The sequence below is a fragment of the Apium graveolens genome, chromosome 6, assembly GCF_009905375.1.
Source record: "Apium graveolens cultivar Ventura chromosome 6, ASM990537v1, whole genome shotgun sequence".
Lineage (NCBI taxonomy): Eukaryota > Viridiplantae > Streptophyta > Magnoliopsida > Apiales > Apiaceae > Apium > Apium graveolens.
In genome coordinates this window covers 242751594-242823682 of record NC_133652.1, presented here as the reverse complement: position 1 = coordinate 242823682, position 72089 = coordinate 242751594, and the positions used below count along the sequence as shown (strand labels likewise).

Below are 72089 nucleotides of genomic sequence, written 5' to 3'. Positions count from 1 at the left end.
AACGGATGTCTCTAATGCTTCAACGGATAATATCCATCAACGGATAAGTGCTTCAACGGATAAAGCTTCAACTGCTAGAGCATCAACGGATAAAGCCATCAACGGATGAAAGCTTCAACGGATGCTCAGTCTCATAGCAGTTGATAGTGACAGTTAACAAAGCTGACAGAGGCACATGGATTGACAGAGATGTGGTAGCCTATTTCAGGAACAGCAGAAAAAGTAGCCGTTTTTAGTCTGGTTCAAAATGGAAAGTCAACAGATAATTCCATATTACACGGGATAAAAATGGAATAGAAACAAGTGGAAAACTATTTTTTTATTATACTTTATCTTTGTCTTCACTTGTAAACTTGGTGATATATAAACCAAGTAGTAGCTAGTAATTAGATGTGAATTTTCCCTGAGCTGTTTAGAAATATCAAGAGAGAAAATCATCTAGTTTGTACTAGGAAGCAGCTGTGATTTAATTTTGAATCACAGATTTTCTGAAATAACACATCTCTGGTGGAACAACAAATCCACCAGAAAAGTTTTTAAGTTCTTTGTGTTCATTACATTTGTGTTTGAATATATATCTGTCTGCATCAGCTCCAAGAAATTCACACACATTTGATCACTCAAACACTTAGCCTTACAAACTACTCAAAACTTGAAAAAGTTTGGAGATTTACATTCAACCCCCCTTCTGTAAATCTCATTGTTAGTCCACTGGGAATAACAAAAACCTTCCCCGCTCGCTTCATTCTGGTGGTTTCTAAGTCCTTAGGCTTAGTCACCTCCACTATTTTTCAGCAACTGCATGAAGAAAGAAATAACAGTTGAGGAAACAAGTTAATAACAAGAAACTTCAGGGTTAAAGCTTAAATTTAAAAACTTAATCTTTATAGGGACGGTGGAAAGGCCACGTTCAACTAGGACTGTCTCCCTGATAAGATTCCAGGAAGGAGATGCCCAATTATCATGAGTAAGGAGATCGAAGGCTATTGCCTCCTCTTCAGACAACACAATATCGTTGGGGCTCCCATCGACCACCTGCCCAAAGGATTTGTGGAAGAGCGTCCCCCAATCCCTGCCTTCCCAAAGAAAGTAATCAAATTGCTTCTTCCAACCAAGGTTGTTGTCGGGAGTGGACTTCCCGTTGACAATATGAGGGATGGTAGGGCGTTGATTCAAGGTAACCCACCCCGGATTCTTATCAGAGTTATTTTTGAGTTGAAAAATCCTTCTGAAAACTGCGACGGTAGGGGGCACATAGTGCTTGGCGCATTGCGACAAGAAACAAAGGATTAGCCTCCAAGCATTGGGAGGAAGTTGGAAGGGGTTGATCCCAACATCTGCAAGAATAATGGGGATAAAAGGGTGAAAAGAAAACCTAACTTCAGGCCTGATTGTGTCCCTAAAGACACACAAAATGTCCTTCTTCTAATGGCATGCCCTGTCTTTGGCACTTGCGAAGATCAACTTATAGGGCTTCTGAATCTTGAACATAGTGTTCAGCTTCTCCAGCTCTTAGGCGTTATAAAACGTGTTGATATGATTATACACGTCCAAATGAGCGTTAGAGGGGTACTCATCTCCCCGCGTGTTGATCATATCGATCAAAGAAGAATATCTAGATCGAATGGGGAACTCATTTGACTTCCTAGCCACATTCATCTTAGTTAATCAAGCTAATTTTTATTTGCCATCTGAAATGCCGAAGAAAATGCGTTTAAGCGAAAAAAATGCAGAAAAATGTAAATTTATGCACATGATGTATGAGTTTGTGCAGAAGAAATGCAGAAAATCATGGATTATGCAGAAAAACCCATAAATCACATCAAGATACTCGTTTAATAACCCAGAACTTAAAAGGAGAATTGGAACTAGAGGAAAAAATGTTTAATATACCTGGAAAACTTGAAGATTTGAAGGTCTTTAAACCGGAAACTAAGCTAGATTGTCGGAAAAACCCAGAATTGCCGGAAAGACTTGGAAATTTTGAAGAAGAGGGAAAGTAAGATGCATGAAATGAGAAGTGAAGAGAAGTGATTCAACTCACTCTTTTATATAGGTAAGGGGAAGCATATGAAAGGGAAAAAGCCCATAAAGCTAAAGCCCAAAATTAAATGCCCAGTTTCCAGAAGCTTCTGGAGTATCTTGGAGGTTTCTGAAATAATCAAGGCCCATTAAGATTGAGGCCCAATCCAATTTGGATTAGGAAAATGAAGGCCCAATCCAATTTGGATTACGAAAATGAAGGCCTAGTCCAATTTGGATTAGAAAACTGGAGTCCCAATCCAGTTAAAGGCCTGATCCAGTTAAAGGCCCGATCCAGTTAAAAGTCCAAATCCAACGAGATTTGAAAGACCCATGGAGATGACCGGGATCGAGGTCATTTTTAAGGTCGTGAATATTGTTCAAAATACTTCGAACATGAGCATAAAAAAGACCCATGAAGACGACCAGAATCGAGGTCATATTCAAGGTCGTGAATCATGTTCGAAATTCCTCGAACAAGGGCCTAAAAAGAGACCTTTAGAAATGACTAGGATCGAGGTCGAGTTTCAGGTCGTGAATTCTATTCGAAATACTTCAAACACAAGCCTTAAAAGTACTAATGGGAATGACCAAGATCCTGGTCGAGTTTCAGGTTGTGAAACCTGTTCGAATCAGTGCGACTACGAGCATCAAATTTAGTTACTGTCTCGACTAAGATTGAGATCGAGATCTTGGTCGAGAACTCTAGTCGTGAGGCTTTGAAAGGGGTGTGAAAAATAGCTAGTCTATCGACCAGGATCCTAGTCGAATTCCAGGTCGTGGATCCTGGTCGAAGTTGTTCGACTAGAGCATAAGAGCTGGAAAAGATTTCGACTAGGATCCAGGTCAATATTTTGACTAGGATCCTGGTGGAAAAAAGCATGAAATTCCAGAAAATTAAGGAAAATTCCTAGAATTATGGAATATTCCAGAAAATTAAGGAAAATTCTTGGAAGTTAAGGGAAATTCCGGAAAATTAAGGGAAATTCCTCGAAATTTAGGAAAATACCAGAAAATCAAGGACAATTCCAGAAAATAAAGGAAAATTCCTGGAAAGTAAGGAATATTCCAGAAAATAAATATGGAAATTCCATAAAATATCCTGAAGTCTTGTAAAAAGCAGATCATTAAATATGTAGATTGCTCCACAATTTGCGTTGAAAATGATATCCTCTAAGGGAATAAATGAACTTAACTTTTGCCGAATCTTGTATGATTTCCCAGAAGTTGGGGGCAAATGATAGGGAGTAAAATAAACCCAGATTGAGTAATTAATTTCGCATTAATTATGCCCGGTTTGAGCTGTCAATAAAGCCCATTTTAAAGGGCCCAAAATCTTGAATATTAATTAATTTCGTAATTAATTAATATGGAAAAATTAATTGATAAGTGAAAGTCAAATAAGGATACGATTCCTTGTAGATTGACCTCCAAGAAACCCCATGGGACAAGAAATTGATTTCCTGCATTATAGGACTCTAAAGTCCACTCTAAATCTAAGAGTTGTCAATCAAGTATCCTAACCCTACTCCAATTCAAAGGAATTTGATGCCTATATAAGGGGTCTCACCCCACAAATCTGAACTACATTTTTTGACTTGATCCTTAGCATACAACAAGGTATGTAGGCATCTTGTGAAGGTAGATTGAGTCATGAAACACGAGAGTAGTCAAATAGAGTCTTGAAGCTCACGAGACCTAGCATTACACACATTTTAGTTTTTTTATCCATAACAGCTGAGTTAATACTTTGACCTGTATTTTTTATCTCTATCATTATCCTTTGTAGATGCTTCTTACTTCCAATCAATAAACCAAGCTACAAAAGTCATGTCATTTTTATATCTTGGTTTTATTTTCATTAAGTTCATCCCAACTCGTATATATACTAGGTAGTATTCAGGCTTCCTTTATTTGGTTTGGTTTACACAATATGTCATTGCCATACTTGTAATGGGACGCGTCCAAATGTACTGCTTTTTTATCCTTCTACCATTGATGCTTTATTATTGTTATTGTTATTGTTGTTGTTGTTGTTGTTGTTGTTGTTGTTGTTTCATTTCCCATTTTGATTTTTTAAAGGCGCATCCGCATGCACTATTCATCATTGTAGTTAACTAGTTGTGTTGGTGTTACAAACACAGACTTAAATGCACCAATTTCCACAATTTTTAAAACATACGTTAATACCCGAATTTTTTCTAGACGTGTCTAACATGTTCTTTCTCAATGAAGTCAGCTATTTTGGTCCATAAAATTTAATATTTTACATGTATATATGATTTTTAGAGGGGCTAGTTTCCTTGTAAGAGTATTACTTTGGCCCTTCGGAGCTTTGAATGTCAAAATATGACTCTAGTTTTTATTTAAGAAAATTCACTACACGTCCTGGCCTCACAAGATTCATATATATTTTAGGAACATGTGAATGTACATCATCCTATTTCATAAATATTGCAGAGGGGCTTGCATAAACAGGGAGCCGCGTCCTTGTTAAGAAGGGGTCTCTCGACGCTGTTCTCGGAACCACGCCTCTCTTATATATTTACAAGTGAGATTGTTATTGACTGTTGTTGATGTTGAGTTTTTCTATTTTATTTCAATATTTCGCAGCAGTCTCAAACATATCAATCATTCTCAATAAATTTCCCATTTCCATACTGCACATGTATCCTCTTATTATTTTGTTTTGATTCATTTATCCTATCAACCAACCACCACCTTGCTGATACATAAAGCAAGTACCTTAATTTTTTTAGGACACGTTTTCGAGGTGGTTATCACTTTTTGAGATAAACTTCTTCAAACTTTCCCTTGCACTATTTTTTTGTAGATTAGCCATCAATTATTTAATCAAAACGGCGAATCTTGCATTATGTTTTTTCCTTCTTTACACCTTAGAAACTATTTTACTTTCGAGGCTGGTTCCACGACTGTTATGGATAAAAAACTAAGGTTATTATTTGCTGTATTTATTGCTAAGGTTCGGGAGCTCAAGGCCTTTAATGGCTGCTCTCGTGTTTCGTAGCTTAACTCTGCCTTTACGAGATGCCTACGTATCTCTGTGAATTAGAGAATCAAGGCAAAAAACGTAGTTCTGATCTTTGGGGTGAGGCCCCTTATATAGATGTTGGGAGTCCTTGAATTGGACTTGGTATAGGAGACTTGGTGGGCAAGTCTCATAATTAGAATGGACTTAGGAGTCCTAAATAGTAGGAAACTGATTCCTTATCCTTTTAGGTCCCCTTGAGGATAATCTATAAGGATTTATATCCTTACCGGGACCCTTCTCAATAGCTGATTTTTGCCTTATTAATTAATTATGAAATTAATTAATAATCAGGGCTTTTGGGCCTTCTTTAATCCATCAGGCCTGATCTGGTCCATCAGGCTTAACCTTTCCGGTCTGAGTATCATATATCTTTTTATTGGGCCTAGCAGCCCACACCTTGCAGTATTTAATCATAATTTATTTATTCCTATCATTTGCCCCCCAACTTTTGGGAAACATTGATTAGGTTTCGCAGAAGTTAAGTCTGTTTATTCCCTTACAGGGTTTTGTTTTCGCGTAAAGTGTGGAGCGACCTACACATTTACAATGAATTTTCCTTTTATTCAGGAATTATCTTAATTCCAGGAATTTTTCCCTTATTTCCGGGATTTTCCCTAATTTTCTGGGATTTTTCCTTTAATTTCTGGATTTTTCCCTAATTTTATGGGATTTTTCCTTTAATTTCTGGATTTTTCCCTAATTTTCTGGGATTTTTCCTTTAATTTATGGATTTTCCCTAATTTTCTGGGATTTTTCCTTTAATTTCTGGATTTTTCCCTAATTTTATGGGATTTTTCCTTTGATTTCTGGATTTTTCCCTAATTTTCTGGGATTTTTCCTTTAATTTCTGGATTTTCCCTAATTTTCTGATTAAATAATAGAACTTTTGCTGCTCTATACATCCTAGGCATTGTTGATCCACGCCTAGGAGACAGTTTCCTAACAACGTCTAGGAAACTTGCGTCCTGGGCGTTGTTGGAGGCTGATGCTTCCTGGGCGTTGTTGATCCACGCCTAGGAGACTGTTTCCTAACAACGTCTAGGAAACTTGCGTCCTGGGCGTTGTTGGAGGCTGATGCATTCATAGATCCTAGACGTTGTGCACCCACGCCTAGGAGACAGGTTTAGTACCACGCCTAGGAGACATACATTCTGACAACGGCTAGGGATAATGCACCCTGGGCGTTGTTGAAGACTGATGCTTCCTGGGCGTTGTTGGACCAAGCCTAGGAGCCATACTTCTAACAACGGCTAGGGACAATGCACCCTGGGCGTTGTTGAAGACAGATGCTTCCTGGGCGTTGTTGGACCACGCCTAGGAGCCATACTTCTAACAACGGCTAGAGACAATGCACCCTGGGCGTTGTTGAAGACAGATGCTTCCTGGGCGTTGTTGGACCACGCCTAGGAGCCACACTTCTAAAACCGGCTAGGGACAATGCACCCTGGGCGTTGTTGAAGACTGATGCTTCCTGGGCGTTGTTGGACCACGCCTAGGAGCCACACTTCTAACAACGGCTAGGGACAATGCATCCTAGGCGTTGTTGAGGCTTTTCGAGCCTTGATTCATTCAATGAACTTTGATTTTTGATTGCAAATCTTTTCAAAATTCAAATTTTATGGGCTTCCCGCCTTTTTTTAGGCCCAGGCACGTTTGTGCATCCTTAAGTTCTTCTATATAAGAGGTGGAGTGTGAGTTCATTTCTCACACTTTACTTTCACAAAAATCTCTTAACTTCTATTCTGCAATTAGTCTCTCAAGAATCGCCACCTCAAAGCGATTTCCGGATTTCTACTCCGCCGCTTTCTGGGCTTATTTTGAAGATTCCGTTTGAATCTTCATCTTCTTCACTTACCTTCAAGAGCTTCCTGGGTTTTTGTCTTCATCCATGGCGGATTCTGATTCATCTAACTCCCATGTCCCCCAAGCTGTTGCCCGTCCCTCTAGGGCCAGCCAAGGTAAAAAATCTCTTGTACATTCCTCAGTTATTTCTCTTAGGGATCTTTTAACCGAATTCGGGCAAGCCTTTCCTAACATGTTACACTTAGATGCATATAATTATCCTTCTAGATTTGGTCCAGATCAAGTAGGTACCATAGCCCGCCTTTTTGGCATTTCTCACCCTTATAGGGCCGAGGCTCCAGGCCCAAATGATAGGGCCTGCTACCCAAAGCCTGGGGCCATTCAGGTCTATAAGGAAACCTTCTATGCTGGTTTTCGCCTACCTCCTCATCCCTTTGTTTTTCGCCTTTTGGCTGAGGCCCGAGTCTGTCCGACCCAACTCACACCCAACTCTTGGCGTTTTATTCATTGTTATATGGCCCAATCTCGTAAACACGGTTTTGAGCCAAATGTTTATGTCTTTCATTATTTATTTAAATTTGTAAATGCTTCTGAGGACCAGGGATGGGTCAAAATAGTTCATAGATCCTTGGCCCGTTCCTGCTTTATTTCTGTCACCAACCCCGACTCGTATCCAACATGGAAGAGTAAGTGGTTTTATGTATTTCTGGATTCCGAGGAGGGTTGGGACCATTTTTTCAGGCCCGACTTCTCAAAAAGTATAGACGGGTCTTTAAGAGACCTAAAATTTGGGATAGATGAGGATGCGGCCATCAAGACCATTACTGCTGATAACTTGCACCATTGCGCTCTCATCCTTTCAGAGGGTAATTTGCAAGGTTTAGGTCTAAGTGACCTTGGTCCCGAGGGTATTTATTTCCCCTTTTTGTTCCATTTTCTCCATTCTCTATTTGTCCTTCTTCTTATGTGCCTGTATTTGCCTGCAGCTAGGGCAGCTTTGGACACGATCTTCAAGAAGCGGGAGGCCCGTTCTGCCAAGGGCTCTGCTGTTGAGACCCACCGCGACAAGCGGGTTAGGATTGGTGACGGCACTTCAGTCACAGTTCAGGAGGCCGTCCCTACCTTTTTATCCCAGAGGCCTCTTAGCCTTGATGAAGATACCTCTCCTTTCACCGTCACTTGGGGCCTTCAGAGGAGGGACACGGTGGTAGGGAGTTCCGAGGCTGCCGCCGTTTGGTCTGAGAGTGTGATCACGCCTCGTGACAGGGCTGAGATTGTAGAGTCTTCTGATGACCTACAGATTGAGCGTCTGGGTGCTCAGGCCGTGGCTTCTGTAAGCCTCTTCCTTTTTTAACTGTTTTTTTTTACTTACTGTACTTTGATATGTTTGTGTAGATGAATACCTATCTCCAGGCTGCCCTTCACAATTTGAAGGATGTGAGGACCAGCCTAACTATTGCTGAGAGAGAAAGGGATAGGTACCTCAAGGCTTCCGAGGCCAACTTCACTCGTTTCCGTGAGGTAGAGAAGGAGCTGGAGGATGAAAAGGAGAAAGTTCATAAGCTGGATCTGGATGCTCAAAGGGCTCGAGCTGAGGTGATAGCTGAATATAAGGCATCTCAGGACTTTCAGGATGTCCTAAATGCTGAGTACGATGCTAACTTCCCGGAGAGCTTTTCTAGCTGTTGGGAGCAAATAGTAGAGGAGATTGGGAAGAAGATTCCGGAGGTGACTCTCACTGCCTATCCAGTCCCTGATATCCCTGGGAAAGAGCCTCTTCTTGATGATATCCCTCTTTCTCCTACTCTTACTACTTCTGCTGAGGCCGCAGCTGTTTCTCCTCGAGGTGCTGATCCTGTGCCAGTTCCTTCTTCTGCTGCCGATGAAGGAAACATCGATGATGACTTCTTCAAGGATCTTTGAGTATTTTGTTTTTCTTGTTTGGCCCATTGTGGCTTTCTATGTATTGACTTAATCGTATTCAAAACTTATTACCCTTCGGGGCTTATTATACTATTTTAAGTTATTTGTTTGCTTTTCTACTATCCTTTTCAAGTACTTGTACTGTTAGTTTGCTAGCTTTAAAAACTATCTCCTATTTTACCCGTACTTGTACTAAAATAGATAAGCAAACTTGATCATATAATAATACGAATCAAATAGTTCTATAATAAGATGAACTAAACAATTGTAAAATAGGTTTACGGCAACTCTTGAGGTTCATCCCTTACACCACTCCTAAAAATAAAGCTAAAACATGTAAATCCTAAGCAATCAAAGCTTCAAGGTGCTTTTCAACCTACTTGTCAAGTGAGAATCATGTTTAATGGCTTTACACATAGTAAACCTTCAGGTTTTGCGCATGCCAAGTTCTCAGGACTTCAAAGCCATCCATAGTCTCCAGCTTGTAGGTTCCTCTACCCTGAACGCTCTTGACTTTGTACGGCCCTTCCCAATTTGGGGCAAGTTTCCCTTTCTGCCCTACACCAGAAGCTTCCACCTTCCTCAAGACTAGGTCACCCTGTTTGAAGAACCTTTCTTTAACCCTTAGGTTGTAGTAGAACGAAGCCTTTTTCTGATACTCTACTATCTTTGCATGTGCATTATCTCGCACTTCATCAATTAAGTCCAGCGCCAACCTTTACCCTTCCTCATTTTCCCCAGCATTGAAAGCTTGAATTCTTGGAGAAGAATGTGATATCTCCACGGGACAACTGCTTCTGCCCCATATGCCAACATGAAGGGAGTTGCTCCAGTCGTGACTCTACAGGTAGTCCTACAGGCCCATAGTATTGGAAGTATCTCACCCACCAAATTATTTCTTGACTTCTCGATCCTCTTCCGTAGTCCATCCAGGATTATCCGATTTGGTACCTCCGCTTGCCCATTGGCTTGCGGGTGAGCCACAGAGGTGAACCGTAACTCAATTTCATTTTCTTCACAATACTTCTTGAATTCCTCATTGTTGAATTGTGTTCCATTGTCAGTGACGAGGATAGGGGGAATTCCATATCGGCACATAATGTTTTCCCACAGGAATTGTGCAACCTGTTTAGTTGTGATTTTGGCCAAGGGCTTGGCTTCAATCCACTTAGTGAAATAATCAATGGCTACAATCAGAAACTTCCTTTGTGCCGTGGCCATAGGGAAAGGCCCTAGAATATCCATCCCCCACATAGCAAAGGGAATTGGAGAGTTGATAGAGGTCAGCATCTCGGGGGGTTGTCTAACAACTGGTGCATGCTTCTGACAGCGATCACATTTCTTCACATATTCTTTGGCATCAGCCATCATTTCTGGCCAATAGAAGCCTAAACGGGTTATCTTATGAGCCAAGGCCATGCCCCCCAGGTGTTGCCCACAAATACCTTCATGCACTTCCTCAAGAGCCAAGCGTGCCTCATCGGGCCTGAGACACCTTAAGTAAGAAACCACGAAAGATCTTTTATACAGAATCCCATCTATCAAAGAGTACCTTAGTGCTCGAATAGTTAACTTCCGTGCTTCAGTTGCATCACTTGGCAACCAACCGGTCTGAATGTGAGCCTTGATGGGATCAATCCATGACGTCCCCAGGCCTATGGGAGCCACAAGCTTAACATCTATGCTTCGTGTCTTCAATACACGGAAGTATACACTTCCTGAACTTTCTTCTATCTCAGATGAAGCAAACTTTGATAGCGCATCTGCCTTAGCATTTTCTTCCCTTGGAATGTGTTCAACATGGCATTCATTAAATTGGGTCATCACAGCCCTTACTAGGCGTACATACTTAGCCATCGTATCATCCCTTGCCTCAAATTCTCCCTTTACCTGGGATATGATCAGCTTTGAGTCTCCGCGGACCTTTAAGTTTTTGACTCTAAGTGTCCCAGCTAGACCAAGGCCAGCTATCAGGGCTTCATATTCTGCCTCATTATTTGTGGTTGGGAAGTCTAGCTTCATAGCATACTCAATTAAGAACCCATCAGGGCTTTGCAAAACCAACCCTGCTCCACTGGAGTTTGTTTTTATTGCTCCATCAAAATAGAGAACCCAATACTCTTTATCATCCTTCCCTTTGCTTTCATTATCATCTCCCTGGTCTTGAGGTATGGCATCTTCCTGCCCCCCGACTTCTTGGTTGAGTATGGTACATTCCACCACGAAGTCAGCTAGTGCCTGGGCTTTTATGGCCGTACGTGGCTTATACTTGAGATCGAACTCTCCCAACTCTATTGCCCACTTAATCAATCTCCCACTTGCCTTGGGACTGTGAATGATATTTCTCAGTGGTTGATTCGTTAGCACCTCAATCCGATGAGCTTGAAAGTAAGGACGCAGTCTTCTTGAAGCCATTACCAAGGCTAGAGCGAATTTCTCAATAGTTGAATAATTCAACTCAGCACCATGCAAAATTTTGCTGACATAGTATACGGGTTTTTGGACTTTTAGTTCCTCCTTAACCAACACCGCGCTCAAGGCGCTCTCTGAAACAGCCAAGTACAAGAATAAAACTGCATTCAGAACTGGCTTGGCCAACAACGGGGCCTGGCCCATATACTTCTTTAACTCTTCAAATGCCTTCTGATTTTCCTCACTCCATACAAAGTTTTTGATGCTCTTTAGTGACTTAAAAAATGACAAGCACTTGTCTCCTGACTTGGAGATGAATCGTCCTAGCGCAGCAACCCTTCCTGTGAGCTTCTGAACATCCTTGATGGTTTTTGGTGGTTCCATGTCTAGGATCGCCTTTATTTTATCGGGGTTAGCCTCAATTCCCCTTTTTGAGACCATTAATCCCAAGAATTTTCCAGATCCTACTCCGAAAGCACACTTCGTAGGATTCAACATCATCTTGTGGTATCTCAGGACCTCAAAAGCTTCCCTCAAATGGGTTATGTGATCAGTCTTTACTAGACTCTTGACTAACATGTCATCAACGTAGACTTCCATAGTCTTACCAATAAGATCCTTAAAAATTTTTTTTACCAATCTTTGATAGGTGGCTCCTGCATTCTTGAGACCAAACGCCATAACAAGATAACAATAAACACCAAAGTCAGTGATGAATGATACCTTTGGAATGTCATCCTTATGCATTTTGATCTGGTTGTATCCGCTAAATCCATCCATGAAACTCAGCATCTCATGTCCAGCAGTGGCATCAATCAAAGTATCAATTCTTGGCAGCGGAAAACAGTCTTTAGGGCATGCATCATTCAGATCAGTAAAGTCTATACACATCCTCCACTTTCCATTAGCCTTCTTCACCATTACAGGGTTTGCTAACCACTTTGGAAATTGAATCTCCTCAATGAAACCAGCCTCTAAAAGCTTTTCTACTTCCTGTTTTATAGCCTCTTGTCTCTCCGGGGCAAAATTTCTTTTCTTTTATTTCACTGTCTTCCGACTTGGATCCACGTTTAGCTTGTGAGTAATCAGCTCCGGGTCTATGCCTGGCATATCAGCTGCTGACCATGCAAAGACATCACTATTGTTTTGCAAAAAATCCACCAACTTCCCTCTAAGGGGATCCTTTAATGTGGCTCCAATGAAAGTCATCCTCTCAGACTTCTCGGGGTCTAAAGGAATAGAAACCAAGTCTTCTGCTGGCTTTCCTCTCTTCTCATCATTTTCTCGGACATCCATATCTTCAATAGGAAGAACCTGCCCCCCGACTCCATCCGCCCTTAAAGAGGCCACATAATAGCTTCTAGCCATTTTTTGATCTGCTCTCTCTTCTCCAATCCCATTTCGGGTGGGAAACTTCATGACTGAATGGTAGGAAGAGGGGACTGCCTTGAAAGCATGTATCCCTGTTCTACCCATGATAGCATTATAAGTTGAACTAGCCTTTACCACTATGAAATCCAGCATCTGCGTTGCTTGCCTTGGTTTCGTACCTATGGTGGTTGGCAACTTGATTATTCCTTCTACAGGACACTCTACTCCAGCAAATCCATATATCGGCATGTCGGTAGGTGTTAACTGGGAATCGTTATACCCCATCCTTAGAAAGGCGTCATGGAGCAAGATATCCACAGAAGCACCATTATCAACAAGAACCCTCTTGATTGGGCTGTTTCCTATTATCGGTGTTATGACCAGCGGGTCGTCATGAGGAAACTTGACTCCCTCTAGGTCAGAATCATCAAAAGCCAATGTTACTTCTGTCCTGGCCCTTTTCGGGGCTTCTCCTACAATATGCATAACCTCTCTAGTATATGCCTTTCTGGAATTTTTGGACAATCCAGCAGCAGTTGGACCTCCAAAGATCGTGTTTATCACATGCCCCCGAGGTCTCGGCCCTCCATAAATGGTGTTTATAACTGGTCCTCTAGGCTGGGGGTTTCGCCCCTAATCGTCTTGGTCCCTCCTACGATCTTCAAAGTTCTTCCTTCCACTATTATTCCTGTCCCCTCCTTCTCCAGTGTATTTGTTTAATCTTCCTTTTCGAATGAGAAACTCAATTTCATCCTTCAATTGCCTACACGCATCGGTGTCATGGCCAACATCTTTGTGAAACCTGCAGTACTTGCTCTTATCTAGCTTGGCGGGATCAGCCTTCAAGGGCTTAGGCCAACGAATATCTCTGTCTTTCTCAATTTCCATCAAAATCTGACTTCTAGGAGCATTCAACTTAGCGTATTCAGTGAACTTTTGCCCAGGTCCTCCCTTCTTGGGGGTTGAATCAGGGTTTTGTTCGGTTCTAGGATATTTGTCCTTTGCGATATACTCCAGATCAGTTTTTCGCTTCTTGCCTCCGGTGGGCTCATTACTTACTACGGTCTTCCTCATGCTTTCTTCAACTTTAATATACTTCCCTGCCCTCTCTTGGAGCTGCAACATGCTTTCAGGGGGACGTTTGGCCAAGGACATCTTAAAAAACTTGTCCCTAGTTCCTTGTTGCAGTGCTATCATGGCTACCTTATCATCAAGGTCCGGGACTTTTAAAGCCTCCTTTGTGAAACGATTCAGGTAATCTCTCAAGGATTCCTTAGCTCCCTGCACAAGACTCATAAGAGATGCCGAACTTTTCTCATGGACTCTTCCACTGATAAATTGCTTAATAAAAGCCTGACTTAATTCTCTGAATGATCCAATAGAATTTGGGGGCAGACGACTGTACCATCTTTGAGCCATACCCGACAGGGTTTGAGGGAAGGCCCGACACTTTATAGCATCATTCACGGGTTATAACAACAGTGCATTAGAGAATGTCCTAACATGATTCGCGGGGTCTCCCGTGCCATCATAGGCTTTGATAGTGGGCATCTTGAATTTCCTTGAGATATGGGCATTCATTATCTCTTCTGTGAAGGGCGGAGTTGGATCATCAGGATCTCCAAGGGGAAGTAGGTTGCTTGGATCAGTTCTTGGGACAACAGCCCTTCTTTGAACCGGACCATCCAGGTCTATGACAGGAGGAGGATTTCTCCCCCTAGGAGGTATCTGGGGTCTGGTGGCCTGGTGAGCCTCCAAATCACGCCTCAGCCTTTGGATCTCGGCCTCATGAGCCCTGATCCTTTCCTGCACTTCTTGGGGATTCGCCTCTGGGGTGCTTTGAGGGCGTTGCCTTCCATCGGTCATTGGCTCTTTGCCAGGACGCCTCCTTCTCGGGGCCACTTCATCATCCGAAGATTCGGAGTCTCTCTCAGTGTAAGGACCAGAAAATTCCCGATCCTCAGGGATAGGATCCAAACCTCGTATATAGGGGGGCGACTGCCCTCGTGCTTCGCTTCGTCCAGCATATCCGCTTCCTCCAACCTTGAATAGTCGGGGGAGCTGTCCCTTGTGGTTGAGGTTGAGTTGCCCCTGTCTGGGATTCCCCTTGAGCAGGTGCATAAGTTGAGTGGGGAGGAATCTCCACGGTGGACGAAATCACCTGAGTTGTCCCTGATGGTGTTCCTTCCTCCAGAGCTCTAATTGTTCTCCGTGTTTTCGCCATGGTTGTTGTTGTGCTTCCCACAGACGGCGCCAAATGTTATGGATAAAAAATTAAGGTTATTATTTGCTGTATTTATTACTAAGGTTCGGGAGCTCAAGGCCTTTAATGGCTGCTCTCGTGTTTCGTAGCTTAACTCTGCCTTTACGAGATGCCTACGTATCTCTGTGAATTAGAGAATCAAGCCAAAAAACGTAGTTCTGATCTTTGGGGTGAGGCCCCTTATATAGATGTTGGGAGTCCTTGAATTGAACTTGGTATAGGAGACTTGGTGGGCAAGTCTCATAATTAGAATGGACTTAAGAGTCCTAAATAGTAGGAAACTGATTCCTTATCCTTTTAGGTCCCCTTGAGGATAATCTATAAGGATTTATATCCTTACCGGGACCCTTCTCAATAGCTGATTTTTGCCTTATTAATTAATTATGAAATTAATTAATAATCAGGGCTTTTGGGCCTTTTTTATTCCATCAGGCCTGATCTGGTCCATCAGGCTTAACCTTTCCGGTCTGAGTATCATATATCTTTTTATTGGGCCTAGCAGCCCACACCTTGCAGTATTTAATCATAATTTATTTATTCCTATCAACGACTTTTTTGTTTTGATCCAATACATTCACAACTCCTTTTTATATTTCTGCTTCTTCTCTACTTATAAAATCTTTGCAACCTTTATCAATCCCATGTACACATGTCGCTTATGTATTTTCTTTTAATCAAGGAAACTGCGCATTAAGGTGAGTGCTCATCTTTAATCCTTTAATTAGAATATACGCACTTTGATGATATTTTTATTTTCAAAAGTTTCTTTGCATGAGCTCTATGTACATTTAACTTTTAATGCTCATGTAACAAATAATATTGCAACTTACTACTTTCTTTCTTCATTCAAATAGGGGGTCCATACTTTAACTCTCTCAATTATTAATGACACTAAGAAGCATGCTCATTCGCACATGTACGACACACTTCACTTGCATGTATTAAATAGTGTAAATAATTCATTGTTAGCTCCTTCCATGAATTTGTTTCCAAAAATTTCACTTCTCCATATTAAATACCAAATAGTCCATATTAAATGCTAGAGATTCCTTCTTCATCTAATTACACACTCGCTTTCATGCATGCATCTTTAATTTTATAATTTCCAAATTACATGGCTTTTAATAACCATGTCTTTAATCAAGCATTAATTATTATTTACTCTTTTGTCAACTTGATGTCAATAGTTTACACAATTTCTCTGCCTTAGCAATAAAACTTCGATTAAAGCCCACAAGCCAATACTCCTGTTACCTTTAAGTTTCAATCTCCTAGTAGACCCGCCTTCAATGCATCATAATTTATTTTATTGCAAGTACTAACACCATCTATTTTAATTATCAATGCACCATCATATTCTCTATCATTCACTCACCCGAGTAGGATGTATTCATAAAAAAATTCTTTTAACCATAATGAACCAAAACTTAAACCTACTTCGTGAACCCAAAAACATATACAATTTATATTTTATAAACCAATCCAACCTGGAGGCTTCTTCTTCTTATTTCTCCACATCATATTCATGTTCTCTCTTTGACTTCATATATTGTTATAATGACAAGGCGTGTCCTAATGTTATCTTCCTTTCTGGTCCAAAGCATAGATTACCCACCTTAATTCAGTTTCGTATATATAAATCATGAAAGTCAATTTTTTCTCTCAAATAATTTTATTAGGACGCGCCTTTTATCTTTAACTTGCGTTGTTCCTCTTCTGTCCTTCACAAAAATTTCCTTTTTATCCAGTCAATATGTTCCACCTCTTTACTTTACTTTTATTTTTAAAATATTTTTACATAGCTTCAAATATACTATTGTATAGTGTTTGCCTTCTTCAAATCATGTGCAATTATATCAAGATGCACCATCCTAAAGCTTTATATAAAGTTTGTCCACACTGAACTTAATTATCATGCATATGGACTGTTGCAGGAATACAGGGACATCTATTTTACACCATTATTAGGTAAAAAGGGTTCTTTATCATATTCATGGGATCACCATGAAATACATCTTCTTGTTACTCGCTAGAGAGCCAGGTGTATCCTTAGTGAAGCAAAGAGCATTTTTTTCACGCTATATTCTATCATGATATATATTTTTTATTTTTGGCATTAACACGAGCTTAGGCATTCCTCTCAGCTTGAGGGTGTACCCCATTGCTTTCATTAGTAGAGCTATGCGAGGACACATCAATTACTAGAGGCGCACTACCTCCTGAGGGTACATCCTCAAACCTTCTCCTCGATGGATTCCTTTTATCATGTTGTTTAAGCTTTCCACGATCTTATCTTCTATGCTCTCGATAATATTATCCAACTACGTCCTGTAGAGGGGCACGCTCGTGTCCATGATACCTCTCCCTATCATTTTTATCATTGAACCTTCTTGGAAATTATTGGAAGTCCTCCGGGCCATGACCAGTTTTGTCAGGGCGCGCTCTATCATAAGCAGGGCGCGCCCCTCCGTGTACAACCTCCTTCCTCAGAGTTGGAGATAAACTCCTGAAAATTCCACAACTTCTTAAATCATCTTCATTCATATGTTTCTTGGGAAGATTCTAATAAAATCTTGTTCCAAAATTACGCGGATCCTTCCACTAGAGAAACATGGTCGTCTTTCTAATTAAACCAATAATTGACATGTCCTTCATGGGACCTTGAGAGATCTCTCCAAAGATGAATCTTTTCCCTACAACTCTTGCTTGAAGCCACCCCGGCTATTCGGGTCCATCGTTGTTGATCGGAGACATATACCTTCGAACAAACCTTGAAATCATAGCTCTACTGTAACAACCGAAAGACCACCTTCAAGACCTAAATTGCCTACAGATTTTATTCGACCCCTTGGCCTTCTCTGTGGTCAGAAACTTTCATCCATGAATTTTCTTCATCGTGGTCATGGTCGTGAAAGATAACCTTCAGATTATGACATAAAGAACCCTTACCATGGTGAGACATCTCTTCCTCTCGAGATTATAATCATGTTCCGCACCACTTAATTACTCTCAGGGTAAAGGTTGTTGAACTGTCTAAGCATCTACATGACCTCCGCCTTTTGTCTTGGTATCCTTATGAGTTTAAGTTGTATCTCTGGCATGAGCATTTTTGTCATAACAAACATAAGCACGCCAATCTCCCTCCAAGTACATCCCATATCTTCCCCTATCCGGACTTGTGTGAGAACTTAGATTCATTTTATCATGCCACTAAAACCTTCTTTGTCGATCAACTGTATAATATCGGTCATACCTTCCAACCGAATCAAGAGGAGAAGCCCGCTCATGGTCGCGGTGCCCTTCCTGACCCCTCAAGAAACTTAGGGGCACACGCGTCAAACCACAAAGCACTTTATCTCCTTGAACGACCTTTTTTTATCATTCCAGAAGAAATATTCTCAAATCGTCATCTCCCAATCGAATACCCAAATAAATTTTCAGAGCAGCAAAGCCTTGTCGCCCGTTATCCGGCAAAGCTTTCGCTTGGAGATGTTTATCCAAAGTTCTTTCAGATCGGTATGAGTGTGGAGTTATCTGATTATTTGTATACGACATCTCACGTCCATCCGTATTCATCCATGAGTTCTACAATCGGAGGAGTAACTTCATAATAATTTAGTCACTGCGGAGTAATAGGCGATGTCTGCTATTAACTTGCCCGCATCCATCCAAAGCACCTCTCTCAACCAATCGGAACTTTTCCAGATACATGGATAGAACAAGAATTATGGCATCCACTTCTAGTTTTACGTCGCTCCACGGTACTCAGCCTCAAATCCAAGCCATTTAAAGCATTTCCCATACAATAACGCTTCCCCAACAGATCAGCATTGCTGTTAAAAACTTGGGGTTGGCCCCCAACGTCCGGAGTTGGACGTATGACCTCCGCCGGAATATATGGCTCATGGGAGCCACAATTACGTTATGGGCTTCCTTTAGAACTACCTTCCTCATAAAAATTTTCATCATTATTATGAAAAACCTTTTCTTCTAGATGCAGATCTTGATCAACCCCTCCTTCTAGCGCCAATTAGTTGAGGGAAGAATTTGGTAACAATATAATTTGAGGTACGTAGCTGGAAACAAGATCTATGATGAGGAGCCATGCTAAATCGTCTAAACTACTACTATGCCTATTACAGTTGCTGATTATGGAGAGATCAATTATGAATATCCCAAAAGACCGTTATGGATGATGAGGAGCCCTGCTAAATCGTCTAAATTAACAAATGTTTATGCACAACAAAATGTATTATAAGATTTCGAGTATGGTCTATATTTATTCTGGTGTTATTTGTGTTTATTTATTCTGTGAAACAGTATTTGTATTTTTCTTCCGAATATATTGTAACTTAAGTTTATCATCTTGTACGTAATATTTTGTTTTTTATAATAAAGTGTTGCTAGCATCACTAAATAAGGGGGCGGGGGCAATGAAAGAAATAGAAGGAGTTAGAATTTATGCACCATGCTAATGAAAAAGAGGAGTTATGTAGATTATAAAAGACAATTGATTATAAAAAAAGTCTATATAAAAGGTAAACTGCAAAACATATCTAACTTTAAAAGATTGAGGCTAGAGTGTAATTGTTTGTTACTCCTTCAAAGGTTATCACACTTTCATAGTCTAAACAATTTCACTTGTGCATCAAACGAATTCCATTACTCATAAGATAATGTGAAACACCATTAAATGTTTCATGTATTCTATAACCAAAAAATAAGTACATTTATGTACATTTAACAACATAGAAAAAACTGACTGAACAACCTTATCTATGTGATTTTATGAATGATGTCAAGCTATAAATTTTAGGAACATGTTAGGATATATTGATCTAGGAAATGAAATATTGCATAAATGAAATGGTGACTTTGATTTAAAATTCTAGATATTAGTATATTCCTGGTTGAAGAAATTATAAAATTAATTAACATATTAGTTGATAGTTGTCATAAAATTTAAAAATATAAATAAACCTAGGTACACATATTGTTCCTTTACGATCAAGGCGTATTTTACCTAACTAGAAATAATATAATAATCACAGACAAAGATTCACCATTGATTCTTCATCAGGCTCTGATCAGTTGTATATTTTATTTACTGATTCAAATGGTGAACTCTCGTGTCTCATTTATGTGCATACTTACTTGAGCACCTACCCAAAGCTCTTAATTTTAATATTAAAATAGACAATTAGCAGTAAAACGGTGTGACACTTGGTGCAAAAACTATTTAGATTAAAATTTGAGTCATTCACAAGAAAGCTCAGGTCTTATGTTTTAGCATAAATTTAGTTACTACTTGTTAGGTCACACACACTGTAGAAGGGGGTTGAATACAATGTATAGCACAATCAAATCGAATTCAAAGAACACAAGTAACAGAAAACAAACTTTATTAAACTCTGTAACAATGTAGAACTGTCCTCTCTCAGTGATGAACAAATATCACGAGAGCTGCTAGGGTTACAATGAATAATATTCTCGATAACGATAACACTTATAGTGTAAACCCTATGTCTGTGTTTATATATCACACAGTTACAAGATAATCGCTAATTGATATGGAATATAATTTTGCTTCCTAAAATATATCAATCAGTTATCTTTTCTTCCAAGTATTCCATTCTTCACAGAATTCCTTCTTCATGCATATCTCTTCTTACGTTTGTCTTGATCTTCTTTCCTTTCAATCAACCGCCTTCCTTATCTGAAAGTTTCCTTTAAGTCCTGATATTATCTCCTGATAAATATCTCCTGAATCTTAAGTACTGATAAGTTAAGTTCTGTCTTCAGTATAAGTGCTGATTTCAGTTAAATACTGATTTATCCTGTTTAAGTAAGATCTGAAAACTAAACATAAATTATATTAGACATGACATTATCAAATATATCTAACAATCTCCCCCAACTTGTAAATTAGCATAATATACAAGTTTAACAGATATTTGATGATGTCAAAAACATTAAGTACAAATGCATGAGAATTTGACTAGATAACTACAACTTACAGTCCTTAAAGCTTTACCAACTTTAACTTCTGATAACAACTTCAGTCTGTATACATATCAAAATTTGAGCAATTGTAGATCTTGACTTGGCTTCACTTTCTGATCTCTTTGATGTCAGGAGTTGTTCTGAGATAGTTCTTTAACAAACATCTCTCAGCATATCTAAGTTCATCAAACATCCTCCTTTTAGCATCTTTGAGTTCTGCAGTATCTTCACCAGTTTGGAAGATAGCATATCTGAGATCATTAATTTTTGCTTTTCTCAACTCCTGATCTAGTCTTATGACATAGGCTTTGTCAGACTCTAGATTGAATTCAAGTCCCTTAATACCAAGATATGTTCTGATCGTTGCAGTATTAGGCTTCATATCAACAATATCACCCTTGTGATCTTTGTACTTGGGACAGTATGTGATGTCAGACTTTACAGAATAAAGCCTTTTCTGTCTCTGAATTTAAGTCTTCAAATAACTTGCAACACTTTCTGTTATTCTGTCATTCACTTGAAGTAAGAAAAAAACATATTCTAGTTCCTCGAAATACTTCAGTGGTATAGCATTTTCCCTTATATGGTAAACCCTTCCATCTGTCATGAAATATAACAAGATGTGTTCTTTCAAGAAGGTATGGTAGACCATCTGTACAGATTCTAGTTGATTCAATCTTTCAGGAGTTGCTCCAACACCTGGTTCACTTAAGGAAGTTGGATCATTGGTTATGTTCTGCACTCTTCTTTCATCAGCACTACCCAATCCAGATTTATCTCTTGCATCCTTTCCAGTAACTACTCTTGCTTCAAAACCACTTGTTGCAGTCTTCAAAGGTTGAGTCTGTTTGGCTTTAGTGAATCCTGGTAGGAGTAACTTTGAGGATTTAACATGAGCAATGTCAGAGGTTTCCTTTGACTTATCTTCTGATATCAAGTCAACTTGAGCTATGTCAGAGGTTGCTTGCTTCATTGTTATATCAGAACTAACTTTATCTTGACTCTGAACAACTTAAGCCATGTTAGAGGTTATTTTAGAAATCTTCCTTGAAGTCAGGGTAAGAGTAGTATCTTCAACAGAAATTTCTTCATCTATAGGAGGCACATAAAACTTTACAGGTTCACCAACTTTTTCTTTGCCCTTGGACCTTGGATCTAGCTGCAATTGTGATTTGGCCTTTGTTGCCACAGGATTTGTCCATTCTTTTATCACAATGCCTTTAGCCGTAGGAAGTTTCTTTTTAACAACAGAAGCTTCAGATTTGGAGTTGACCTTTTCTAACTTAAGCCTAGCTTCTTCTTCCATTAGACTCTCAAAGTCCATTCCTGGATTTTCTTTCAGAAATAACTCTCTTGAAATTTCTTTATCAAGATCCAAAAGTTCATCAGAACTTATCCTTTTACCAGTATCAGAAGTTATTCTTCTCCCAGTATCAGAACTTGTTCTATGACTTGTAGTTCCAGCTCTACTTGATGAGAGACCTCCACCTCGACCACGACCTCCACCCATTTCAGAGTTTCCCGGGTCATTACCATCATCCTTTTTCTTCAGTGTTTTATCAGGTTTGCATTTGGACTTAATTACTTTCCCCCCTCTTTTGGCATCAGCAGGTAAAAGAAGAGAGAGAAGCAATTCCACTAAGGATTGGATCTCATTGAGTTGAGATTGCGGAGAAGCTTGATTTTTCAAAATTTCATCAATCTGAGACTGTTGCTTCTCTTGGGTTTTCTCAATGTTGGTAATTTGGCCAGAGGAAGGTTTGAAAAACCTTTTCTTGTCCAGCTTGACAAGTGTATCTTGCTGCATTAAGGATTCTTGAATCTTGTCCACTTTGGCCTGAGTTACAGACTATTGACCTTGAAGGTGCCTTGTAGTAAGTGCAGTAACTCTTAGCTGTGTCTCGAAATCTTCATTGACTAACAACTCATCAGCTTTTGCCAAATGATCAGCAAGAATCTTTTCTGTAGGAACAAAGGTAACTGAGTTCCACTCCTTAGTCCACTCCTGCCCTCGAGGAGTTTCACTCCAAGGTATTGGTGCTTCCCCTGTAATAAACTTTTTGACTATTTCAGCCTTTAAAGGAGCTTGCAGAGGTGCATGTCCAGAAGGACCAGCTGCATCAGCATCTAAATTTGTAGCAGCATTACCAGTAGCATCAACATTTGCAGCATCAGAACTTACAGAGTCATCAGCTTCAACATCTTCTGATACAAGAACAGTATGAGAAGCTATGGATGTTTCAATATCATCCTCTAAGGACTGATCTCCAACTAAGTGCTGATCAACATCCATATTCTGATGCTCACCTAAAATCTGATCTTCAATATCTAGATGCAGAGAAGGTGTTGTAAGCAATTCTGGATGAAAATCAGCATCAGGAATTGGTGTTGTTGGTGGAGTGACTTGAATTGTTGGAGCTTCTAGATGCAAAACTTGAGGCACTTCCAAGTTATGACTGTCAGTTTCATCACTTGGCCCATGGGTATCAACATTTATTGAAGATACTGGAGGTGTAGGTATATGAGTGGATTCTGGCTCATGTAGTGGTGAGTGATGAGTAGCATGAGGGTCTGAATCAGCACTAGGAGAATTGTGAGCTTCAACAGGGTCTTGTGAGATCAGAGATTCCTGATCCCCTTCCTTAGCTGATGTTTCCATTCCTTTACCAGAATTTTCAGGCCTTTTTGCCAATGTTTTGAATCTTTTAGCTTTTAAGGTGACTGTGGGAGCTTTATCATCAAAATTATGCTTTCTAAGCCTTTTTAGAGGCCTAGAACTCCCAATATCATCATCCTTCTGAGAAGAGACCTTCTCAACTTCTTGAACAACAGGTTCTGATACAGGAACTTGTTCCTCAGCATCTGATTCATCTCGCAGAATGAATCTCCTTCTCTTCTGTTGTGTCTGGGGTACTTTCTTAATCTTCTTAGATTTGGAAGATGAAGGCTGCACTGTAGGTTCCGATGGTTGAGCTTAAGAAGTTTGTGGTGGTTGAGTAGAGGTGGTAGGTGCTGATGGATGAGGTTCAGATGGTTGAACATCAGGGTATAATGCAGTGTACTTAACAGGATAATAGGTTATTAAAGCTTGTTCGACAGATAAAGGAATTAAGAGGGGTCTTAACACAACCTTCTTATTACCAGTAGATAATAAGTCAGTAAAAGCTCTTTTAGCTATTCTGAATGATGAAATTAAGTCACCATAATTTTGGGGCTTATTATCACAACAGAAACTATAAATAAGCTGACAGAATCTAGCAAAATAAATAGTAGATCTATCTTCATTCATTCTGTCCCCAATAAAACCTAAAACAACACGTGTATAGTCAAAATCAGTTCAATTTATGAGAGCATACCCGATTTTTGGCTGAATATGGGAATTGCATCAAAATTGGAACATTTGTTTGCAAAGGCTTTAGTTATGCAATCAAAGAAGAAACTCCATTCCCTCCTAATGAAAGATCTCTTCAACTGGCCCCGCTTTGCCAATGTTCTTTCATATCCCAGACTGACCATCATGTTTTGAAGAACTGGTTCGTCAACAGTAGAGTAGACACAGTTCTCAAGTAGCTGCAGTGCTTGTCGAACCGTAGACAACGTTACAACATACTCATCCTCCCCAGATGAAAAAATGATACTTGGGGACCCTTGAGCACCACCATCATCATACACACCGCTTCTCCAGAACTCCAGTACTTGAGTACCAGAAACTGCTTCGGGTTCAGTCAGAGCATACCCAATATCAGAACTAGCGAGAAAGTCCTGAAATAAAGTTCAGAAGGTGCTTCTGACTTGCTAAGAATAGCAGAGAAGTTATTAGGAACAAACGTTGCTCCATCGAAGATTATGTCCTTTGGTGCCATGTGAATTCGTGAGAAAGAAGATTGCCTGTAAGGTGTTTGAGAAAATGTCTGTATGAAGAATCGTCAGTAGATGAGAGAGAATAGAAGTAAAGAGAGAGAGATAAAATGTGAAAGTAAATAAAATATTTTACAATCTTTTCTCTCTTTTACTTATACACGGTAGAAAAAGTAACCGTTGGGACACCTGTCAGACATGCAACAGTAAAAGATAATTAATGGGCACGTGTATTCAGTAATCATGACTTATCACATGCAGTTTTTTAAGGAAAAACCGTTCCACTTACCAAGTAATCCCATTAATCAGGGTAGTTCAGTTTTATTTTTAAAATTTAAAACTGTTCTCACTTAATAAATTTTTATCACTACGTGACCAATATTCTGTAAAAATATGACAAATGAGAGAATAACCAAAAATAAATCAAGTAAATAAATCCTGCCATGTCAGAATCAGAACTTGATTTGTATCAGAGCTTGAAGGTCATCAGAATATGGTTAGTATCAGGATTTAACATGTTATCAGAATATCAAACGACTCAGAGACAAAATCTTGCATAAATATAAAATTTTATTAATATATTTAGGAAATACATTTCATGAAATTCAAATTACATGCTGAAAAGTACAAGATTGTCCTAAGCTGCAAATCCTAACATCAACAGCTTTTGTCCTAAGCTAAGAAGCCAGACAAAGCTGACGGTGAAGAGAAACAGGTAGGAGAAATTATTTCTTCTTCCTACTCTCAACAAAAAGAAGAGCAAGACGAATAATACGCTCCTGCTGTCGGAGAGCTTCCAGCCGTTCCTCTTCCAGTCGCTCAAGATGGCGATGGTAGTCCATGTAGAAGAACAAGAGGTCTGTGAGGACCTCTTGGGGAACCGAGTCCCAAATTTCATCAATAATGGCAGTAACATGTCATTCCTGTTGCCATTCTGTACACCTCATATTGACAGTGAAGGTGTCATAGTTCAGAACTAAGTTGTAATGAACCGTGGTTATGATGAGTGAAAAAGAAATAAGTAGGAGGGTTTGAGAGAAAATGAGAGATGTGATAGCTGGAAAGAGGTGTTGGTTTATATAGCCAATAGAATACCAAGAGACGCAAGGAAAATTGAATGGTTATAGGTAAAAATAGTTCTACCTCGTCTCCCTAGACTGATGAGAATAAAAACAGCCATTGGAAGTGTAAAACAGGATTTAATGCGCACATGAAACAAGTAAAAATTACTGTGCACAGACGTGTACCACTAACCCAAATTATATTGACTTTTAATATCTCACCCAAACATATTCTGATTTTAAATAAGACTGTTTCAGATTTTAACCACAAATAAGTCAAGTAAAGAATCAGAGTATAATATCAGAACTTAGACTTATATCAGAACTCAACAGTCATCAGAACATGATTTCTTAACTCGAAAAATGAATGCTTATTTCTGTAGTTCTTCATACAAATTCTAATTTCATTTCTTCAGAAATTAATCATCAGAATCATAACTTGTCCTCGAAATTTTTGTAACAGACACTTAAACGTTCATCTACAACACCATTTATCACCACAGTAATTTTTATCATTCATATGGAGTGTATGTGTGTGCAGTAAGCTAAATATCCGATAAAGATTAAAGTCTGATTCACTTCAGTACATCTTAAAAATAAGGCATAACTAAGAACTTTGCTCAAAATCTGTCATGATTCTGAAGTCTACTTTAGAATGAGTTCATGCATGAGTCCACCTCAACTGTTTTGTGCTTATTTTATGCATCTTTTGAAATTCCATTTTACAGTGGCTTCTCAGTGTAAGTGAGTCACGACTGCTTATCAGAATTTATGCTATTATCAGAGTATTTCTCCAGTAATCATAAAGGGTGAAAAGTCACCAAGAAAAATATTTATTTTTGCTTTTCTGATGCATATTACTTAATACCAGCAATGCACTTGGGTCTTCCCTTCCACAGTTTTTACTCTAGATCTCAAATGGGTACCTGATTTTTATTTCTTTTTCTTTTCTTTTGATAAGTGAGGCTTATCAGCACTTAGTACATTCACAAGATTTACTAACATCAGAACTTAACAGATGAGAAGCACTATTCTAGTTGTTGACTTAGTAATAAGATAGACAAAGTATACTTAACTAAGCTCAATATCAGAATTTGCTTGTGCCAATAGATTTCCATATAAACAATTACTTCAAATAAGGGATTTGTTAGTATATTAAAGACTACTAGGTCAGCATCTAGCATATTTATCCTCATTGAATTGAATAATCACAGAAATATTCATATCACTATCAAAGTTTAGAAATTCACATCAGATAACAATCAGTACTTAAGCAATTTTCAATTAAGCACTGAATACACAAAGATGATAATATCTGTAAATACTGATCATAAAGTCTGATGTATCAGAAAAAAAAACTAGGCAGATTTAGAGAAAGAACCTGAAACCATTCCAAGTTCATTTACTAATCTTGTAAAAGTAGCTTCACACAGTGGTTTTGTGAAGATATCTGCTAGTTGTTGATCTGTTGGAACAAAGTGCAATTCCACTGTACCTTCATCCACATGTTCCCTTATGAAGTGGTACCTTATGCTGATGTGCTTTGTCATTGACTGTTGAACTGGATTACCTGTCATAGAAATAGCACTTTAATTATCACAGTAAATAGGGATTTTAAAATATGTTAACCCATAATCCAGTAACTGATTCTTCATCCAAAGAATCTGTACACAACAGCTTCCTGCAATAATGTATTTTGCTTCTGCAGTTGATATGGAAATTGACTTTTGTTTCTTGCTAAACTAAGAAACCAATCTGCCTCCAAGAAATTGGTAGCTTCCAGTTGTACTTTTCCTGTCAATTTTGCAACCTGCAAAATCTGCATCTGAGTAACCTATTAGCTTAAAGTCCGATTCTCTAGGACACCACAATCCCAGATTAGCTGTTCCCTTAAGATACTTGAAAATTCTTTTCACAGCTATTAAGTGAGGTTCTTTTGGATCTGCTTGAAATCTTGCACAAAGATAGGTAACATACATGATATCAGGTCTACTAGCAGTTAGATAGAGTTGAGAGCCAATCATACCTCTGTAATCAGTAATATCTACTGATTTACCAGTATCCTTATCCAATTTTGTTGCAGTGGCCATGAGAGTGGATGCACTTAAACAATCTTGCATTCTAAATTTCTTCAGCAAATTTCTGGTGTACTTGGTTTGACAAATAGGAGTGCCTTCTTCATTCTGCTTGACTTGAAGGCCCAGAAAATAGTTAAGTCCCCCCATCATACTCATTTGATATCTTGACTGCATCAGTTTGGTAAACTTCTTGCAAAGTCTGTCATTTGTAGAACCAAAGATGATATCATCAACATATATCTGAACCAAAAGTAAGTCCTTTCCATGGTTGAGGTAGAACAGAGTTTTGTCAATAGTTCCTCTGTTAAATCTACTTTCCAGAAGAAACTGAACTAAAGTGTCATACCATGCTCTTGGAGCTTGCTTAAGGCCATAAAGTACTTTATCAAGCCTGTAGACATGATTTGGAAATTTGGAATCTACAAAGCCTAGAGGTTATTCAACATATACTTCCTCTTCCAACTCTCCATTGAGAAAATCACTTTTCACGTCCATTTGAAAGACAGTAAACTTTTTGTGAGCAGCATAAGCCAAAAATATCCTTATGGCTTCCAATCTAGCAACTGGTGCAAATGTTTCATCATAATCAATTCCCTCCTGTTGAGAATATCCTTTTGCAACCAGCTTTGCTTTATTCCTTGTAATTATGCCATAACTATCAGTTTTGTTTCTGAACACCCACTTTGTACCAACAACAGATCTGTTCTTTGGTCTTGGCACTAGGGTCCAGACTTTGTTTCTTTCAAATTCATTTAACTCTTCCTACATTGCTTGCACCCAATCAGCATCTTGAAGAGCTTCTTCCACTTTCTTTGGTTTAGTCTGAAAAAGAAAAGAATTATAAAGACATTCACTTGAAGTAGCTGTTCTAGTTCTGACACCTGCATCAGGATTTCCAATAATTAAGTCAGGTGTATGTGATTTAGTCCACTTCCTTGCAGATGGAAGGTTTTCTCTAGAACTGGATGCTCCCCCATGATCCATGCTATCTTCATCAACATTTTCTAATGCTCCCCCTGAAACTATGCTCTCTGAGTTGGATCCTTCAGAAATTGAGTTTTCAAAATTATCAGAACTTGGCTTATCAGAACTTGATAAATTAGAACTTGAAGAGCCAATTGTATGTTCTGATGCTTCTTGAGATGTGGTTTTATCTTCAATGTGCTCCCCCTGCACAGGTGCATCTTCCTTTGGCGTAGTCACCACAGTTTCAATAACATCAGAGTTTAATCCATCAGAGTTTGCAGTATCAGGATTTAGACTGTCAGGATTTTCAGTATCAGAATTTAAGTCTTCATTTTCAAATCTCAGCTGATCATGATCATTGAAATCTTCAAGTCCAGTAATCTTCTTATCATCAAATGAGACATTGATAGATTCCATGACAACCCTTGTTCTTAAATTGTAGACTCTGAAGGCTTTTGTGGAAAGTGGATACCCAACAAAAATTCCTTCATCAGCTTTTAAATCAAATTTGGATAGCTTTTCAAGGTGAGTCATAAGAACAAAACACTTGCATCCAAATACATGAAAATACTTCAGATTTGGCTTCTTTTTCTTCACAATCTCATATGGTGTCTTTCCATGCTTGTTAATGGGTGTTGCATTCTGAGTACAACAAGCAGTCTGTACAGCTTCAGCCCAAAAATAGGTTGGTAGCTTTGCTTCATCAAGTATAGTTCATACAGCTTTAATAAGAGTTCTATTCTTTCTTTCAACAACTCCATTTTGTTGTGGAGTTCCAGGAGCAGAAAATTCCTGCTTGATTCCATGGTCTTTGCAAAACACTTCCATTGTCAAATTCTTGAACTCAGTGCCATTATCACTTCTTATGATCTTCACAGAATCTTTGACCAATTTATCCAGTTGCTTGACATGATCAATCAAGATAGATGCAGTTTCACTTTTTGTGTGCAAGAAATACACCCATGTGTATCTTGTGAACTCATCCACTATGACCATAGCATATTTCTTCTTTGCAATAGACATGACATTCACTGGACCAAATAGATCTACATGAAGTAGGTGATAAGGCTCAAGAATTGATGATTTAGTCTTGCTCTTGAATGAAGATTTTCTTTGTTTAGCCTTCTGACATGAATCACAAAGGCCATCAGGAGCAAATACTGATTTTGGTAGTCCTCTCACAAGATCTTTCTTGACCAGTTCATTTATATTGTTGAAATTTAAATGAGAGAGTTTCTTGTGCCAATTCCAGCTTTCTTCAATTGATGCTCTACTCACCAGACAGATTGCGGACCCATCAGTACTTGTTAAAAGCTTAGCTTCATTAATGTTACCATGCCTGTATCCTTTTAGAACAACTTTGCCTGTAGATTTACTTACAATTTCACAGTGTTCGTCAAAGAAATCCACATGATAACCTCTGTCACAGATTTGACTAACACTCAACAGATTGTGTTTATGTCCTGAGACCAGAGCTACTTTTTTAATGATGACATTCCCAAGATTGATATTGCCATATCCCAATGTTTTTCCAATGTTGCCATCTCCATAAGAAACACTTGGGCCAACCTTCTCCACAAAGTCTGATATTTCCTATGTCCTGAGCATCCACTGTTCATAACTAGGATGTTTTTCTTGTTTCCCTGCAATCACAAAGACCACTAATGATTAGTTTTAAGGACCCAGACTGGCTTGGATCCTTTGGCCTTATTAGGTTTGTTAACATTTGCAGCGGATTTAGCATCAGAGTTTATGTTAACATTTTTCTTATCAGCATTTACACTATCAGACTTTGTATCAGAACTTACACTAGAAGGAACAATGCTAACTTTCTTTAAAGAAGGTTTTATTTAATAATAATCATAGTACAAACTATGATATTCCTTACAAGTATAAATTGAATGCCATAAACTACCACAATGAAAACAAGGATTTTGTGGCCTATATCTAACAGACTGACTCTTAACTCCTGACTTTGAAGGTAAGGAGTTTATGTTCTTATTCTTCCTGCAAAAAGAAGCCAGATGGTTAGAACTTCCACAATTATGACATGTTTTTCTAGGAGCATTAGGAACAGGCTTATAATCATTTCTTTTATGCACACCTTCCTTTCCATTCCTATTTTTCCTAGGTGACTTTACCTTGTTTATATTTTTTACATCTTTTAGCTTATGCTTAAGCTGCTTCTTTGTCATTAAGCCTACGTTTACTTCAGTTGTCTTTTTCTGTTTTAGTTTGTCAGAAGTTGATTCCTCTTTAACTTCTGATTTCTCAGTATCAGACTTTACAGCTACAAACTTAACAGGTTTTAACTTTGGCTTTTATTTAACAACTATAGGCTTAATTTCTACAGTTCCTTTATCATTCTTATCATCTCCATAACCTAAGCCCTCTTTCCAGTTTCCACTACTTAACAAATTCTGAGTTGTTCTGCCAGAGTTAGTCCAAGTCCTGATAATCTCTCTTTCCTTTTCTAACTCAGTCTTTAGAGATTCATTCATTTTAGGTACTTCATCCCCAACATAGAAAGCATCATCTCTATCTTTCTGAGTTTGATGGAACATGACTAGCTCTTTTTCTAAATAATTATTCCTCTTTCAAAATTTAATCTTTCATATGTTAAAGTTTGATCTCTATTACTAATGAACATGGTTTAAAGATATCTTCTCAACTCATTAATGTCATTAGTATGAAAGGCATAAGTAGTTTGAGGTACCTTTAACTCAGCAGCTTCAGGACTGCTATCAGCATTTGCCATCTGAAGTGTCTTTCTAGCTTTTCTTCTTTGTGACAAGAGCCTTGCCTTTGTCACTCTTCACTTTCTTGCAATCAGGAGATATGTGGCCTTTCTCACCACAGTTGTAGCTTTTGACATTTGTGTAATCTCCTATGTTAGACTTTCCTTCTTTGCCTTCAGATTTTCTGAAACTCTTTTTATCAGAACTTGTACCTTTCCTGGAAAACCTCTTTCCCTTTCTAAATTTTCTAGTATGCAATCCTTGTGATTCTTTTCACCATAAGAGCACACAACTTCATATCTCTTCATCAGCATCCATCTCAGGCAAGTTTTCAGTTTCTGAGTCATCATCACTATCAGAACTTAATAACTCAGTATCAGACTTTGTGATGAGCGCTTTTCCCTTGCCTTTCCTTGAGGTAGCTGCCTTGGGGGATTTTTCTTCAGCCTTAAGAGCAACTGTCCTTGACTTTCCTCCTTTCCTCTTGCTTCTTTGTTCCATCTCAAGTTCATGAGTCTTGAGCATCCCATAAATTTTATCAAGAGTTGTTTCATCAAGATTATAGTTGTCTCTTATAATTGTTGCCTTCAAATCCCAACTTTCAGGAAGAGCTAACAGGAATTTAAGGTTTGAATCTTCAAGATCATACTCCTTATCAACTAGTGACAAATCATTCAAGATTTTGACAAATCTGTCATATAAATCAGTCAATGACTCATTAGTCTTTGAGTCAAAGTGTTCATACTCTTGAGTGAGTATTGTCTTCATGTTCTTCTTAATCGAATCAGTTCCCTGGCATCTTGTCTCCAAGGCATCCCATATCTCCTTTGCAGTCTTGCAGTTAATTACCCTGTTTGACATTACATTATCAATGGCACTATGCAGCAAGTGGCGTACCTTAGCATCCTTAGCAATTGATGCTATATCTTTAGCAGTGTAATCACTCTTCTCCTTTGGTACAGACTTTACTGCTTCACCTACAACTACAACATCGAGCTTTGTTGGCTTGTGAGGTCCTTCATTGATTCTGTCAAGATATTCTGGATCTGTAGCTTCCAGAAACATAGTCATCCTCACCTTCCATATGGGATATTCAGATGGTTTCAGTATGGGAACTCTAATAGCCTCATATCGACTATGGATTTGAGTCTTTGGGGGTTCTTCAGTTTTGGTGGGCTTGGTTGGAGTTTTTGCTTCAGACATGATTGTTTTTGGATCTTAAACTGTTTGTGTGTTAACAGATAGGCTCTGATATCACTTATATAAATCAAGTGAATGTATACTTGCGGTTGCATATTTACATATCAAATATTTTTATATATTGAATATTTCCTAGATGCACTTCTTTTTACTTGGTATTTTAAGCCCAATATATACACATGGGAAACTCATAGATTTTTTTCGATTTACCAAGGCGGGCCGCATAAAACTGGAGTTGTATTTTATCAGGATATCCATTATTATACGTAGTACTTTTGATATAATAATCCCAATTAGTAGTAAAGGTAGGTTCAGTGGTAGTAAGGGTAAGAAAGTCTTTTTTTTGTATTAGTACAAGGAGTACTATAAATAGGCGGACAATTGTAATATGGGATTATTTTGAATATTATGGAAAAATGGAAATTTTTTCCACCAACTTTCTCTTTATCTCTTTATCTCTTTATAACAAAATTTCAAATTCCGTTTCCTCTCTCTCCCTCTCTCCCTCCCTCCCCCGATCTCACTTTCTTCCCTCTTAATTCTCAATTCAGATCTCTTTTATACTCTGTTAACTTGATTATCTAGACTAACTATGTGTTAATTAACTTGTATTTGCATCCAATAAACAGAAAACTTCAAAAATATTCAAATATTAAAAATCTTAAAACACATTGTCGTGCATATGATGTGTACTTGATGATTTCATAAACAAAACATCTAAGTAGATTTTACTTAGTGAAATTATGTAGCACTCGACGGATAAGAATTATAGTCCCGACGGATAACTCATTATAGTCCCGACGGATGATTAACTTATTATCCATCGAGTGAGTAGCTTATGTAATAATAAGTTTGTAGCACAGTTATGTATGCACCTTTGTATAGAATCTGTAGTAGCTAATAAGTCATGTTGACTTTAACTAGATATGCAGAATAGGTTGATTAATTATACATAAATGATGTCTTGTAATTCTGCATAAGTGAAATAGAGTCAAGTGCCAAAATAGCTACCGACGGATGATTAACAAAGCCATCGACGGATGATCAAATGACTATCAACGGATGTTTAATATAGCAGTCGACGGATGATCAATTAAACCATCAACGGATGTTCTGAAAGTCGACGGATGATCATATGAAGAATTCAAACACCAGTTGAACAGTGAAAGCTGACATACAGCCGTCGAGATGTATACAAACACACTGTGGAAGCCCATGAACTAGGTAATAGAGGACGAAAAGCAGCAAAGCTTAAGACTGTTAGATTTTATATTTGTTCAGTCTTTTTGACTTTGTAATCTTGGTATTATATAAACCAAGAGAGTAGCAAATAAAAATATAACTGAAATAGCTGAGAAACACAAAAACAGAGAAATCTTTGTAAGCAGAATCTTTAGCATTTCCTGTATTCTCAGTAGTTCTATTTTGTAAGCAGCTGTGAGCATTTCTGCATACAGAGTCCTCTTGATATATTATATATATATCTCTGGTGGAATTGTTTAAATCCACCAGAAAGTTTTTAAAGACTCTTGTTTTTAATTACTTATGTTTTGATTCAATTAAGTTTACATTCCGCATTGTGCTAATCAAAACAAATATATCTATAATCGAGTTGAACATTTTTATTTCAAGAAAAAGGTTCAAGAATTCCATTCAACCCCCCTTCTGTAATTTGTTGCTACATTGTTAAGGGACTAACACACATTTCCTGACATATGCCGACCAATGTTCCATTACACCGGAAAATTTTTGTGCACTTTGTGTGGGTGAGAAGGAAAAAGGGCGCTCTATCAAGCCCACGCATTACAACGGTTCAAATATCTGTGTAATGGATGATCGTGGATGTAATACCCCAACTTTTCATATGATAATTATACTTAAATATATAGCTAAAACTCCAAATTATATATATTATAAGAATAAGTTTCTAGTTGTCCATAAAATTCTAAAATCCGAGATAAAAATAAAATCATCTAAGCTAAAATTAAAGCAAATCCTGGGAGACGCAGCTCCAATACAAATATAATCATTAAAATATCATTCCAAAGCAAGCTTAAATCAAGTCAACCTTTAAGATTTCCCAAAATCTAAGCATCTGAAAATTTGTAAGTAATGAGCCACAAAGCCCAGCAAGAAAACAATTCTACACGGGTGGATCAAGTATCATAATTTTATAAAACCAAAATCATTGTCCATAAATTCATATGACATAAAAAATAATTTAATTTCACAACTCGCTAAGGCCACAAATACCCCGTGACACATTATCAAAAGTTCATAATTTATGTCACTAATGCGTCCCTTACTAAGGTATCATAGAGCGTGCGCTTCGGAAGGCATCATAAGTAGCACTCCCTAGTAAGGTATTAAAGCCTAGTTTCGGAACTATACGTAATTACTAACTGGTTCATAAGTCAGAGTTCACTGGGAATTCTTATTTCTAAAACATGGTAATTCATCCATAAATTTTAAAACAAAAGGAGTGCATAAATATTTAAAATATTTCAAATAAAAATAAAAGTGTAAAAAGTTTACTTACCTTAATTGAAAAATAACCAAATACACAATCCCAGATATATGCTAAGAGATAAGCCTAAATTAAATAAATAAACGCTCTTTATTATAAAACTACACAGAAGTAAAATAAAAACATGTAACAATCATGAAATTAACTCCCATAAATTAATAGCATATATAGGGATAATAGAATATTAATTTTACAATTACAGTTAGGTCATGTAAACAACCTGACAAAAAACATAAGTTCATACACCTAAATAATAATTCTTAACTAACACAAATTATTACATTTAACTCAACAAATTTTATATATTTAGTTGACTACAATAAATAAATAATAAAAATTACAACCACCGTCTATTTTAAATTATGTTAAAAATACAATAATCGTTCTAAAAAACAAAGCCATATAGAAGTATATGTATTCTTTTGTCAAAATAAATATTAGTAGAAATACATTTATCTATATAAAATTAAATCAACAAGAAACTAAATACAATTATAAACCTTTGTTTATACCAATATATGATTTAAACAAGTATACAATTTACTCATTCTTTTGCATATATTCAAACTAATAACATTAATTTATTAGAACAACAGAATAAACATTTTTTTTTGAAAAATCGTACTTGCATTAATCAAATAGCTTTCAAAGCAAGATTACAAATGATAAAATCAGGAGCGATGGTGTTCCACTCTTGTAAACCGGACACGGAATGTGCACCCCTTGCTAACAAATGGGCAACACTATTCGCTGATCTAGGAACAAAAACAAGCGACACTTCCTCAAAGTGTTTAAGTAATTCCTTACAGTCATCTACTATAGTATCAAACGTCGATCTTCCTTGATTGTCTTTACTTGCAGTGATCGCGTCCACTAAGCTCTTGGCATCAGTTTCAAAAACACATTTCCTCGATCTCCACTGTTTCGTCTAGGAAAGAGCTTCTTTCAAGCTTATGGCTTCAGCAATTCTCGGTTGGTGTCTAGTTTGCAATCGTTTGCTCCTTGCTCGAATGAAATGTCCGTTATCATCTCTTGCTACACATCCCAACCCAGTCCAGCCTCCATTTATATCACAAGCCGCATCTGTTTTAATCTTCACCCATTATGCTGGTGGTTTACACCACGTACTATCTCTTCTTTGTGTCTGCATTCCTTCTTTAGCTTCAAGTTCTCTAACTTTGTTCCAATCTGACTTCATGTTCAGTGCCATGGATTTGATCCCAAAAGCTGACACTACTATCTTATCCCATAGTCATTTATTTCTTCTGTACCACAACGCCCAACATATCATCCCAAACATGGCCCCCTGGTCCTTATTAGCATTTTGAAAAACTCTCTTCGTGACCTGAAACACTGTATCCCCAGGAACCACCAAAACCAGCTCCATCATACCCACTGCAGCCCAAACTTCTCTAGCAAAAGTACATCGAAATAGTATATGCATACTATCCTCAATATGAGTTTGACACCATAAACATCGGTCAACAATGTTTACTTGCTTATTGATCAGGTTTGCAGCTGTTGGGAGCACATCTCTACACATTCGCCAAATGAAATTTCTTACCTTTCCTGGTAGCTTGAGGTGCCAGATCTTATTCCAAAATTTCCTATCAGGGCAGGCCCATTCTCCTGCAAGTTGCCTATAGCAGCTTTTAACAGTGAAATTACCCGTGTCATCAAACAGCCAATACCAAGAATCAGGCCTTTTACGTATGGGGATAGGAACTTGTTTAATTAAGTTCTTATCTCTTTCATTGCATAAGTCATCCAGCAGATCTTCATCCCACATTGAAAGATCATTTGTCATCAAACTTCCCACTGTGATGTGGCTTAAGTGGGAGTAACATTCCGTCATCAAGAAGCCATTTTCCACACAGGGCAGCCATGGATCCTACCAAACCAGCGTATTATTGCCATCTCCTATTTTCCTTCTAGCTCCTTGCCTCATAACACTTTGAGTCTCAAGAATACTTCTCCAGATGTAGCTTGGATTGTTTCCAAGTGATGCATTTAAAAACTCCGACTGAGGGTATTACACTACAAGAATAATGTCAATAGACATCACACATTAGACATCGGTTAACTTTGCCACTGATGTTAAAAAGAGTATTGACATCACCCCGTGTTTTTGTGATGTCTTTGTTCTTTGTAGACATCGGTTATAATTAAACCGATGTCTAAAATTCACCAAAAAAAAAAACAAAATTCGCGCCCACCATTTCTTCCCCCGTTAGTGAAATTTCATTCAGTTTAGTTCTACATTCCCCCAATCCCAAAATTCTCCCCCCTTAACCAAATTTTGGTTCCCCCCAAAAATCAATCTTCAGACACAAAATCAAAACAAAAAAACTAAAAACTAAAAAACAGAAAACTGTTCTCTCTCTCTCAAACCTGTCTCTCTCTCTCGAACCCCTCTCTCTCTCTCACCTCTCTCCCCTCACAATCTCTCTGAACTCCGGCCATCATCTCACCATCATAATCTCTCGAACCTCTCTCTCTCTCTCGAAGAACCTGTCTATGTGCTATGCAGTTGGTTCTTATGTTGATCTATGTGTTGTGTATAATATGCATTATGTATTATATGAAATCTCAGTTTTGTTTTATTTGCAATTATGTGCAGGAGAATTCATTTTGGTATTAGTATGTTATATTTAAATGTAGTCGTGTTCTGAATTTTGGATGCAAGTGTGTGGTTAATTTAGTGATTGTGTATGCAAGTGTTTAGTTGAAAATAGTACATTTATAATTTGATAATCTGCATCCGTGATCTGACTATTATACTATGGTTAATTATATAGTGATTATACATTAAGTACCGAATGACTAGTTAATATATAGTACTAGTACTATAATTAAATGTATAATATGAATTACGTAATGCATTACAAATCGATTCATATCATATTATAATAAAATATATAACATTAAAATGTATAATATGCATTATGTATAATATGAATTCTCAGTTTTCTTATGTCGTTTATAGTCTGCCCTATGTGTGGATGTCATACTTAAAATCAAGTTAGACTTCTAAAATAAATATTAGGCTTATAAAATAAATATAAGCCTTATACTGAATTTTTTAGTGACATACCAGGTGGTTTTAAATGGATAGGTCTTGGATAAAAGCCGATAGGGATTCTCTACAGTATGAAATTGGTGTTGAAAACTTCTTGATATTTGCCGAGGAAAATGCTAAAAACCCCAAGAAAATTCCTTGTCCTTGTGCACACTGCTCTAACTTCAAAAAGTTTTCTGTGAATATAATCAGAGGTCATCTTTATGAATCAGGGTTTAGTTTAGGATATTCTGATTGGATTTGGCATGGAGAAAACCATGATAATAGTACTAGGTCATCTGTTGGTAGTACTTGTCCTCCCTCGAAGCCCATACCAATTTCAGAAACATTTAACGTGTGTGAAGCAGCCTATAGTAGGGAAGATTGCGATAAAGAGTCAGATAACTCTAAGAGGTTTGTTGCCGATGCAGAACAACCTCTGTTTGAGGGAAGTGAGTGTACTAAACTGGAGTCGGTCTTAAAATTACATAATTGGAAGGCTAGGTTTGGAGTTTCTGATAAAGCTTTTACTGATCTGCTTCAATCAATTGGATCAATTCTTCCTAAAGATAATCTGCTTCCGTCTAATATGTATGAAGCCAAGAAAACATTGACTGATTTAGGCCTCGAGTATATTAAATTCCACGCTTGTCCAAATGACTGCGTATTATACAGGGGTCCAATTCTCGAGTCTTCTTCCGAGTGTCCCAAATGCCATCTCTCTCGCTGGAAAGTTGGGAAAGATGGTCAAGTTAGGGTAAATGTGCCAGCTAAGGTTATGTGGTATTTTCTGATAATCCCCAGATTTAAAAGAATGTTTAAATCTTCATCTACTGCTGAATTAATGAGTTGGCATGCAAATAATCGATCCAAAGATGGAAAGATGCGTCACCCCTCTGATTCTCCTTCTTGGAGAAATGTAGATTGTAGGTGGCCTGAGTTTGGTAGCGAGGCAAGAAATATACGTTTAGGATTAGCGGCCGATGGTATAAATCCACACAATAATGGATTAAATAATCGGTACAGCTGCTGGCCAGTTATGTTAGTAACATATAATCTTCCTCCATGGTTATGCATGAAGAGGAAGTTTATGATGTTAACAACATTAATTTCAGGCCCACAAGAGCCTGGTAATGATATTGACGTATATCTCCAGCCACTGATCGACAATTTAAAAAAATTGTGGGAGGAAGGTGAACCAAACGTGTACGATGCCCATACCAAATCCTTTTTCACTCTAAAGGCAATCTTGATGTGGACAATAAATGACTTTCCGGGATATGGAAATTTGTCGGGGTACGTTAATAAGGGTTATAGGACATGTCCAGTATGCGGTGATCAGACCGTGGCTAAATATCTAAGTCGTAGTAGAAAAATGAGCTACCAAGGACATCGTCGGTATTTAGATCTTTATCATCCGTATAGGAGACAAAGGACAGCTTTTAATGGAGAACAAGAATTTGGTTGTGCACCTGAACCACTTAGCGGAGAGGAAGTGTTGGGGCAACAACAGCAACTTAGGTTCAGTTTTGGAAAGGGGGGAAGCCAAAAAAGGTGGAGTCTCCATGGAAAAAACAGTCAGTTTTTTTTGAGTTAGAGTATTGGAAGTTTCACCATGTTCGACATTGTTTAGATGTCATGCACGTCGAAAAGAACGTGTGTGATAATATAATTGGGACACTTCTACACATGAAATTCAAGAGTAAAGACAGTCTTGCCTCGCGTCTTGATTTGGTTGACATGGGAATACGGCCTGATTTAGCTCCAGAAGTAGGTGAGAAAAGAACATACCTACCTCCTGCCCCTTATATTCTCTCCCGGAAAGAAAAAAAAATAATATTGGCATCATTGTACGACATGAAACTTCCATACGGACATGCTTCAAATATAAGAAATTGTGTATCGATGATTGATATGAAGTTGTATGGTTTAAAGTCCCATGACTGCCATATCCTTCTCCAACAACTACTACCTGTTTGCATTCGTTCAGTGCTTCCGAAAAATGTTAGGGTTAGTATCATAAGATTGTGTTTTTTCTTCAACTCTCTGTGCAACAAAGTTTTAGATGTGTCAAAGTTGAATAAATTACAAGCAGATGTGATATTGACCCTGTGTGAGTTAGAGAAGATATTCCCTCCGTCATTTTTTGATGTTATGATACATCTTATGGTCCATCTAGTAAGGGAACTGCGATTATGTGGACCGGTTTTTTATAGATGGATGTTTCCATTTGAACGCTTTAATAAAATATTGAAGAGTTATGTAAGAAACCGATTATATCCAGAAGGTTCTATAGCTGAAGGTTACCTCAAAGAAGAGTCAATAGAATTTTGCAGTGAGTTCTATAGCGGGAGTAGTAGAACAACCGGTCTTCCGAAAGATGAAGAAAAAATTTCCGGTCCAATCGGTGGTGTGACTATGAAGTCAGTTGCGGAAAAAGAACGAGATGAGGCTCATCTTTCAGTTCTTCGTAATAATTTGGAAGTGGAACCATATGTTATGTAAGTAAAACATAAAAAGTATACATATAATTGTTAAAGTTGTATTTGGTATAGTTTAGTCGAATTTGATGTAAGTAATTTCAGGTTGCATAAAAAATATTTGGAAGAGATTTATCGAGGGAAAAAGAAGAGTGTACAGTGGCTATTGGGAGAGCACAATCGACAATTTGCCGATTGGTTTGAACAAAAAGTTGGTTTACATTATTTTTCCTTCTTTTTTATTTTTATATGTCGTGTTTTTAAATTTGTAGCCACTTATATGCATCAATAAATTATATGTAGGTCAGTACAGAAATGAGGGAGAATGCGGAAGCCGTATCTGAAACTATAAGATGGTTTGCTGGGAAACCTTCATTTTCAGTTTTGACTTTCGAAAGTTATGCTGTTGAAGGGGTCCGATACCACACAAAGGATCGAGATAATGCAAGGGTAGTTCAGAATAGTGGTGTGTCATTAGTTGCAAGGACAGTCCAAGTCTCTAGTGCTAAGGACATGAATCCTATAGAGAGTGATTTAAAATTTTATGGGGTGATCAGGGAAATATGGGAATTAGACTACCACGCATTCAAGACCCCTCTATTTTTATGTACATGGGCAGCAAGTAACAAAGGTGTCAAGTCCGATGATCTTGGTTTCACCCTTGTCAACTTCAATCGACCAGGTCACAAAAAGGACAAATATGTCTCTGTTGACCAAGTCAACCAAGTATTTTATATTGAGGATCCAGTTGATGCTAATTGGTCCGTTGTGTTATCGGCGACAACTCGAGACTATCATGATGTTTACAATGAAGATGCTCCTGAAGACACCTCCTGGAACCCTCCCCCATTCTTTTCTAATATCCCTACATGTGACCCTGCTAAAATTGATGATGCAAGTGTTTGTAATAGAAGAGAAAATGTTGAGGGTATATGGGTCAAAAAGTTATAGGAGTCTAGCTATATATTCTCCTTATTTGTAATTTTTCTTGTTATTTGTAATTTTTCTTGTTATTTGTAATGTAGCTTGTGATCTCTGTTTTCTTGTAATTTTTCAATGTAGTTATAGAAGTCTATCTGTAATTTTTCTTGACAATTAAATGAGAATTTTGTTTAATTTTCTGCATATCTGTTAGACATTATACCATGAACTGTGTAGTTGTTCTAATCTGTTAAATATTAGTTAATTTTTTAGATTAGAGGAAGAGGAAAGAATGGCACCAAAAAAGCAAATGCGAAAGCAATCAGAAAAGACTGCATCACAGAATCTTAGCGGTGGAAGCCCCAAGCGGCTGGAGGATGTTCCGAACAATGATGAAAACAATGAAGGGCATGCATCGGAATCTCAACCGACTAACTCAGAACAGACAAATACTACAACTAATACTGCTACAAGGAAGTCTGGGGGTAAGCGAGGCGTATGCGCAATGTACAAAGTGATTGTCAAGAAAGCTCGCGGGAAGAAAGTTAAAGTCACTGCCAATGAATGGGGAATTCCTAATGGGGAAACTAGAGCCCGTTTGCAGTCTTACATTGGTATGTTGGCTAGGACTATGATTCCAATCGACATTCCTACGTGGCCAAATATAGACCCTGAATTAAAATCAAAGCTTTGGTTAGATCTCCAGGTACTAGATCAATTGTAAAAAATTATTATCAAATATAGATCTTGAATATAAGTTTTTCCTGTTATGATTTTGTGAACTTGTGTTTTTTCAGGCTACCTTCAAAGTTAAACCAGAAATTGAAAACATGGTCCTAAAGTCAGCAGGCTCTAAATGGCGACAGTTTAAGACTGATTTGACGAGAAAGTATGTGCTACCATTTATTGGAGAAAAGAAGAAGCTGAGTAAGCCGCCAAGAGGCTATGGCTATGTTAGTAAGGCAACCTGGAAAAGGTTTGTGAGACAGAGGACTGATTCTAAGTGGAAGGTATGTTTTAATTCTGTAATATATGATTTGGTGATTTTTTTGCATCGTCTGTTGTAATTTTTGTAATCTTGTGACATGTTTTTAGGAAATTCATGACACACAAAGTGAAAGAGTGTCTAAGAGAAAATATCATCACCGGTTGTCAAGAAAGGGGTACATCGGTTTAAAAGAAGATGAGGTAAGAAAAGTTCATTTAATTGTATAACTGTATTTAATTTATAATAGGTCAGTCCATAATAAATTAGAGTCCTACATTTTTTAGCCCTGGAGTTATTTGTATTACTGTATTTTATTTTATTTGTAACAGATAAAAAAAGGAAGGTTGAATCCGGGAGAAGAACCGGATAGAGCGATTTTTTGGCAAAAGGCTCGTAAGCGGAAAAACGGACAAGAGGTCGAAGAGGTCGATGAAGATTTGGCTGTTGTATGCGATAAAATTATAAGTTTTAATTTTGGTTAAATTACATTAAAGTAGGCGAATCAGTAAAATTAGGACGACATAAATCAGTAAAGTAGGCGAATCAGTATAAATAGGACCCCTGTCAATGTTTTAGTTAATTGGTCTTTAATTATACTGATTACAATTATGCGAAATAATTATTATTTATCTTTTATTGAAAACTAGTTAACTCCATTTTGGTTAATTTATTTTCTTGTTAACAGAACGCATTGTTGGAAAAAAAGAAGAAGGGTGAGATTCAGTTTTCTGGTGCTGAAGATGTTCTGACAACGGCTTTGGAGAGTCGTGAGCATTCTGGGAGGGTTCGGGCTGTTGGAGGGTACATCACTCCAAAACAATACTTTAATTTGCCAAGAGAGCCAAAGCTTCGAATCACAAAGGCAGAGTTGATGGCCCGTGATCGACAAAGGGATGAACTGCTTGAAAAAAAAACGCAAGCTCTCGAGGCAGAGATTGATCGCTTGAAGTCAGTGATCGAAAGTGGAGGTACTTTTCACTCTCCAATGCCATCTGAAAAGGCAAGTTTCGATCCGGAAAAGGATAAAGAAATGAAGTCTAATCCACCACCTGCAAGAGGAGTTGTGTTGGTATATGAAGATGATGACTGTGTTTTTACAGATGGCCCAACTAGGCCTTCACCTCCTGGAAGTCACGTAAGTTATTTTAATTTTGTGAGCAACCTTGTCATTTATCTTACTAAGGTAAATCATTGTTACCTTAATTTTTTAATTTTGTTTATTTAAATATTATAGGCCCAACGATCTTGTGAGCTATCTGTCGAGAGACTTGAGAATAAGGTTGCATTTGGTATGGTATATCCTCGCGAGGATAATTTAACTGATTTGGTACATGGAATTGATATACCAATTGGACATCAATGTGTCTCCGTTGATGGCCTCATAAAACCAGATGCCTTGCTTCCAGCTGAGACACGTGGTGATGACATGATGACTGTCCGCGATGCTCTAGGATCTTTTTTGGCATGGCCTGAGGAATTAATTAGCTACACAAATGTTGCGGTATAATGAATAACATATATATGTATAATATTGTCTGAATTTTGAAATTAAATTGTTCATTTCAAGATATTAAAAATTAAGTGGTATGTACATTTTATTTTGGTTTTATATTATCATCAGGTACAGAAAAAAGAAAGGCCCCGAACAAGTGCTGAAAAAATAAAAAAGAATGACGGGTTGCAGGATTTGAAGGCACAATTTCTTCAAGCAAAGCCAGGTGCGAAAGTGCCAAAGGGCTTTAAGCTGTTGTATAAACATGCAACAACTTGGATGAAAACTACCGGGGTCAGTATCCAGGTTCGATGTGAGCCGAATGTGTTTGGACATGAAAAAACAATTTATTTGTTGCATGAGAATGTTGTGTCTTTATTGGAGTTTGAAATGTTGGGCCAAGCAGTAGTTGCAAGTTACATGGCGTAAGTTACCTTTTTTTCTTTTTAATGATCATTTTTTTTAATGTTTGTAATTTTCCAGAACTTGCATTTTAACATCAGCACTCTTTCGATAGGCACTTGCATTCTGAGATTAGTGAAATACCAGAACTGGCGGAGACATTTGCTTTTATTGACCCCGGATCCACATATCACGTGAATGCTGATTTTGAAGCATACATTTTAAACCGGTTGAGAGAGGGTAACCCAGATCGCCTATTCTTTCTTCCGCATAATCAGAAGTAAGTACTTATTGTAATACTGAAAATTAAAAACATGGATAGTACAGTACAAATTTCTATGTGATGTGTCCTATCTGTCTTTGTTTTTTTATGAAAATAGTATGCATTGGATTTTGGTCGTTATCTGGGAAGGGGAAATATATATTCTGAATCCACTACCTCACCCGACACAATTTTCAGAACTAGAAAAGGCGTTATCAAGGTAAATTTTTATTAACGTAACAGTTTGGTATAATTGCATGTTCATTTCTGTACATTATATGAGATTTTATGTTTTTTATGCAGGGCTTTGAAAAGTTATAACTCTGAAACCGGCAGGGGCAACAAGATGGCCAAGGCAAAGTTTCTTAGTGTAAGTACAATAGATCGAGTACCTAATATTTGTGCATAATATATATGATTTATTTGACATGCCTGATTTGTCTTTTAATTAATGAAATAGGGATCTCCCAAACAACCCGGTGGGATTGAATGTGCGTATGTAATAATGCGATACATGAAAGAAATTATCGATGATGACAAGTTGAATTTTGCTAAAAAGGTATTACCTTGACGCTTCCAGTTTGCTATATACTGAGATATGGTTACTTTTCGATATGGTTACTTTTCATTCATGTACTGAATTTTGTTTGTTTCGAATTTGTAGTGGTTGGCCAAGACTCGATCATGTTACAGCATTGAACGGCTAGATGAAGTTCGCATTGAGGCTCTGCAGTTCATCCAAGAGCATATCTGATCAATTCTTGTACTCAAGGTCTTTTCTTTTGCGTAGTCGTACATTTGGTAATTTAGACGGTTCTGTGTAGTAAGAATGTAAGTGTATAAATACTGGGGTTGCTGTATAGGTTTGCAAATGCTGGGGGTTGTACATTTGGTAATGTAGATTCTGTAGTTTTTGAATGATTGATGCAGATGATGGGGTTGGTGTTGGTGATTTTTGGATGATTGATGCAGATGATGGGGTTGGTGTTGGTGGTTTTCGGATGATTGAATGGTTAAATGTATGAATGATTGACTGGTTAGATTTGTATGGATGCGTGTTATTCCAATGTTTTAGTTTTGGTTATGTAGTAAAGGACATCGGTTTTATTTATAACAAATGTCTATCAGTAACGAGTACATCGCTTTTTTAGAAAATTAGTGATGTAAAACTTTACACAATTTGGTCTATAAATTTCTTACACATCACTTTTAATTAAGAAAAGCTGATGTCAAAAAAGATAATGTACATCACTTTTAACCAAACAAAACTGATGTCAAAAAACGCAATGTACATCAGTTTAAGGGAAATAACTGATGTGAAAAACTAATATGTTCAAGTCTAAAGGATACATAGACATCACTTCATTCTAGAAAAAACTGATGTTTATACGCTTAATTAGACATCACCTTTTATTAAAGAAACAGATGTTTAATATGCCATTTTACATCACCTCTGTCAAAATTATCGATGTTTTTATGACAAAAAACATAGCTCAATATATGTTTAATATGTTTTAATAGGTGTAATTTAGTTATTAAATAATTTTGTTATAGCATTTTTTGTGAAAAATCATCACATAGACATCAGTGTTTTTCACTAAAATCGATGTTTTTGTGACAAAAAACATAGCTCATGATATGTTTAACATGTTTAATTAGGTGTAATTTAGTTATTAAATAATTTACTTATAGCATTTTGTTTTAATAATCAACACATAGACATCTGTTTTTTAACTAAAATTGATGTCTAATCCTGTATAGACATCGGGTATTCACCGATGTCTAGAATAGACATCACCGACATCAACATCGGTTGGGAAACAACATAGACATCGGCCAAAAAGCGATGTCTATGGACTTTTTTCTTGTAGTGTTATCTGGCCTTCATTAGAGCTGTAACTATAGGATTACAGTTATTAATAAGCCGCCATGCTTGCCTCGCCAATAGTGCAATATTGAATTCTCTTAGCTTTTTAAAACCAAGACCTCCAGCCTCCTTTACCTCGCATAAATGATCCCATGAGAGCCACCGTATGCCTCCCCCTGTGTTATTTCCCTACCAGAACGCATTGAACTTTTTCTCAATTGTATCACATATTTCCAAAGGTATCAACATCAAACTCATCCAGAAATTAGGTACTGGTTGAGCAGACGTTTTTAACAGTAATAACTTCCCAGCTTTGGATAGTGTTCTATTCCCCCATGACTGCAGTTTCTGCTCTACTTTATCCAGTAAGAATGAGAAGGCTGCTACTCGATTACGGCTAATAACCATGGGCATCCCCAAGTATTTTCCTGGTTTGTCAATTTCAGTTACCCCCAGTTTAGCACATATTCTGGTTCGATCCTGCATCCTCGTATTAGGAGAGAAGACCACCGCAGATTTCCTAAAATTTATCTGTTTCCCTGAGATCGCTTCGTACCTGACAAGAATGAGTTTCAGATTATCCGCTTCCACCTCCGTAGCTCTAAAGAATAGGTAACAGTCGTCCGCGAAGAATAGGTGAGAAATATTTGGTGCACTTCCAGCCACGGTACACCCATGTATGAGCCCATTGTCGACACTTCTCCTTATCATGGCACTCAAACCCTCTGCACACATGATGTATATATAGGGAGATATTGGATCTCCTTGGCGTACACCTCTCCTTGGAATTACATTTCCAAATTCTTCCCCATTATGAATAAAACCATACGATACCGTCGAGATAAATGTCATTATTCTGTCAATCCATATTTCATGAAAGCCAAATCTCAGCATCATATTTTTAATAAAACCCCACTCCAAACGGTCATAAGCCTTAGATATGTCTATTTTTAGCCCTGCCAAACCTCTTTTTCCTTGAGTACGTCTCTTCATGTAGTGATTCACCTCAAATGCAATCAGTGGATTATCGGTTAGTAATCGTCCCTCTACAAAAGCACTCTGCATCTCAGATATCACAAAGCCTAAATATGGTTTTAGTCGATTAACCAAAACTTTTGACAATATCCTGATTATCACGTTACAAAGCGAGATAGGGCGTAGCTCGGTCATATTTTGCGGAACTTTTGTCTTTGGTATCAGTCGAACCACCGCATGATTTTCCTGCTTCAATATTTCTCCCGATTTCATATAATCTTTACAAAATAAAAACACATCCCTGCCTACGATATTCCAATAAGTTTGAAAAAAACCTGGGTTTAGGCCGTCCGCCCCGGTGCCTTATCCGGATGCATAGAAAAGGCTGCTTCTTTTACCTCCTCAGGTGTAACTTCCGCCAGTAGAGCCTCATTTTCGCTTGCAGATATCCTTTTCACCATCTCTCTGTCACTTAATTTACCGTCCAGTGATTGTGCTGTAAACAATTTTGAGAAATAATTCTCAATGACCTCGTGAATTTCCTCAGGCTGTTCTTTCCATACCCCTTCGTCATTTTTTATTCTCTGCAGCGTATTGATCCTCTTCCTTCCAGACGCGTAATTGTGAAAAAAATGCGTAATTTTATCCCCACTTTGGAACCAAAATTGCTTGGCCCTCTGTTCCAGTATATTTCTTATTTTTCTAGAAGTTGCATATACTCTCATCGCACGTTGTTATACCATCTCTGTCTCTCCTCGATCTCAGCTTTCGCATCCTTTCTCGACAATTACTCAGCTTCAGTTTATACTCTTTATTTATTCCTCCCCCCCATTCTTGAAGCTTGTGACAGCACCAGCTGATTTTTGTCATTAAGTCTCGATCATCCTCTCCCTGCCAGCTTCATTCCACAATCTCCCTGCAATCTTTTTCCTTGATCCAACTATTCTCAAATCTGAATCTCCTTTCTTTAATTTCAAAAACCTGTCTCTTTAACTTTAACAGTAGTGGCAAGTGATCCGATGTAGCAACTTCCAGCACTTGGACCTCAGCTAGTGGAAATAAGTTTCGCCATAAATTATTTGATAACCCACGATCTAGATGTTCCTGTATCCATCCCTGGTTTCCTCAAGATTTTTCCCACGTAAAATTTTCACCTTTGTAGCCTAGATCTGTCAAGTCACATGATGCAACTGTCTCTCCAAAACCTGCTAACAGACTTCTCGGATGTAGTCTACCACCTCGTTTTTCATCTACAAAGAGCATGTCGTTGAAGTCTCCTATAACACACCATGGGAGTGTTGATCGGCCAGCCAAATCTCCAAGTATAGCCCAAGATTCACGTCTCCTATCTCTTTTGGGGCAACCGTAAAAACCTGTATATCTCCACCTCCCAACCTGACTATTTTCCACCTCAAAGTCAATGTAGTGTTTACTTCCGTCTAAAATCGTACAACCACCCTCATTCTTCCACAGCAAAGCCAAACCACCACTATGACCTTGAGCTTCTATTCCCCACCATCCCGCGAAATGCAGACTCCTACAAACCTCTTCAATTTTATTTAGTTTCGATAATGTTTCGGATAGAAAAATAATACTAGGATTATGGTTTTGGGTAATTTCTTTTAAAAAACGAATTGTCCGTGGATTACCCAGTCCACGATAATTCCAAGCTAAAAGACTCATTGTTGAAGGCGGGCCTGAAATGCAGGACCCGCCTCTTTCACATTTTTTGGCCCAACAGAAGATGTCGAGTCCATTATAGTTTCCAACCCATCAGTTAATATTTGTTCCGTGCCAGCCACCCTTTTCCTTTTAATATCAGATATTATCCTATCATTTTCAAACTTATCTTTCCCTCCCAAATCTTGTAATTGATTCCCCGTGATATTCTCCAGTCCATTTGGTTTGCTGTTCGTTAACACAATCCCCCCATTATCTCCATAATTCTCGCTAATTTTACCATCAATTTCCATAAATTTCGCAACCACCATGTCTTCCGGTTGTTCATTGGCTGCTTCCGATTTCCGATCATCCATAGTGTTCTTTGTTGTCACATTCCTCAGCCATTTAGCCCCTAGATTCTGTTGCTTTCCTCCCTTCATCGGAGCTCTAAGCCAAGTACCATAAGCCTTAACTATGACTTTATCTGGGTGTGCATATACCACTGAACAATCTCTTTCCGAATGTCCCAGAATTCCGCACACGAAGCAGAATAGACTTAAGCGTTCATATTTAAAATTTATCCAATTCCAGTCTCCCCCTTCTCTTTTTACCTTCATTCTTCATTTAATTGGTTTCTCCACATTCAACGTGATACGAATACGTGAGAACATCTTCCAAACTCCATTAATGTTGCTAGGATCAGATTTAACGAATTTGCCTACAAAGTCACCGATACTCTGTAGTAGCTTCTCTGAAATCATACCCTTTGGTATATCATATACCTGCATCCATATGTCCATATTCTTTAATGGAACCGTATGTGGATTTTCGTTGTCTTCTAAGATGTGGTACACCAGCAAACACTGTCCGAACGTCCAAGGTCCGCCCTCAATAACTTTCTGTAGATCTAGCTTATGGAAAAACATAAACGAGTATCTGTGATTTCCCAAATCATGGATTTCCATCCCTTCCTTCGGTCTCCATAACGATGCTATCACATTTTGCATTGCCTTGAAGTTGATATTTTTCTCGATTAAAAAGCGACCAACAAGCACATACGATTGTTCCTTTACTGGTATCTCTTCATTTGTAACAACTACTCCTTCATCCTCTTCATCTTCTAACACCAGATTAGCGTACATCTCTTCCAGATTACTATCCATATTGGCTTGGGTTCAGTATTGACATGCTAAAAGTGATTATAATTCCAAAGAAAAAAAACTATAAGAAGTAACTTGTTATAAAACAAGACGAGAGAAAACTTGCAACATTGCAAGACAAAATTCTATTTGCTTGTACAGAATAAACATTTAAGTATTAACATTTTAACTACTTATGTAAACTGGTTTTTGTGAGACCATAAAGATTTACAAATTTAACATCAATTACCTGTAACATATTTACATAATTTATCATAACTTACCAAACTTATAACATGTTATACAACTAAATGCAAATCATGGCAACTAACAATACAATGTAAATATTACAAAATATATAGTAGAAAAGAAAAAGAAGAAACACCTATATACACATGCATAACTATAATATCACTCAACACATTAACATCAAATAACTACACGAGAGATTTTTAGTAAGACAAAAACATATAAGAAAATATAATAGAAAAAGAGGTACCTTGTTAAGTAGAAATGCAAAATATAAGCGAAGCAAGTACATATATTCATATAAGTGAAGCAAGTACATATATTTATATACAGAGTTAAGTTTAACGTGTTATACAATAATGGTAGGTGACCACTATTTTAAAATGATGTTTATCTCCACTAAGAACAATTTTTTGAGTGAAAATTGTTAAATAAATATATTTGTAAAGCAACTACACATACTTTAAAATTCTAGTCATAAAATAATTATACATCAAATTAAAATTATGCACACATAAATTAAAAATAATTTTTTTAATCTTATTGAATATTTTAGATAACTACAATATAAATATTTTTTATATAAAAACAATACACGTCTTTATATTTTATAACTAATCTATATAATAAAATATTATTTTTTGATCTAACCAAATAATTAAAATCCGAAAAGTATATATACATTTAATTACAAAAATCGTGGTTATTACATTCTGCCCTTCTTAAAAAAATTTGGTCTCCAAATTTAAACATACAAAAACATTTAATGATACCAAAAATATTACACCCTCGAAAAGTCACAAAACATTTAACCAAACAAAAATAAAAGTAAATTTTTTTTTGAAAACACAAATAACTAAACTCATAACTCACAGGTCAAGGTAAAAAGCAGTCTACAAGTATCATATACTCTGCGCTCCCCAAGGCATCATAACTGACACTTACTAGTAAGGTATTAAAGGCTAGTTCCTGAACTATAGGCAACTAGTTCTGTAACTATAGGCGATTACTAATTGGATCATAAGTCATAGCTCACTAGAAATTCTTATTTCTAAAACATAGTAATTCATCTACAAATTTTAAAACAAAAGCAGTGAAAAAATATTTAAAATATTTCAAATAAAAATAAAAGTGTGAAAAGTTAACTTACCTTAATTGAAAATCACCAAATACACAATCCCCATATATATGCTAAGATATAAGCCTAAATTAAACAAATAAGCAATCTTTATTATAAAACTACATAAAATAAAAACATGTAACAATCATGAAATTAACTCCCATAAATTAATAACATATATATGGCTAGACCTGACAAATCGGATAACCGGATCGGTTTCGGATCAGATCAATTTCGGATCGGTTCCACTTTCGGGTTATGATATAACTCGAGGTCATTCGGATCGGATCAGATGTGATTCGGTTCGGGTCTAATTCGGATAAAAAAACGGATGAAATTCGGAAAAAAATCGGACAAATTTCGCTTCAGATTAAATTCGGTTCGGATATTTTGGATCTTAACTTATTTATTTTTTTCATGTTTTGAGACTTAAAAAAATATATTTTTATTAAATGTAGTACTTTTAATATAATATAATATTCTTTTACATTAATTTATAATTAAATAATTAAATTATCACGAATATAAGATACATTTAAGTATGAAGTTTGCTTATTTTGGATCATATTTGGTTCAAATATTATATGAATCGGTTTTGTTCGATTCCAAATTATAAGCGCATCTTGTATTTTGGATCATTTTCGGTTAAATTTTCGGTTCGGGTAATTTTCGGATCAGTTTAATTTGGTTTTCGGATAATTATCGGATTATATAATTCTGATCTCGGATCGGATCTTGGATCCATAGATTTCGGTTCGGTTCTTCGGATACAGAGCCATTTTTCCAGGTCTATATATGGCTAATAGAATATTAATTATACAATTACAGTTAGGTCATATAAACAACTACAAAAAACATACGTCCATACACCTAAATATAATTCTTAACTAACACAAAGAATTACATTTAACTTAACAAATATTATATATTTAGTTGACTACAATAAATAAAAAATAAAAATTACAACCACAGTCTATTTTAAATTATGCTAACAAATACAATAATCGTCCTAAAAAATCAAACCCAAATAAAAGTATATTTATTCTTTTGTCAAAATAAATATTAGCATAAATACATTTATCTATATAAAATTAAATCAACAAGAAACTAAATATAATTATAAACCTTTTTATACCGAAAAATAATTTATTAGAACAAAACAATAAAACATTTAAACATTAACAATTTTAACTACTTAAGGTAACAAAGTTTTTTCAATCATAATTATGTTAAATTTTTTTGATCGTAAAAAAATATCAAATACATGATAATATAAATGATGTATGTAAAGAACGACAATTTATAGAGAGGAAGCCCACATATCATTTATATTTTATTTTCATATTTGTTGAATTATATCATAAATTTATTTTATCTTTATATATGACCTTATTTAACAAGGATTTGCATTAATTATATTTATCTTGCAATATGATACCATTAAACAAACCATAAAGAAAATGATTCAAGTCCTTTTTATTTCTCCTTTTGGTAATTCAACTGTTGAAAGTTTTGTGCCTTCTTTTGTAAATTCTCTCTCGAAAATATATGTCATGAATGTAAATGCATATATTACATGGTTAGTGTAGGATGTGTTTTGTATTTTTCAATATATATGACAAACCAGTACTAGTTATCTTAATAATACATGCGCGTTACTTATAATTTTAATTTCTTATCCTACCAAACTCCCTCACCAATATATTATTTCATTTCACCATACACTTGTAGAAGATTTAGGCTTGTTCGGAAAACATAGTGTTATAAGAAGTCATATATCCAATGCATGAACAAGTAACCTTACATTTTCGACCTCACCAATCAGCTGCATATATAAGTGTTATAGATCCATGGATGAACCCAAATTGATAATGTGATATATGACTTGCACGATATGTACTTTCAAAACCTTCTCATGATCTCTAACAAGTTCACAAGATGTAGGTTCATCACGAGATCATAAAGATGTCAGAGCTCATGGTGCTACAAACATATAACACAATATCTTGTTTATAAATGGCACATGTATTGGTTTAGTTATGGCCTTGGCGGCTCCAACTATACTAGTGGAACTCGGTGTGCTATCGGTTGTATTCGCTATAACTTTTGTAGTAGTAACATTGGTGGCAGTGGAAACTTTGATAGCGGCATAGGTAAATGTTTGAAAGTTGATATTATTGACGATATTAGTGGTACTGAAATGATTGGGGACAATGCATATAGGTATACCAGTGCAATTGGAACTAGTAGCATCGGTAGTGGTGACAACTTTGATTGATGGTGGTGGGCTGGTGGCGTTGGTGACAGTGTAATACAAGTTATTAACCAGCACCACCACTGATAGTATCACCAGCGGTGCCATTACCATCAAAATTATCACCATTACCAATGCTACTACTGCTAATTAGACTAGTGTAATTATATGCATTGTCCTGATCATTCCAGTACTACTAATATCATCAACAACATCACCTTTGAAACTACTACCAAAGCCACTAACAAAGTTACCACAACCGACAACAATGTTAGTACGACTAAAGTTCCCACAAATAATACTACTACAACCCCGAATTCCAATAATAAAGTTGCCACCACCAAATAACTAAACCAATGGAGGCTGTAGGAAATAGATATTTATTTCATAATTAAAGGAACAAAATATGTCTTTAGGCTATATTTTAGGCTGTATTTGTGGTAGTTAGTTCCTTATTTCTCTCTATTGTTTCTGTATAAATGGGAGCCTCCCTTCAATGAATCATATATGAAAAAAAGGGTATTAATACCAACAACATGATTCCGCAAATTTCCTTCATGGTATTAGAGCCCTAAGGTTTGATTTGGGATTCAGGATTTTTTTTATGTTTCTCATCATCTACTATATTCTTACCCACAATGTCTGATCAACCAGAAACCATAACACAATCAGCCGAAACCCAATTAGTCTTTATGGAACAAATGGAACAAATGTTCCAGTTATTTCAGAAACTACACAAAAATTTAAATCTCCCAGAAACCGGAATACCACAAACGGTACGTGTTGCCGAGAAACTGAATTTCACTAATTACACCAAATGGTGCAAATTAATGCATATTGTTATTGGTGGTCGAGGCAAGCTCAACTATATCACGGCCAATCCCGTTTCACCAAATGACCCTGAGTACCGACAGTGGGCTCAAAAGGACTCGGCCGTCTTGTCTTGGATCATTGAAAACATTGATGGAGATCTTGTGAACCAATTTCTGGATTACAAGACTGCCCGGGAACTATGGAAGGGAACTGAAACTCTCCTTAGTAGTGGGAGAGATGAACTCCAGATCTATGATCTAAGCTCAAAGGCAGCAACTATGAGATAAGTGAAGGACACTATAGATGTTTATTTTAGTAAACTAAACACTCTGTGGAAGGAAATAGACAGGAGAATGCCTAACCCCATGAAGTGTGCAGAGGACATTACTTCATTTAATTCCTTCATACAAAGACAAAGATTGTACCAATTTCTGGCCGGAGTAAGTGATACTCTAGAAAAAGAAAAGAGGGATATATTGTATCAAGATCCACTACCCACCCTTGACGCAGCCTACGCATTTATACGACGGGAGATTGCACGTCGCATCATAATGGCCAGCGACTCATTATTGGGATGAGAACCATCAGAGATTGGTAGTGGGCTCCTCGTGAAATGAAGGTCAGAGTCCTCGTCATTCCGATGAGAGGATAAAACCCAGATCAAGTGTAGCCATTGTGGTGGTACGAAATACACCAAGGAGGGATGTTTCAAAATCATTGGTATCCAGAGTGGTGGGATGACCTGAAGCAGAGGAAGACCGCCTCTAAGGATCTGATTTCCCGGACCGACGGCAAGGCCAATTTAGTTGTAGGTGGTCCAGATGGTAGCAACAACATTCCCCTCACAACAATGCTACATTCAGATCAGGCAGCAGGTACAGTCCGTGAAAGTGAAGTCAGCAGAAATCAAAATTCTTTGGGCCTCTTGTTTCAGGAGAGTCAAGTCAAGCTAAGAAATGGGAAAAGGCTAATGTTGGTCACATGACTGTCAAACAGTTAAGTGACAGACTTGAGAAAATAGAGGTAAAAACAGATACTAAAAAGAAAAACAGTAGGAATGGTAAAGTAGGGATTAACAAACATAATAACTACACACCTGATAAATATACCCCTAGAAAATTATGTGTCAAGTGTGGTAGTGTAAATCATTTGTCTGTTAATTGCAAATCTGCCATGCCTACTCCCATGTCTGTTCAGCCTCAATTTCCTAACATGAATGACATGCCTCCCATGCCTGTTAATGCTATGCCTACACAGAACATGAATGAACAGTTTGCTAATATGTCGTTTGTACCTAATCTATATTATGCTGCATACAATATGCCTCAAATGCCATTTAGCATGCCTTACTGGAATAACATGTTTGCACCAAGCATGTCATTTCCTGTTAGCCATAATATGCATGATAATTCTGTTGCATTAAATGGTTTCAAAGGCCCAACCCAAATGACTAAGGAAGAATCTGAAAATCCTAAGTCAAATGAGTTAAGACCTAAGAAACAGAAGAAGAAAGCTAACAAGGCAGGACCCAAGGAAACTTGGGTACCAAAATCAACTTGATTTGATTTTGATGTGTGCAGGGAAACAGAAAGAATCTTTGGTACTTGGATAGCGGCTGTTCAAGACACATGACTGGTGATTCTACCCTGCTCACAGAGTTTAAGGAGAGAGCTGGCCCAAGTATTACTTTTGGAGATGACAGCAAAGGTTATACTGTGGGATATGGCTTGATTTTAAAGGACAATGTCATCATTGAAGAGGTTGCCTTAGTGGATGGTCTCAAACACAATCTGTTGAGTATCAGCCAGCTTTGTGGCAAAGGTAACTCAGTAACCTTCAACAAAGAAGCCTGTGTTGTGACTAACAATCAAAATAACAAAGTGGTTCTCACTGGTGTGAGAAGAGGAAATGTGTACCTAGCTGACTTCAACTCAACCAAAGCAGAATCTGTAACTTGTCTTCTCAGCAAAGCAAGTCAAGATGAAAGTTGGCTATGGCATAAGAAGCTATCCCATTTAAAATTCAAGACCATGAATGAGTTGGTAAAGAAAGAACTAGTAAGAGGCATTCCTCTAGTGGAGTTACAAAGGATGGACTGTGTGACGCCTGCCAAAAAGGGAAGCAGACCAAAGCATCATTCAGGAAGAAACTTGATTCAGCAATTGAAGAGCCTCTGCAACTGCTTCACATGGATTTGTTTGGACCAGTCAATGTATTGTCAATTTCAAAGAAAAGATTTTGCCTAGTAATCTAGTAATTGTAGATGATTTCTTAAAGTTCTCTTGGACATATTTCCTAAAGTCTAAAGATGAGGCTAGTGAAATCATCATACATAAGGCAAGTTAACAATCATCCTGATTTCAAAGTTAGAAGAATCAGGAGTGACAATGGAACTGAGTTCAAGAACTATGTCATGAGAGCATTTTGTGAGGAAAATGGGATCTTGCATGAGTTTTCAGCAGCAAGGACTCCACAACAGAATGGAGTAGTGGAAAGAAATAACAAATCTCTTATTGAAGCTGCAAGGACAATGCTTGAAGAATCAAAACTACCAACATATTTCTGGGCTGAAGCTGTAAACACTGCATGCTACACTCAGAACATCTCTCTGATTAATCAAGTAAGATGCATGACTCCTTATCAATTGTTCAAGAACAAGAAGCCAACTCTAAACTTTCTTCATGTCTTTGGCTGTAAATGCTATATTCTGAGAAATCAAACTGATCAAAATGGGAAGTTTGATGCTAAAGCAGATGAAGGAATTTTTCTTGGATATGCTGTTGGTAAAGCATATAGAGTCTACAATCTAAGAACCGACATTGTTGTGGAATCTATACATGTTGTGTTTGATGATAAAATGATTGAAGGACTGAAAGATGGAGATTACCATGAGAGCCTCAAATTCGACAATGTTGAGATGGTTAGTGATGGAAGTGATGATGAAAGTGATCAATAAACAGTGTCTAAGGATAATGCAGACAAATCTACCACCAATGAAGCACAAAACTCAACATCCGTCGAGTTACAAAATGCTTCATCCGTCGGTAGACAACCTGCCTCATCCGTTGGTACTCAAAATTCACCATCCGTCGGGTTATCAAAAGGAGCAGGAAGTCAAGGCAAATCACCCATAGAAAGTACCCCTTTCTCAAATCAAAGATCCACAAACTCAGGGGGAGTTTCTAGCAATCAAAACTCAATCACGCATCAAGACAACATTGAGGTCTCTTCATCTAGAGCTAATCTACCTCAACCAAGGAAATGGACAAAAGATCACCTCTTTGAACTGATTATTGGTGATGTTTCCTCTAGAGTTCAAACAAGAAGAGCAACTCAGGAAGAATGTCTATACAGCAGCTTTCTATCAAAGGAAGAACCAAAGAAGGTAGAAGAAGCGTTGTTAGATCCTGATTGGATTTTAGCTATGCAGGAGGAGCTAAACCAATTTGAAAGGAATAAAGTTTGGAAGCTGGTACCCAAGCCTAAAGGAAAGAATCCAATAGACACCAAATGGATATTAAGAAACAAGATGGATGAAAATGGCATAGTAGTAAGGAACAAAGCCAGATTGGTTGCTAAAGGCTATTGCCATTAACAAGGAATAGATTTTGATGAAACATTTGCTGCTGTTGCAAGACTTGAAGCCATCAGAATCTTCTTAGACTATGCAGCCCATGCCAATTTCAAGGTCTATCAAATGGATGTCAAAAGTGCCTTTCTGAATGGAGATTTGGAGGAAGAAGTGTATGTTAGTCAACCTCCTGGCTTTGAAGATCCAAATTTTCCAGAATATGTCTATTATCTACTGAAAGCACTTTATGGACTGAAGCAAGCACCTAAAGCCTGGTATGACACTTTATCAAAGTTCCTTTTGGAAAATCTCTTCACAAGAGGTACTGTAGATAAAACTTTATTTTTCAGAAATGTTAATGGCTCTAGCATACTTGTTCAAATTTATGTAGATGATATTATTTTTGGCTCTACAGATGAGAAACTTTGTAAAAAGTTTGCCAAACTGATGCAAAGTAAGTATGAAATGAGTATGATGGGAGAACTAACTTACTTTCTTGGTTTACAAGTTAAGCAAAGTGATGGAATATTCATTAGTCAAACTAAATATATTTTTGATCTTTTAAAGAAGTTTGATCTAATGGATTGCACATCTGCAAAAACTCCCATGGCCACTGCAACTAAGCTTGAATTAAACACTACTGAAAAGTCTGTGGATATTTCAAGATATAGAGGCATGGTTGGCTCACTTCTGTACTTAGCAGCTAGTAGGCCAGATATAATGTTTGCTACATATTTATGTGCTAGATTTCAGGCTGATCCTAGAGAGTCTCACTTGATAGCTATTAAGAGAATTTTCAGATATCTCAAGGGAACACCAAAACTTGGCATTTGGTATCCTAGAGATTCTGGTTTTGATCTAACTGGTTATTCAGATGCAGATTATGCAGGTTACAGAATTGACAGAAAAAGCACAACAGGAACTTGTCAATTTCTAGGAAACAAGCTTGTGTCCTGGTTCAGTAAAAAGCAAAATTCAGTTTCTACTTCTACAGCTGAAGCTGAATATATTGCTGCTGGCAGTTGCTGTGCTCAGATTTTATGGATGAAAAATCAATTGCTAGACTATGGTTTGCAAGTTGAGAGGATTCCTATTTTCTGTGATAACACAAGTGCAATTGCCATCACTGAAAATCCAGTGCAACATTCAAGGACAAAGCACATAGACATCAAGTACCATTTCATAAGGGAATATGTAATGAATGGTACTGTAGAGTTACATTTTGTTCCAGGTGAGAAGCAACCTGCAGATATATTTACAAAGCCACTGGATGAATCCACCTTTTCTAGGTTGGTAAGTGAGTTAGGTATGCTTAATTACTCTTGAATCTATCTGAGTTATTTTGCAAGTTGATATGTAGCCAGAAATTTAACTGATTTTTAGTCATGAGTGAAATTTTGGCTAAGTCAAAATTTGCATCTCGATGGATGAGTACTATCCATCGAGTTGAGTCATCCGTCAATATACTATGTGCAAATAAAAATCAATTACTTTTCTGGAATCTTTTAAAACTTGACGGATAACAGTTTATCCTCATCCGTCGAAATGTCTAAATCTTAACCGTTAATTCCCTGAACATTATCCATCGAGTATACTTACAGTTTGTAAGCATTACACGACGGATAATGGGTGGAATTTTTACAGTTTATTTTTAAATGGCTAATTTAGGCAATTTCTATTGGGTAATTTACTTTTCTTTATTATTTTCATCTGTTGTTTTTTAGATAGTATAAAAGCTTGTTTCATTCCAATTATTTTCTTTTATCATTCTAAAATTCAACTGCTTTTATTTTATTCTCTCTCAAGCAAATATCCTCTTTCTCTTCAAGCTTTCATTCTCTAACAATGGCACCTGTAGTAAAGATCATGTCTCAGACTGGGTTCATTTATGAGAAGTACAACTTCACTGCTTTGGTCAATAAGGGTATTCAGCAATCAGAAGACTATCACAAGATGATGGACTTCGTGAAAAATTGCAAGTTAAGTTATGCCATGCTTGAATCACCCACAATTTACTGTAAAGTTGTTGAAGAGATGTGGACCACTGCAATTTACAACTCTATTGACAAAACCATCTCTCTAACTATCAAAGGTAATGAGTTATGTATCAATAGTGATGTGATAAAAGTATGTTTCAAAATTCCTGATGATAATGTAACTTCACCACACACTGACACTGATATTATCAATATGCTTAATTCCATGCATTATGCACTTCCTACTACTATGCTAAGTGAGATTAGAAGATTAGGTCTTAGGAAGGAATGGAGTTTCATGTGTGATGTTGTGACTAAATTTTTCTCTGGAAAAGTCAGTAATTTTGATTCTGTGAACATTTCCATGCTTAACATGCTATTCATGCTAGTTACAGATAAATTTTATAATTTCAGTGACCTTGTCTTGAATGAGTTAGGTTTTAGACTAGGTGAGTTATCCAAAAGGGGAAAAAATGTATATTATGCTAGATTTTTCATAATATTGGCTAACCAACTTTGTCAAGAGATTGTACTTGAGAACTCAAACAACAAATTAGCTTGTTGGGTTCAAGAGAGAAGAATCATTGCAGATTTGAACAGAGCCAACCATCATAGGGATGTGCCAATGTTCTACTTTCCTGTAATGCAGACACCTCAGGTAAGTGAGGTAAGTTCATCCATACCCTCAACTATTCCAATCTCCTCAATTTCTTTAAGTTCAGGAGTAGCTATGGCAACTGTGACAATGACCAAACAGTTGCCTACCAAAGCTGCCAAATCAACTACAATTTCTAAATCCAAGTCAAATAAAACCCCCTCTGGTATCTCCCAAAAGGTACCAGTTGAAAAATCTACCAAAGCCAAAGAGGGGAGTGTGAAGGAGGGTCAGTTAGGTGAGGGAAGGGGTGAACATCAAAGAAACCCCAAGGATAAGGTTGGAGAGTTGAGTGAATCCCAGCCTAGCCACACTGCAGTTTCCCAACAAACTGCAGTGCTTAAAAAGGACAAAAGCTCACTTCTAGCTGCATCCTCCCAAAAGGATGTGGCTATTGAACAAAGCTCTCAGCCAAGAGCACAGGCCAAAAGGGTTAGGGACACAAGCTCACCCAAAATTTACACAAGAAAGAAGAAATCCAAAACAACTGGGGATGCACAGGGCACACACAAAGTGCAAACTGGTGCTAAAGATAAAGTCCCTACACTTTCTTAAATTCAGATTGATGTGGCTCCAATAAATGTGGAGTCACAGCCAAAATCTGTTATAATAGAAGCCTCTGAAATACCATACTCACCAACAAACTCTCTAGAAGTGGATATGATAAACACTTCAATTCCTGATTCCCCTTCTTTAACTCTGTTGGGGAAGCCAAAATCTAGTGCAAGTGAGCATCATCTTTTAGATGATTTGTTGGCTCACTTGCCAATTCTTTCAGATACTATTGTGATATCTGTGCCTCAAATAACTTCAATCAACACAGAGTCAACAATAGTTTCTCTTCCCACCTCATTCATTTCTACTCTCTCGATGGATATTGTTCATCCGTCGAGTAGTGATTGTATCCCGACGGATAAGCTTAACAGCAGTTATCCGTCGGATAGCTTTACCACTCACCCGATGGATATCACTTATCCGTCGAGTGTCTCTGCACAACTTCAAACTTCAATCATTTCTAGTGCACAGGATTTAGTGGTAATACAGTCACTCTTAGGACTGAGAGAGGAGAGTGCATTGAGTGAGAGGCTGGGTTGCTCCTAGGCAAAAGGAGAGGAAAAGAGTGAATCTCAGCAATCCATTTATTCAGGATTGGCAAAAGTGAGTGAGAGGAGTCCCACCTTAGTAGGTGAAGGTGAGGGTGTGAGGGTGGGGAGCCAGGGTGAGACCCTGATGCAACAAAAGAGAGATTATGAGAGAAAGGCAGGTACAGGAGAAATAAGGATGGATCCAGCCATTGCTAGTGAGTCAATGATTGTGGATGATGCTGAAAAGGGAAGACAATTTCAGCAACATTACAAAGCTGAAATTGATAACATTTCCTTGGATGCTGACACTTTTACTCATCCTGTGTCAGCCTATCAATTGTTGGCTGCTCAGGGCAATGTAGATGCAGAACAGACCTTGAAACTAGTACACACCTCAGAATCTCTTCAAAGAGATAAAGCTGCTGTCAATAGGATGCCTTCTCAAGCTGGTGAGCCATCTGAAGAATTTGGAGTAAATTCTAATGATGATGACTCTGTTTCTTTGGATGGAAGCATGAACTTAGGGGAAGATGAAGGCCCAAGTTCTGTTTTAAATTTACCTGGCTGGGCATGGACAAAGGAATTTCACCAGGACAATTTGATGTGTCTTCGGTCAAGCAAGTGGTGGCTATTCAAAAGGCCCTTCAGGAGACTTCAGATGCTGGTACCAAGGCTATTCTTCAAGCTCACCTAGACTCTCTACATCTCATAAAGATCCAACACTTAAGACAGAATATGAGTGTGGATGAACTAAAAAGAGATATAGCTGACTTGAAGACATACAATTCTGAGAAGCTGGATTCAGTAATGCCATATGGTACCATGCAAGATCTACTACTGAGATTAAGGAGAGAATCAGATTCTGAAAAGAAGCTAGACAAGCTGGAAAATAGAGCTCAAGTTATTAAGAATTCAGTGGCTATCCTTCTTCAAAATCAACAGACTCAGACAAATCTTCTTATGTAAATGGTTAAAGCACAAGGCCTAACTCCTCAACTTGATGATAACAAAAAGGGGGAAAGAGAATCAAGTAAGGGGGAGAAAGGACCAACTGAGGGGGAGAAACTTCAAGTACAAATCAACAAAGTAATTGTACCTTCAATTATAATCTCCAAGCCAACAGTTGCAGATGGTATAGATCTAATTAATGCAGCAGCAGCAAATTTGAAAGTTGCTGAAAAAGGAAAGGTGAGTTTGATCAACTGGAATAAGATTGATGAGGAGATACGAAAAAATTTGAACTAGTCAAGGAGCCAGTTCAGTCAGCCATCCATCACTCTCATGTCAAGCCAATCAGTGTGAATGAGATGAGCATGAACTATCTGGAAAAAGGACAATCTTCCTGCATCAAGTCTACAAAGGCTGAAACAATTCTTAAACCAAGGGAAAATTATCCGAAATCATCTTGGAAGAACCCTCTGGACACTGTGTATGAGACACCCAAGCCTGATGAAAAGAAGCTTCTGTCAAGATCTATTGTCTTCTATAAAGATCCAGCTGATTCAGCTTCAAAAAGGAGAATTGCTAAGATATTCAGAAATGGAAAGGAAATTTGTGTGGTAGCTGGATATCCACAATTTGCTCAAGCAAAGAAAGAAGAAAAAGCCAGATTAAAGCAGGAAAAGAGGCAAGCTGCTCTAGATGCAAAGAAGTCTAAACAAAAGAAAGAACAAATTGCTATCTTGGCCAAGCTACAGGCTGTGAATTCTTCTCAACAAATTCCCTCTCAAACATCTGAAGCTGCTGAATCAAAGAAGAAGATTGAAGAACAGAAGAAATCCCCAAGAAAGAAAGAATTGGCTAGAAGAACAAAAAGGAAACTGGCTGTTGTTGACAAGGAATTGGAAGATCAATTTCCTAAGGAATCCACTCAAGCTACAACTCAAGCATCAAAGCCCTCTGTGGTATTTGAAGACATAAGGGTGGTGGATCCCTACAGGAACATACATGGTGAACCTATTGTGCCAAAGGATGAGCCAATAGAGTCGGATAAAATACCAATTCCCGACTTCAACTTACTAATCCTTAGCAAGCCAAAAAGGACAAAGTCAAGGGCAAGAAAGAAAGTGAAGCTGTCACCTCTCAAATTTAAGTCAGTAGTTAAAGCTCAACCCAAGGTCAACAGGGGAGACTACTTGTACTTGTGTGATATCAAAGAATTTTCAGATCTAAATCTTTATCTGGATGAACTAGATGAAGTAAGGGCAATTGATGCATACAGAAACCTACCTGAAAGGTTGGTGTTCAAGTACAAAGGAGGAAGGGAGATTCAGTGGCCACTTCACAGGATTCTTCAAGAAAGCCAAGTTGTGCTGATTAAAGTCTATTCATCTTTCAAGAAAAACTTTGGGTTCAATGTAACTGCAAGAACACTAGTATTGAAGAAAATTGAAGAGCTGAGGAGTGTTAGAGCTAAAGATGCACTCCCAAAGACTCTAATCATCCCATACACAGGGAGAAGAGTGCATCTAAGGCCCTACTGGCTGATGGAATTCATGGATGACAAGGGTGTAAGAAGATTCTTCAGATTAGAAGACCAATTGAGTATCTCTAGCAATGAGACTCTCTTGGAAATGCAAGAAAAGCTAGATCTCTCAGATGCTGATGAACTAGAATTCCACAGGCAGCTCCAGAATCAAATTGAAGAAAATAACAGAAAGCTTGGAAGAAGATCCAGACCTTCAAGGAACTAGAAAAATCTGCTCAGGCTAGAGGAGCATCTTGAATTGACTGTGAGCCAAACCTTGTTTATTTTAATTAATTGAAGCACTTTCAGTTTATCTACTTATCTTTAAAGATGTATGTTCAGGATGTTTTTTTATCATCAAGTATCTCTTAATTTATGGCTACAATTCCAGCAGACATAAATTGGGGGAGATTGTTGTGCATATGTTGTGTACTTGATGATTTCATAAACAAAACATCTAAGTAGATTTTACTTAGTGAAATTATGTAGCACTCGACAGATAAGAATTATAGTCCCGACGGATAACTCATTATAGTCCCGACGGATGATTAACTTATTATCCATCGAGAGTAGCTTATGTAATAATAAGTTTGTAGCACAGTTATGTATGCACCTTTGTATAGAATATGTAGTAGCATATAAGTCATGTTGACTTTAACTAGATATGTAGAATAGGTTGATTAATTGTACATAAATGATGTCTTGTAATTCTGCATAAGTGAAATAGAGTCAAGTGCCAAAATAGCTACCGACGGATGATTAACAAAGCCATTGACGGATGATCAAATGACTAACAACGGATGTTCAATATAGCACTCGACGGATGATCAATTAAACCATCAACGGATGTTCTGAAAGTCGACGAATGATCATATGAAGAATTCAAACAGCAGTTGAACAGTGAAAGCTGACACACAGCCGTCGAGATGTATACAAACACACTGTGGAAGCCCATTAACTGGGTAATAGAGGACGAAAAGCAGCAAAGCTTAAGACTGTTAGATTTTATATTTGTTCAGTCTTTTTGACTTTGTAATCTTGGTATTATATAAACCAATAGAGTAGCAAATAGAAATATAACTGAAATAGCTGAGAAACACAAAAACAGAGAAATCTTTGTAAGCAGAATCTTTAGCATTTCCTGTATTCTCAGTAGTTCTATTTTGTAAGCAGCTGTGAGCATTTCTGCACACAGAGTCCTCTCGATATATTATATATATCTCTGGTGGAATTGTTTAAATCCACCAGAAAGTTTTTAAAGACTCTTGTTTTTAATTACTTATGTTTTGATTCAATTAAGTTTACATTCCGCATTGTGCTAATCAAAACAAATATATCTATAATCGAGTTGAACATTTTTATTTCAAGAAAAAGGTTCAAGAATTCCATTCAACCCCCCTTCTGTAATTCTTGCTACATTGTTAAGGGACTAACACACATTTCCTGACATATGCCGACCAATGTTCCATTACACCGGAAAATTTTTGTGCACTTTGTGTGGGTGAGAAGGAAAAAGGGCGCTCTATCAAGCCCACGCATTACAACAGTTCAAATATATGTGTAATGGATGACCGTCGATGTAATACCCCAACCTTTCATATGATAATTATACTTAAATATATAGCTAAAACTCCAAATTATATACATTATAAGAATAAGTTTCTAGTTGTCCATAAAATTCTAAAATCCGAGACAAAAATAAAATCATCTAAGCTGAAATTAAAGCAAATCCTGGGAGACGCAGCTCCAATACAAATATAATCATTAAAATATCATTCCAAAGCAAGCTTAAATCAAGTCAACCTTTAAGATTTCCCAAAATCTAAGCACCTGAAAATTTGTAAGTAATGAGCCAAAAAGCCCAGTAAGAAAACAATTCTACACGGGTGGATCAAGTATCATAATTTTATAAAACCAAAATCATTATCCATAAATTCATATGACATAAAAAATAATTTAATTTTACAACTCGCTAAGACCACAAATACCGCGTGACACATTATCAAAGGTTCATAATTTATGTCACTAATGCGTCCCTTACTAAGGTATCATAGAGCGTGCGCTTCCGAAGGCATCATAAGTAGCACTCCCTAGTAAGGTATTAAAGCCTAGTTCCGGAACTATACGTAATTACTAACTGGTTCATAAGTCAGAGTTCACTGAGAATTCTTATTTTTAAAACATGGTAATTCATCCATAAATTTTAAAACAAAAGGAGTGCAAAAATATTTAAAATATTTCAAATAAAAATAAAAGTGTAAAAAGTTTACTTACCTTAATTGAAAAATAACCAAATACACAATCCCAGATATATGCTAAGAGATAAGCCTAAATTAAATAAATAAACGCTCTTTATTATAAAACTACACAGAAGTAAAATAAAAACATGTAACAATCATGAAATTAACTCCTACAAATTAATAGCATATATATGGATAATAGAATATTAATTATACAATTACAGTTAGGTCATGTAAACAACTGACAAAAAATATAAGTCCATACATCTAAATAATAATTCTTAACTAACACAAATAATTACATTTAACTCAACAAATTTTATATATTTAGTTGACTACAATAAATAAATAATAAAAATTACAACCACCGTCTATTTTAAATTATGTTAAAAATACAATAATCGTTCTAAAAAACAAAGCCATATAGAAGTATATGTATTCTTTTGTCAAAATAAATATTAGTATAAATACATTTATCTATATAAAATTAAATCAACAAGAAACTAAATATAATTATAAACCTTTGTTTATACGAATATATGATTTAAACAAGTATACAATTTACTCATTCTTTTGCATATATTCAAACTAATAACATTAATTTATTAGAACAACAGAATAAACATTTAAGTATTAACATTTTAACTACTTATGTAAACTGGTTTTTGTGAGACCATAAAGATTTACAAATTTAACATCAATTACCTGTAACATATTTACACAATTTATCATAACTTACCAAACTGATAACATGTTATACAACTAAATGCAAATCATGGCAACTAACAATACAATGTAAATATTACAAAATATATAGTAGAAAAGAAAAGAAAAAGAAGAAACATCTATATACACATGCATAACTATAATATCAATCAACACATTAACAACAAATAACTACACGAGAGATTTTTAGTAAGACAAAAACATATAAGAAAATATAATAGAAAAAGAGGTACAACAAGTAGAAATGCAAAATATAAGCGAAGCAAGTACATATATTTATATAAGTGAAGCAAGTACATATATTTATATACAGAGTTAAGTTTAACGTGTTGTACGATAATGGTACGTAGGTGACCACTATTTTAAAATGATGTCTATCTCCACTAAGAACAATTTTTTGAGTGAAAATTGTTAAATAAATATATTTGTAAAGCAACTACACATACTTTAAAATTCTAGTCATAAAATAATTATACATCAAATTAAAATTATGCACACATAAATTAAAATAATTTTTTTAACCTTACTGAATATTTTAGATAACTACAATATAAATATTTTTTATATAAAAACAATACACGTCTTTATATTTTATAACTAATCTATATAAAAATATTATTTTTTGATCTAACCAAATAATTAAAATCCGAAAAGTATATATACAGTTAATTACAAAAATCGTGGTTATTACATTCTGCCCTTCTTAAAAAAATTTGGTCTCCAAATTTAAACATACAAAAACATTTAATGATACCAAAAATATTACACCCTCGAAAAGTCACAAAACATTTAACCAAACAAAAATAAAAGTAATTTTTTTTTTGGAAACACAAATAACTAAACTCATAACTCACAGGTCAAGGTAAAAAGCAGTCTACAAGTATCATACACTCTGCGCTCCCCAAGGCATCATAACTGACACTTACTAGTAAGGTATTAAAGGCTAGTTCCTGAACTATAGGCAACTAGTTCCGTAACTATAGGCAATTACTAATTGGATCATAAGTCATAGCTCACTAGAAATTCTTATTTCTAAAATATAGTAATTCATCCACAAATTTTAAAACAAAAGCAGTGAAAAAATATTTCAAATATTTCAAATAAAAATAAAAGTGTGAAAAGTTAACTTACCTTAATTGAAAATCACCAAATACACAATCCCCATATATATGCTAAGATATAAGCCTAAATTAAACAAATAAGCAATCTTTATTATAAAACTACATAAAAAAAACATGTAACAGTCATGAAATTAACTCCCACAAATTAATAACATATATATGGCTAGACCTGACAAATCGGATAACCGGATCGGTTTCGGATCAGATCTATTTCGGATCGGTTCCACTTTCGGGTTATGATATAACTCGAGGTCATTCGGATCAGATGTGATTCGGTTCGGGTCTAATTCGGATAAAAAAACGGATGAAATTCGGAAAAAAAAATCGGACAAAATTTGGTTCGGATTAAATTCGGTTCGGATATTTCGGATCTTAACTTTTTTATTATTTTCATGTTTTGAGACTTAATAAAATATATTTTTATTAAATGTAGTACTTTTAATATAATATAATGTACTTTTATATTAATTTATAATTAAATAATTAAATTATCACGAATATAAGATACATTTAAGTATGAAGTTTGCTTATTTCGGATCATATTCGGTTCAAATATTATATGAATCGGTTTTGTTCGGTTCCAATTTATAAGCGGATCTTGTATTTTGGATCATTTTCGGTTAAATTTTCGGTTCGGATAATTTTCGGATCAGTTTAATTTGGTTTTCGGATAATTATCGGATTATATAATTCTGATCTCGGATCGGATCTTGGATCCATAGATTTCGGTTCGGTTCTTCGGATACAGAGCCATTTTGCCAGGTCTATATATGGCTAATAAAATATTAATTATACAATTACAGTTAGGCCATATAAACAACTACAAAAAACATACGTCCATACACCTAAATATAATTCTTAACTAACATAAAGAATTACATTTAACTTAACAAATATTATATATTTAGTTGACTACAATAAATAAAAAATAAAAATTACAACCACAGTCTATTTTAAATTATGCTAACAAATACAATAATCGTCCTAAAAAATCAAACCCAAATAAAAGTATATTTATTCTTTTGTCAAAATAAATATTAGCATAAATACATTTATCTATATAAAATTAAATCAACAAGAAACTAAATATAATCATAAACCTTTTTATACCGAAAAATAATTTATTAGAACAAAAGAATAAAACATTTAAACATTAACAATTTTAACTACTTAAGGTAACAAAGTTTTTTCAATCATAATTATGTTAAATTTTTTTGATCGTAAAAAAATATCAAATACATGATAATATAAATGATGTATGTAAAGAACGACAATTTATCATTTATATTTTATTTTCATATTTGTTGAATTATAACATAAATTTATTTTATCTTTATATATAACCTTATTTAACAAGGATTTGCATTAATTATATTTATCTTGCAATATGATACCATTAAACAAACCATAAAGAAAATGATTCAAGTCCTTTTTATTTCTCCTTTTGGTAATTCAACTGTTGAAAGTTTTGTGCCTTCTTTTGTAAATTCTCTCTCGAAAATATATGTCATGAATGTAAATGCATATATTACATGGTTAGTGTAGGATGTGTTTTGTATTTTTCAATATATATATGACAAACCAGTACTAGTTATCTTAATAATACATGAGCGTTACTTATAATTTTAGTTTCTTATCCTACCAAACTCCCCCACCAGTATATTATTTCATTTCACCATACACTTGTAGAAGATTTAGGCTAGTTCGGAAAATATAGTGTTATAAGAAGTCATATATCCAATGTATGAACAAGTAACCTTACATTTTCGACCTCACCAATCAGCTGCATATATAAGTGTTGTAGATCCATGGATGAACCCAAGTTGATAATGGGATATATGAGTTACACGATATGTACTTTGAAAACCTTCTCATGATCTCTAACAAGTTCACAAGATGTAGGTTCTTCACAAGATCATAAAGATGTCAGAGCTCATGGTGCTACAAACATATAACACAATATCTTGTTTATAAATGGCACATGTATTGGTTTAGTTATGGTTTTGGCGGCTCCAACTATACTAGTGGAACTCGTTGTGCTAGCGGTTGTATTCGCTATGACTTTTATAGTAGTAACATTGGTGGCAGTGGAAACTTTGATAGCGGCATAGGTAAATGTTTGAAAGTTGATATTATTGACGATATTAATGGTACTAAAATGATTGGGGACAATGCATATAGCTATACCAGTGCAATTGGAACTAGTAGCATCGGTAGTGGTGACAACTTTGATTGATGGTGGTGGGCTGGTGGCGTTGGTGACAGTGTAATACAAGCAATTAACCAGCACCACCACTGATAGTATCACCAGCGGTGCCATTACCATCAAAATTATCACCATTACCAATGCTACTACTGCTAATTAGACTAGTGTAATTATATGCATTGTCCAGATCATTCTAGTACTACTAATGTCATCAACAACATCACCTTTGAAACTACTACCAAAGCCACTAACAAAGTTACCACAACCGACAACAATGTTAGTAAGACTAAAGTTTTCACAAATAATACTACCACAACCCTGAATTCCAATAATAAAGTTGCCACCACCAAATAAATAACTAAAACAATGGAGGCTGTAGGAAATAGCCATATTTGTTTCATAATTAAAGGAACATAATATGTCTTTAGGCTATATTTTAGGCTGTATTTGTGGTAGTTAGTTCCTTATTTCTCTAGATTGTTTCTGTGTAAATGGGAGCCTCCCTTCAATGAATCATATATGAAAAAAGGGTATTCAATACCAACAACATGATTCCGCAAATTTCCTTCATGGTATTAGAGCCCTAAGGTTTGATTTGGGATTTAGGATTCTTTTTCTGTTTCTCATCATCTACTATATTCTTACCCACAATGTCTGATCAACCAGAAACCATAACACAATCAGCCGAAACACAATTAGTGTCTATGGAACAAATGGAACAAATGTTCCAGTTATTTCAGAAACTACACAAAAATTCAAACCTCCCAGAAACCGGAATACCACAAACGGTACGTGTTGCCGAGAAACTGAATTTCACTAATTACACCAAATGGTGCAAATTAATGCATATTGTTATTGGTGGTCGAGGCAGGCTCAACTATATCACGGCCAATCCCGTTTCACCAAATGACCTTGAGTACCTACAGTGGGCTCAAAAGGACTCGGCCGTCTTGTCTTGGATCATTGAAAACATTGATGGAGATCTTGTGAACCAATTTCTGGATTACAAGACTACCTGGGAACTATGGAAGGGAACTGAAACTCTCCTTAGCAGTGGGAGAGACGAACTCCAGATCTATGATC

At 36.7% G+C, this 72089-nt stretch overlaps 3 protein-coding genes across 3 annotated transcripts; all 3 read right to left on the bottom strand.

Annotated features, from left to right (window-relative positions):
- Positions 1 to 36529: 36529 nt before the first annotated feature.
- Positions 36530 to 37084, bottom strand: LOC141665831 (uncharacterized). Its single transcript, XM_074471815.1, has one exon. The coding sequence runs from the start codon at positions 37082 to 37084 to the stop codon at positions 36530 to 36532; it is 555 nt and encodes a 184-aa protein (XP_074327916.1).
- Positions 37085 to 48847: 11763 nt separating this feature from the next.
- Positions 48848 to 49405, bottom strand: LOC141665830 (uncharacterized). Its single transcript, XM_074471814.1, has one exon. It carries the CDS (start codon positions 49403 to 49405, stop codon positions 48848 to 48850), a length of 558 nt encoding a protein of 185 aa, XP_074327915.1.
- Positions 49406 to 50004: 599 nt separating this feature from the next.
- On the bottom strand, positions 50005 to 50547 carry LOC141665829 (uncharacterized). The gene has a single exon (XM_074471813.1). The coding sequence runs from the start codon at positions 50545 to 50547 to the stop codon at positions 50005 to 50007; it is 543 nt and encodes a 180-aa protein (XP_074327914.1).
- Between the last annotated feature and the right edge of the window lie 21542 nt (positions 50548 to 72089).

What these genes read in the sequence shown, in the direction of transcription:
- LOC141665831 (XM_074471815.1), bottom strand. Translation starts at nt 37,084, where the DNA reads ATGACAAATGATCTTTCAATGTGGGATGAAGATCTGCTGGATGACTTA.
- LOC141665830 (XM_074471814.1), bottom strand. Translation starts at nt 49,405, where the DNA reads ATGAGTCTTTTAGCTTGGAATTATCGTGGACTGGGTAATCCACGGACA.
- LOC141665829 (XM_074471813.1), bottom strand. Translation starts at nt 50,547, where the DNA reads ATGGATAGTAATCTGGAAGAGATGTACGCTAATCTGGTGTTAGAAGAT.